Below are 63,008 nucleotides of genomic sequence, written 5' to 3'. Positions count from 1 at the left end.
GTGTACATGTATGTGTATGGGGGGGAGGGGGCTCCCTTACACTCATTTCTACCTAATCACTGTCAGATTAGCTTTTTTTTTTTTTTTTTTGCCCAGGGTCACACAGCTAGTAAGTGTCAAGGGTCTGAGGCCGGATTTGAACTCAGGTACTCCTGAATCCTGGGCCGGTGCTTATCCCACTGGGCCATCTAGCTGCCCCCAGATAGCTTTTACAAGAAATATTGAATTTAAAGGAATAATCACAAACCTATGAACTTTCCAACATATGAGAGGAATAATTCTTCCCTCCTCCCACACACATCAGCTTCTGGAGAAGAAGGGGATTAAGGTTCACAGCTCAATTTCTATAGAGCACAGTCCAAAGTTCAAAGAATCTCTTTTGGGCTTCTAAAGGTTTCCCTGCATTGCTGGCTAGATACGACATCCAACCTGGAATCCTGCTCCCAGGTCACCATGGTTTGAAATCCTCGTCCAGTGGGTACCATCACTGACACCTGAAACAAGGACAAACAAAACAGACAAACAAAAACCCAGCCCCATTTGTTGGATCCTGGGTAAAAGGCATGGTGAGGTCTTTTTTTTTTTAAGTATTTTATTATTTTCCAGTTACATATAAGGATAGTTTTCAACATTTGTTTTCACAGGATTTTTAGTTCCAAATTTTTTTCTCCCACTCTCCCTTCCCTCCTTCCTCAAGATGGAAAGCAGTCTGCTATAGGTTGTATATGTACAATCACATTAAACATATTTCTACATTAGTCATATTGTGAAAGAAGAATCAGAGCATAAGGGAAAAACCTCAAAAAAAGAAGAAAAAAAAACAGTCCAAAAGTAAAAACAGTATGTTTCAATATGCATTCATAATTCACAGTTCTTTTTTTCTGGATGTTGGGAACATTTTCTATCATGAGTTCTTTGAAACTGTTTTGGATCATTGCACTGGTGAGAAGAGCCAAGTCTACCCCCATTGTTCATCACACAATGCAGCTTTTACTGTGTATAATGTTCTGGTTCTGCTCCTCTCAGTCAGCATCAGTTCATGTAAGTCCTTCCAGGTTTCTCTGAACTCCTCCTGCTCATCGTTTCTTACAGCACATAGTATTCATTACATTCATTTACCACAACTTGTTTAGCCATTCCCCTATTGATGGGCATTCCTCAAATTTCTAATTCTTTGCCAGAGCATGGTGAGGTCTTCACTCCTGATTAGTTCATGGCACCTAGTTGTGATTGATAATGTCTCCTACTTGTCCAGAAGCTCCCCTTCAAGAAATTACATGGGAGGTTGCAAGGGGGTAGAGCAGGAGGGGCAGGGAAGAGACTCCCTCAGGTCTTATTCCACATCTGCTCTGAGACTTCTCAGAGGCTTTCTTCTCTTCAGAGCTTATCAATTTAAAGCCTTCCATGGGGTGTGTGATTAATTTGTTTGCTATGCTAGCCATAAAGTTTCTTATCAGAGACAAGGTCTATACCATCATAAAGAGGTACAGAGGTATATATACCTCTTTATTCCTCTTATCTGCTTATTTTTTGTAATTGTCCTTGAACTGAGAGGATCCCCCTCCTTACATAAATTATTGTATACATATGTATACAATACCTAATACATAAATTTTCGCTTTTTGTACTCTATGGTCCAATCAAAAAGCTAGCTTGTTCCTCAGCATGATAACACATCTCTCATCTCTGTGTCTTTATACTGGAATGTACTTACTCATTACCTGTTTCTTAGGAGTCTTTTACTTAAGCACCACATTCTATAGGAAACCATTTTTGGTCTCCCAACTCTAGCGCTCTGCCTACATATATCAACCATTAACCATTAAATGAAACTGTACCAGAGAATATGTCATGTGTAATAAGTAAATTGCTTCACTTCTTGAAACAAAACCTCATAGTTATTTTATTAGTTTTTAGTCTTTCTTATCTTTGTAGTTCTCACCTAACTACCCTATGACTGCCACAATTAATTTCATATTATTTGGTTTGCAGTTCTTGTATCTTCTTTGATGTGAAATAAGGATATATTTGCTGCTTAAAATTTTTGTAACAAACTATTGGCCTTCTGAGAATGTAAATTAATGTTGCTTGCTAGAAACTGTATATATGCCTACACATGGTTATGTGTATTGTGTGTGTGTGTGTGTGTGTGTGTGTGTGTGTGTGTGTGTGAGTGAGAGAGAGAGAGAGTGAGATCAGGATCCCCTTGCTAAGACCACTCCTCTCTTTTTACTATTAGGAGATGCCCTGTTTTCCAGAGCTAAGGACCAGCCAGCAAGCTATCCCCTTAGTTTGTTATAACAATCCTTTGCACTCACCCTCTTGATGAACTTGGCCATAGCAAAGTCCCAGAATCATTTCACAGCAGCCTCAGGTAGTCCCTGAGCTTGGACAAGCAGTTGCAGGGCCCATGTTCTGGTCATGAAGCCCTGCTATGAATCAAACTTGTCTCATTGTTGCTGTTAGCCCCTCGTCAGGGCTATAGCTCACTGTGTAGCCACTGCTATATGTATTAAGATTTGGCCTCACTAAAGTGGGTCTCTTTGGTATCAGAGAAGGCTCTAGCACATGTGTCTGGTTTCCCTCTTCCAACAGAATAAAGACAGATTTTTGACTATAACACTCTGTGAGCAATTGGGTTTTCTTTTCTTTTCTTTGTTTTTTTGCAGGGCAATGAGGGTTAAGTGACTTGCCGAGAGTCACACAGCTAGTGTCAAGTGTCTGAGGCCGGATTTGAACCTCAGGTCCTCCTGAATCCAGGGCCGGTGCCCTTTATCCACTGGCCACCTAGCTGCCACCGGGAATCCCCCGTTCTACTGGAGATCTGCTACAAAAACAAACCCCCCCCCAAAAAAGAGGGGGACACTTGACAACTTACTAGCTGTGTGATCCTGGGCAAGTCACTTAAACCCAATTGCCTCACAAAAAAAACGAAAGAAAAGAAAGAAAGAAAGGGGTGATTCAATCTTAATTCTCCCAAAACCAATGTCAAAGATCCAATAGCATACATACGACTTGGGAAGCTGATGGTAATCAGAGCAGAACTTGCTTCTCCATTAATCATCACTCTAGAGTGCCTGGAAAAATGAAAGAGCATCCCTAACACATCAGAAATGAGACTTTTCCTGTAAAAAAGAAGATGGTAACAGCTCCTCAGTAGAAGCTGCTACACCACCCACCACTCCAACCTGAATATTGATTTGTAGGAAAGTATCCCTTTCATCTCCAGCTGGCTATAAAGTATATTATCATTTACCAAATTGCATTTGAACATAGTCTTGTGCTTAGGTTTTCTCATTTCTTCCTTAGTATGGACTCTTTATACAAGTCATTCATTTGGAGCCTTTGCTGCCAAAGGTAAGAATTGAAATATGTAGGAAATATTGTTTTCTCTTCATTTAAAAACCCCTGGAATTGACAGAAATAGTCTTCATTCAAATTGCTAAGTGAGAGACCCTAATTCACTTATATGCCTTGATGATCTTTTATGATTCTTGAAGCTGACCTCAGCTTGGAACTAAAGATCCATTTCCAAGAATAGGAATAGCTGTCTAAAACTGTATAGCATAGGTGAGCCCTACCCTTCCCTGCTCAAGCTGGACCATTAATACTGGTGCCTCCAGGAATATTAACAACTTAACCATTAATGTCTGACCTTTTTGTAGCCATTACAGCCTTAGCACAGGATCTTGCATACAAGTTGAGGGAAAGAATCTCTTTACCATAGGCCAAGGAATTTGGAAGGAGGTAATATTGATCACATTTTTTAGTTTGATCTTCAAATAATTCATCTCATTTTTATTCTATGTTGGTGTGTGAAGCAGTGAGTAGGAAGGAACCACCAAATGGGCCTCTAAAAGACAGGAAGTGTTCAAAGTGAAAGAGACCAAGGACTAGAATCACCAGTGGAGAACAGAAAATTGTAGATAGCCCAAAATGCTGAGAGTCAAGACCCAGGAATCAGTTAAAATAGCAATTTTATAAGAGGGAGTTGGGAAGCAAGCCAGATCATTTCTTCATCTCTAAAATTAGGGGGCTTGGATTGGATTAACAGTAAATTCCCTTCCACCTCTAAGTCTATGATTCTTTGATTTACACAGCAACTGATTGGGGTGCATGGAGCTGGAATGAGGGGAAAAATATTGAGATGAATAATGGGGAAGATTTTGCTGCTTTTATCACTCTCTGTATAGTGGGAAGAAACCAAAAAAATGAACTGGGCTTATCAAATAACAAAAAGAATTAGAATTAGTCTTGGATAAAAATCTGGCCCCAGGTGGTGCTGGCAGACCTTGCAACTAAGAATGTACATCTGTGGCTTCTTTTCTCCTCTCATTTAGGGAGTAATCCATAAGAAAGAAATCTGTTCCCCATGATAGAAAGGGTACTGGCTGTTAGTATGGATTCTGTTGATGAAATCCTGGGTCTGAAAAATAAAACATCAATTTGAGCTATAAGATTTAGAGAAATATACTCCTAGCCATAGCATATACATTACACAAAATGAGTAATTACATTTTACTTTAAAAGAGAGGCTTTGTAGATCATCCTATGAAGGATAATTAATTGTGATGTGAAGACTAACTGCATAGTGAGCCCTGGGAAAACACTGACCTGGTCAGTCTGACCTATTTGAGTCAGGGTAAAGACATTTCTCACCACCTACTGCCATAATTCTCCTCTCTTTTGCTATTCTTTCAAATGAAGAGACTGTCTTCTATAAACATTATCTGTGGAATTTGAGATGATGTCAAGACACAGGTCAATAAAACTCTATTATATTATGGACAAAAACAATCTCATAAAAATGGGGATCACTGGAATATTGGGGGTACACTCTTTTCTGTTGAGCTTTCTTTTCAGGTTTCTATTCTTATATAGTCCCAAAATACAATACTGATTTTTTTCCCCTTTTTTTTGGTGAGGCAATTGGGGTTAAGTGACCTTGCCCAGGGTTACACAGCTAGTAAGTGTCAAGTGTCTGAGGCCAGATTTGAACTCAGGTCCTCCTGACTCCAGGGCTGGTGCTCTATCCACTGTGCCACATAGCTGCCCCCTACATACTGATTTTAATGTAGTAGGTTTCTCCTCAGGTGGAAGTCATCCCTAGAACATGGTCCCCTCCCAAGAGATGAGCCATGTCTTACATTTCTATATGTTATCCTTTCAAAAATTCCTAGCATGCTTTCTCTTCCCTTATGAAAGCATGTAAATTGATTAGAATCCACTTATGAAGACCAGGATTTCATTGTTCACACAGAATTCCATCCATATTTAATCTGACTACAAGGCTTGATAACCTACTGGTGGCACACACCCCACACTCACTCTCACTCACTCTCTCTCTCTCTCTCTCTCTCTCTCTCTCTCTCTCTCTCTCTCTCTCTCTCTCACACACACACACACACACACACACACACACACACACATATGTACTGCCCTCCCTCCCCACCCCACATTTATAAAAGGATGTAAAGAGACAACCCTAAATGGGATCACGAAGAGTCAGTAATGACTGAAAATGACTGAACACCACCACACACACTGCCTTACCACCAAAATCATGCTATCCTATCACAATCATAAATCACATCTTGTTCAGCCATTCCTCAATTGATAGACATCCCCTCATGTTCCAGTTCTTTGCCACCACAAAAAAGAGCTGCTATAAATAATTTTGTCCATATAGGTCTTTTCCCATTCAATATCATGCTAAGATGTTAATGATTGGTAAATCTTAATGTTACTTATAACAGCTTAATGTTAGATGATTTAACCTGTGTTAGGAGGATTGGTATTTTCCTAGGGGACAGTGGTATCTAAAGCCAAAGGAATGAATCTTAAGGTAGAATTTCGCAGCATTGGTGATAGGTGAGTAAAAAATATATTTTGGATGAGGAGAACTTCCTGGATTCTCTAAAATGACAACAAATAAATGATTATTTATTCCACTTCCTTCCATCTTAGATTGACCCATACATAGACAACATGTTAATAATAATCTGCCACTGTATTTTTTAGGTCAGCATCATATAGAAAGGTAGGAATCAATAATTGTTTTGTTCACCAGATATCAGATTTCCAATTTAATAAGAAATTTTAAAAAAATCTTTCCCAATTAACAGGTTTCTTTGTAAAATGAAAGATTCTACTTTCATAAAATCATTAAAGTCAAAGCTAGGAAGGACCTAGTCTACCTAGTCTAACCCATTGCTGAACAAGAATCCCCTTGATGACCTATCTGACAAGTGTGAGAGTACCTACTGAAGCAGCTTTTTTTCTACCCAAAAAGTATCATTTATTTATTTTTGACATTCATTTTTTTTTTTTTAGTGAGGCAATTGGAGTTAAGTGACTTGCCCAGGGTCACACAGCTAGTATGTGTTAAGTGTCTGAGGCCGGATTTGAACTCAGGTACTCCTGACTCCAGGGCCGGTGCTTTATCCACTGCGCCACCTAGCTGCCCCAACATTCATTTTTCTTTTCTTTTTTTTGCGGGGCAATGGGGGTTAAGTGACTTGCCCAGGGTCACACAGCTGGTAAGTGTCAAGTGTCTGAGGCCAGATTTGAACTCAGGTACTCCTGAATCCAGGGCTGGTGCTTTATCCACTGCGCCACCTACCCGCCCCCTTCGACATTCATTTTTTAAAAATTTTGAGCTCCAAATTTTCTCCCTCCCAACCACTCTTCCACCACCCACTGAGAAGGCAAGAAAAGTGATATCGGTGATACATATGAAATCATGCAAAACATTTTCATATTAGCCATGTTACCAAAAAAAAGCAAGAAAAATAAAGCGAAAAACTATGCTTCAATCAGACTCTACCAGTTCTTTCTCTGGAGGAGAAAGGCATTTTTCTCTATCATAAAAGTGTTTTGTTATTTTCTAGTTACATGTAGAGATAGTTTTCAACATTTGTTTTTATAAGATTTCTAGTTCCAAATTTATCTCCTTCCCCCCTCCCCAAGTAGGCCTCCACCAGTCGTGGACGACTATGGATCAACACCTTGAAGAGCCACAGGTCACAGTGTGGCTGTGTAGTCCGATAAGGGAGCCGCAGCTCCTGAGTGACTTATAACTGGTAACTGCTGCATCCCGTGTTGTATCTACCCCATGAGGAGTAGCTGGAGTGTCCTCTCCAGGGCTCTGGCCTGGGCGGATCAATATGAAAAACAAGCTGTTGCCCATGCAGCAGGTTTTCCCTCTCCATGACACTGGTGGATCCAAAGGAGAGGCAGAGCCAGTACAGTTTGGCACCAGTGCCGCCGCAAGAGTTGCCAGAGGGATGTGATGTCCAATATCCAACTGCCTAAGGGACTCCAACTCCTGATTTTTCCTCAGGGTTAACTCCCGAAGCCTTTCCTATATATGGGTATAGCCGCAAGGCAGCGGAGGTTTAAAATCAGGGTTTCCTTCCCCTAGGTGGGTTGCCTGCCAAGGCTAATGAGCCCTACCTGCCCAAAGCAACTGGTTTTAAGGAGCCAGTGACTCACCTTCGCCCCTTCTCCTGTTAGGGGAAACAGTTCCACCACGAGAAGGCTAGGAGTTGGGCTTTGGTTGTCAGAGGCTATTTGAGGCGCATGCCTTTGGAGCATTTTATAGAGAGTGGGAGCTTATTCCCACTCCCACCCTGGCATGACAAACCTTTGGAACCCCCCTCCCCAAGACAGCAAACATATAGGTTATATATGTGCAATCACATTGAACACGTTTCTGCAGTAGTCATGCTGTGTAAGAAGAATCAGAGCAAAAAGGAAAAACCTCCAAAAAAAAAAAAAAGTAGAAATAGTATGGCTCAATCTGCATCTAGATTCCACAATTCTTTTTTTCTGGATTTGGAGAGCATTTTCCATCATGAGTCCTTTGGAACTATCTTGGACTGTTGTATTGCTGAGAAGAGTCAAGTCTATCACAGTTCATCAACACACAATGTTGTTGATACTGTGTACACTGTTCTCCTGGTTCTGCTCGTCTTACTCAGTATCAGTTCATGTAAGTCCTTCTAGGTTTCTCTGAAATCTACCTGCTCATTATTTCTTACAGCACAATAGTATTCCATTACATTCATATACTACAACTTGTTCAGCCATTCCCCAATTGATGGGCATCCCCTCAATTTCCAATTCCTTGCCACCACAAAAAGAGCAGCTATAAATATTTTTGTACATGTGGGTTCTTTTCCCTTTTTTATGATCTCTTTGGGGAAAAGACCTAATAGTGGTATTACTGGGTCAAAGGATATGCCCTTTGGGCATAGTTCCAAATTGCTCTCCAGGATGGTTGGATCAGTTCACAGCTCCACCAACAATGCATTAGTGTTCCAACTTTTACACTGCTTCTCCAACATTTATTATTTTCCTTTTTTGTCATATTAGCCAATCTGATGGGTGTCAGGTGGTACCCCAGAGTTGTTTTAATTTGTATTTCTCTAATCAATAGTGATTTAGAGCATTTTTTCATATGGAAATAGATAGCTTTGATTTCTTCATCTGAAAACTGTCTGTTCATATCCTTTGACCATTTCTCAATTGGGGAATGACTTGGATTCTTATAAATTTCGTTTAGTTCCCAATATATTTTTTAAACGAGGCCTTTATTTTTTTTAGTTGCATGCCCAATTACGGATCTGTTCTTTTTCCATTTCATTGATGTATCATAGAGATACAAAATCCCCCTAAGTACTGCTTCGGCTGCATCACACAAATTTTAGTATATAGTCTCATTGTCATTATCTTTATTGAAATTGATTGTTTCCATGATTTGTTCTTTGACCCACTTATTCTTTAGGAATAGATTTTAAAGGACCTTTATTGAATATAATTTTTATTGCATTATGGTCTGAAAAGGATGCATTTTATATTTCTGCTTTTCCGTATTTGTGAGGTTTTTACGTCCTAACACTTGATCAGTTTTTGTGAAGGTACCATTTACAGCCGAGAAAAGGTATATTCCTTTCTATTCCCATTCAATTTCTTCCAGAGTTTTACCATACTTAACTTTTCTACAATTCAAATCAATAGATAGCTTTTTAAAAGTTTGTTGTGAGTGGGAAGTCAGATATAGGATGATATCTTGAGAGGATGGTAGAATTTAGAGATGGTGTTTCAGGATGAGGAACACAGGTATGTTTGAAGATTAGGGAGACAGAATGATTTAGGGCGCAATCTGCTGGTGGAAGAGAGAGGTTATGGGGGTCAAGAGTACTTGAAGAAAGATTGACCTGGGAAAGGAAAAAGGTAGGACAGAAACAAGCATAACATATAAGCACCTATTATAGTCCCTGGGCTAAGCACTTTACAAATATCTCATTTGATCCTCACAGCAACCCTGGCAGGTAAGGTTCAATAATTATCCTTATGTTACAAGTGAGGAAATTGAAGCAGGCAGAGGATCACATAGCTAATAAGTGTCTGAGGCTGGATTTGAACTCATGTCCTCCTGAATCCAGGTCCAGTACTCTATCTACCATGCCACCTCATGCCTCTTCTTCAGAGACTAGAGGAATAAAGATTGGAGAATTTTATCAAGGGCTTTTATAATATAGAGAATCAGAAAAGAGGTCAAGGGAATTATCTCTATTTTCTCAGTAAGTATGAGGTGATATCTTCAGCTGGGAGGTTGTAGAAAGGCAATAGTGTGAAAGGCTTGAAAAGAAAAGGGAAGGTTTGAAACAGCATCTTTGGGGAAGGGGATCATCCTAATGATCAATTAAAGAAGAGTAAAAGGATTATCTTGCTTTGGTGGGGCCTAGTTGAGATTAGACAACTTATTTTTACCCAAGATTTATTGACACCAACTCCAGGAGTTGAATATCATGAACAATGTATTTTCCCCACCCATACACAGTGGGTAAAGATTTGAAGGGTGTGCTTTGAAATTTTCATTGGCCTATTGTAGCAAAGAAGAGTGAAAATAGTGAGGGCATGGAGTGAGAGGTTACCCCTGACAAAATTTCAATGGACTTTAACCTGAGTGGAGGGAAGGAAACTAATCCCCTCCAATTTTTGGGAAGAGCTACTAGTAAGGTTAAAGAGACAATAATATCCATTACAGATTTATGTTATCTAATCTTAACTGGGTTCTTACTACTGCAAGTCTTCACCCACCACCATGTATGGGCAGGAAAAATACATTGTTCATGATATTCAACTCATGGAGATGATGGAGTCACTTCTAGGACCTAGTGGCCTCCTACATCAGATACACAAGAAGAAAACATGGAAACTATACGATCGTGTTACTAAAAGGCTTTGTGATGTCTTTAATATTCATACTCCTTTTAGCAGTCCTTACCCATTTTACACTTTTTTATCCTAGGCAATTCTTATCCACATCCTCCCATGAATCTTGAGTAGAAGACTATCCAAAATTGTGGGGGTCTTTTGATATTCTACGAATACTAATGTAGTGCTTGAGCTGCTCATATGTTGGGCTTCATTCTCATTATAAGATCAACCCTTCTCTTTTTCTGATCATATTTCCTGGACAATTTCTCTTACTTCACTTCTTGTCATCTATAGTAATATATTTCTGCCAACTTAAACCCTGAATTCATATTTCCATTGCCTTTGAATGATTTATAATTGTAAATATAAATTATTAATATATAATATGTTATATATAATTAATTGATAATTATAATTATTCCTATTTCTATTGCACTGATGCAAAAATTTCCTTTGCTTTCAGCTATCACCTCTGCTTGGGTGGATACCACCATCACCATTGCAATGGACATGTTGCCACTTCACTTTCAGACTTCTGGACTATCAAATTCCCATGGCCTTCTCCAAGCCTGGTTACATCTATGTCAAGGTCGTTACTTGGTCACCTACTGAGGAAAGGAAACATAAAAGAGGAAAAAGTAGCTATGGTTCCAAGGGCAAGGTCATCTCCTTGAGTTCTCTTCACTAGCTTCCTGCTCAGCCATGATGTCAGGATCGAAAAAGACCAGCCCTTCCCCTCAGTGGAAGTCCTGAATCTATCAGATGCTCCTTGGTAAGTCAAAGGCAAAAGAGAACAAGCCAGTAGATGTCTGTTTTCCTAAATAACTCTGTAATTGTCAGGGGTTGACCAAAGCTAGTCCTAAATATCAATGTGGTTACTCAGACCAAGAATAGCAGATCCATACATGCTTCATCAGAGTGTTGGGATGCTCTGCACGGCACAATGAACAGAAAAGGAGAAATATATATGAAATTATAAAAATATTGCTTTTTCAAAAATATATTAAATTTACCTTATGTTGATTTTAATTCATATTAAATTTAATATGTACTTAAAAACAATCTGTACATAGCAGAAATTCATAGCTTCATATACTAATCTTGTTTTCTGCTCTTTTTACATGGAAATGTTTATCAATCAATAAATATTTATTGAGTCTATTCTGTGTCTAGCACTATGCTAATGGGTTTGTGCTTGTGTTTGTTTAATTCATAATTTAAAAAGGAATTTTAAAAATACTTGTTGATTAATTGACTTTAAGGAGAGATGGGTCCTTGAACCTGAAAAGCAAATATGATTTTTGCTGACATCTATTGGCATAGTAACAAAAAGTGTTTTTCTTTTTTCTTGCCTTCAAATGTCTTTTTAAAAAATTGTTAATTCAGTTTTATTTTATTATCAATTCCACTCTCCAATTCACTTCTCCTCCCCCTTCACAGGTATTGAGAAGGCAAGAAAAACAGAACTCATTACAAATATTGTATAGCATACAAAACAAATTTCTGCATTAGCCATGTTTCTTCTCCCTGCTTCCACACTGGAACCCTCCCCCCCCCCCCAAAGCAAGAAATAGAAAGAAAATATCTTTTTATCTGTACTGAGTCCATAAGTTCTACTCTGGAGGTTAGCATCTTTATCATGAGTCTTTTGGAATTATGGTGGGTCATTATATTGATCAGAGTTGCTAAGTTGTTTATCTTTACAATATTGCTGTTACTATATAAATTGTTCTCCTGATTCTGCTCTCCTTACTCTGTATCAGTTCCTTTTTTTTCCTCCATATCAGTTCTTATAAATCTTCCCAGGTTTTTCTGAAACCATCCTCTTCATCATTTATTACAGCACAATAATATTCTGTTTTCTTATATTATAACTTGTTCAGTCACTCCCCATTTAAAAAAAAAAACTCAATTGATGGGTATCCCCTCAGGTTCCAAATTCTCTCCCTCCTTCCTCCATCCCCTCCCTTGAGAAGGTGAGCAATTTTATTTCAGTTATACATGTGAAGTAATGCAAAACATATTTTCCTAATAGCCATGTTCCAAAAGAAAACACAAAATAAAACAATAAAAATAAAGAAAGTTTTAAAAAGTATACTTCAATTTTCCTTTAGAGTTCATCAGTTTTCTCTCTGGGAGGTAGATAACATTTTTCATGATGAGTCCTTTGGAATTGTCTTGGATCAAAGAGAAGCAGTATGGCATAGTATATGGAGAGCTGGCATTGGAATCAGGAAGATGTGAGTTCAAGTCTTGTTTTTGACACACTGGTTATATGACTGTGAAAATCATCTAACCTCCTAGAGTTAGTTGTCTCAGGAAACCCTCTAAGATTGTAAGCTGCAGAATGGATGTTAACCTGCACTGAAAGAGGGAGTTTCCTTGCCCAGAGATTCCTACCCAATGAAATCACAAGCTGAAAAGAAAAAAGAAAATCAACAAAACATGCTGTCCAAGCCTTTATGCAAGACATTAATAAAAATGTTAAACAGCAAAGGGCCATGCGTAGATATCTGGGGCACTTTCAAAGAGATCTACCAAGCTAACATTGAATTAGTCATCACTGCTCTTTCAGTCTTGGGGCTGCAATAATCTTGGTCTTTGCACTTGAGTTACGGGTAAACACAAGCTCCATATAGGTTGAGTATGTTGACCAGTCTCTCTTACTTTTTGAGCAAAACGCTGTTCTCCTTAGCATGAAAATAACTCCATGAACATAGTTGCCTGCCTTTGTTTCCACTTTTATTCAATGATATCCATAGCCAGTGTTGGTAAGGGTCCATAGCCGGTGTTAGTAACTGTGAGATGTGACTGCCTTTGGCCTCCCTATACGTGAGTTATATTTCCACAGGATATATTTCTTTCCTGTCTATGTCATTACAAACTGATGTGTGGTATCATGTCCAAGAAAATAGGTAATAAGTCAGGTGTGATGTCACATATCTATAGTACCCACTGCTGGAGAGGCTTGAGGCTGGTAGATTGCTTGAGTTGGGGAGTTCTGAGCTGCCATAGGGCTAAAAGCCAATTGGCACTAAGCTTGGTACCAGTACAGCAGAGAGCCACCACAATAGCTAAGGAGGGGGAAGATAACCTAGGCCAGAAAAATGGAGCAGGTTAAGGCTTCCAAGACAATCAGTAATTGGGATCAGATCCAAGAGTGGTTCTATACTTCCAGGCCAGGTGAGATAGGAAGTCCTAATCTTAAAAGTAAAAACAACAACAGATAGTGCTGGTCGAATTGGCCATCTCTATTATTTAATATTCACTTGGAGTTGTTTTCTTTGAACTTCACGCCTTAATCTCTATCTTGGACTTTTCATTATTCTAACTGGTGAGGAAAGGAGCCACTATCCCTTGTTCCTGAAGACTTCTCAGTCTTCAGGTTGGGATCCTTTGGGATTTTTTATTGCTCAGAGCATTGCTTATGGGAACGTTCATTGACAAATAGCCAAGGTCTATATAATCTTGTCAAAACTTTTTATAAGATGGGGTCTCTTTCAGGAATATCAGGAATAGGATTGCCAAGCAAGCAAAACTTCTCCAGATATATCACTTATGCTTATTTCTTTTACTGAAGGTTGAGAAAATTTCCCAAGTTAGGATTTTGCCTTTGCAGTTGTATTAGACACTGCAAAGCTTACTTAAGTCATGGGGTGAAGTGGAATATTTATGTAAAGCAAGTGTTTATAGCATAATAGCAATGCAAAGACAATCTGGTTAGCAGGTAAATTGTTCAGTGTGGATTGAACTGTCATTCTTAATAAAGCCATTTTATGAAGCTGCAGCTGTGAGATTAATTTTTTTTTCAGTATAATGGATCTCAAAATAATGGCATATTTATGCAGGTATATGGGAGCTACATCATGGATGGGAAGTAATCAGGCTTTAGTGATGTCAGGCCACATTTGGCACTCACCTGGGGGTACAAAATTCTGGGAACTGGCATTTAGCATGATTTGGAACAAGATTATACAATTTGGCTGCCCAGATGAAATAAGAATACATGGAAATGAATGGGTAAGACAGTCATTTCTGAAAGGAAAGGACTCATCCCTGAAGAGAGAATATCTATGGAAACCCAAGGAAGAGATGGTCAATGGCCTTGGGTACCCATTCTGCCAGTTTTGCAAGTTTTCACTTAATAAAAGATATTTTTTCTTCTTTCCACCTTTCTGATTGCATCAGGCACAGCAAATCTCTCCCAGCTGGGAGATTTCCCCAACCCCCAGTAAAAGAAATATGTGTAAGTGAAATATATCTATAAAGATTGTGTTTGCTTAGCAGTCCTATTTTTGACATTCTTGAAAGAGATCCTTCCTATAGGATAAAAACTTTTGACAAATCTATATAGACCATGGCCATTTGTCAAGGCCACAAATCGAATAGGCAGCCCCTCCCTTCTAACACAGGAAATAGCTTTTTTTTTTTTTTTTTTTTTTTTTTTGTAGAAGCCCTTTATTAGCAGAATTGCATCTTCAGAAAAATGTGAAGCCATTCACCTGGACCAGGTCTAGTTCCTAACAAAGGTTGGGCCTTCCCGGAACACACAAAGAACCGACAACTTTTAGGTTGCCAACACTTAATTACCACCTCCCAACAAGGAACTAAGACAGCTTATTGTGTGAAATAAGCAGGGGGTCAACAGGCTACTTCTCTGACTGTGAGTTTGATAAATGAGCACAGTCAGCTGCGCATAATCTGGCTGAGACAGCTCAGGATTAGCAGCACTGGAGGCTTACACTGAAGGCGTGCAAATCTTAGATCCCCACAACAACCCTGTGAGGTAGGTGCTCTCTTAAAACTCCTTAGAACACAAAACAAAACACAGAGAGGTTATTGTGACGGCTTTTTCGAGGCAGGGCTGGAGCTTGGTTCTTTTCTTGACAGGATTAACTTGTTTCATTATGATCTCTACCTCTTAAGCATAACCTCAAACATACAAATGCTACACAGAGATGCAGGTAACAGTAATTTAAACTATATCACAACACACACATTACCCGAACGCATGAATGCAATCCATGAAACACATTAAGGGCAAGACAAACCTAACATTTTGTTGTCTTTTTTTTGGGATGTCTGCATCTTAGCAGACGGTGTCCGAAATAGGGAGGGCAGGCTTACTATTATTTCCTTCTTATGGGGAGGGCAGTCGTAGTATTTCCTTCTTATCTAGTGCAATGAGGCTATTGATGGATCTGGTGATTGATGGATCAATGATTGGATAGATGACATGGTAAAGGGGGTGGGTGGTAGAATGGGGAATATGTAGAATGTCTTTCGTTGTACTGGCCATTCTTTACAGTCCGAGTTTGGTCCTCCTCCAGTGTCTCCTCTTTGAATTGTACCTGATCTTATTACCAGTTTTCATTCGAATCCATTGAGGAATAGGACGATTCTGCTTCTGCTTCTTGGCCAGGAACCTCTTGATTCGGAATGTTTTATGAGAGGACATGATGATGAGATGACAGCCGAGCTTCCACCACGATGGCTGGACGGGCGAAAAAGGCAGGAAATAGCTTTTTGCATTGAGTTAAGACATGCAGTATTTTATAACATCAAGTAACAAATACAGAGGGAAGATTTTAGGAATGGGTCTGAAATTTTCTCACCACAATAGGGACCCTAAAGAAGCATTTCATGAATTGGGGGGGGTATAACCTGCAGCTAAGCTGAGTTATTTAAAGCTTCCATAACTCGGGTCAATCTGGCAGTTACCTTGTGAGCCTGTCATCCCAATGCAGCCACTTTATTACTTCTGACTGTCTAATTGTATTATCATCTAGGCTCCACTTTTCTCTTTTCACTACATCATACCTCTCAAGGAAAAAAGACTCTTTATTGTACTACACTGGAGATTTTGAATCATTCTTTTTATTGTTCATCTGTGTAACTTTCTCTAGGGATAGAAAGCAGAATAAGGAACCAGGAAAACAATATACACGATGACAATAACAATAAAAATGGGAAAGATCAACAAGGGCCAAACAATCACAATTGAACGTTATGAAATTAAAATAACCAAGTTTGGCCTCAAAGAATAGAGAGAAGACTGGACCTCCCCAGGTTCTGTCCCCCCACCCTTATAGATAAGAAAACCCTAGATTTAGAGCTAGAAATTGAGATCATCTAGTTCAATCCCTTCATTTAAAAGATGAGGAAATGAAGGCAGAGAGAAGTTACTGGTGACTTACCCAAGGTCAAAGAGACAGCAATGTCTGAGGATGGATTTTGAACCCAGATCTTCCCTATCCACTTCACCATGCCAAATAGGACTATGAGTATGGAACATTGAATATAATGTCAGACTTTTTTTGATGTGTTGATTAGTTTAGTTGAACTCTTCCCCCCGCCCCCCTTTAAATTCTTTGTTATTGGGATGGATCTCTGGAAGGAGGAAGGAGGGATGCATTGAGAAGTGTAGATGATGTAGAAACAAAACAAACAAAAATCAATAAACGTTTTAAAAGAAAGGCATAGGGACTAGACCTGTGATTTCATTTGTATAGGAAACTGCCTCTACCAATACATGTCAGCATCTTCTCTGCATCTTGGAATCTAAAAATTTTCATAGAATACTACAAGATTAAATAATCTGCTTAGTGTCATTTAACCAGTATGCAGAAGTGAAACCTTGAACCCAGGACTTCCTGGCTCTGAGGTCAGCTGTCTACAGCATGCAGTCTCTTTTAAAAAGAAAAGAAAAACTGAGAGGAAGGTTAACTTAGTACCATTTTGATGTGCATCTTTAGGGTGGATCTGTCCATAACTTTCAACATTGTTTTTCCAGTTTTGGTAAATATCATGGAGCCATGATACCCACAGACAGAAATACCCATAAATACCCTTTTTCCCACAATAAAATAAAGGAGAAAGACTCAGGAACAAACATCAAACACCAGAGCTGAACTACTACTCCCATTCTCAATCAATTTCTCCTCCACTATCATTTCTTCTAATATAGGCTAATTTGAGTTAATATATATCAATGTAAAGAGGCTATATTGCACAGTGGATAACCCTGGAGTGAGAGTCAGGAAGACTTGGGTTAGAATCCTGCTTCAGACACTTTCTGGCTGTGTAATACTGGGCAAGTCACTTAACTTCTCTCTGCTTCAGTTTCTTTTTTTTTTTTTTAATTAATTAATTAATTAATTTTAGTGAGGCAATTGGGGTTAAGTGACTTGCCCAGGGTCACACAGCTAGTGTCAAGTATCTGATGTCGGATTTGAACTCAGGTACTCCTGAATCCAGGGCCGGTCCTTTATCCACTGCGCCACCTAGCCGCCCCTCTGCTTCAGTTTCTTCACCTGAAAAAAGGGAGTTGGACATGATAACCTTTAAGTTCCCTTCCAGCACTAAATTTATGATGCTCTCAGCTTCTTTCCCATTATATGGCTTAACATTGTAACATTAACTTAACAGTAACAGTAACTTAACAGTAACATTGCTGTTACTGTGTACAATGTTCTCTTGGTTCTGCTCACTTCACTCAGCATCAGTTCAGGTAAGCCTTTCCAGGTTTTTCCAAAATCTGCCTGCCCCCCATTTCTTGTAGTACAATAGTATTCCATCACAATCACAACTTGTTCAGCCTTTCCCCAATGGATGGACATCCCCTCAGTTTCCAATTCTTTGCTGGCACAAAAAGAGCAACTATAAATATTTTTGTACATGTGGGTCCTTTTCCCCAAAAGCACTATATTTCAGAAAAACCTGGAAAGGCTTCTATGAACTGATGCAAAGTGAACAGAACCAGGAGAGCATTGTACACAGTAACAGCAATGTTTTATGATGATCAACTGTGAATTACTTTGCTATTCTCAGCAATACAATGATCCAAGACAATTCCAAAAGATTCATGATGAAAAATGCTATGGGGGACAGCTAGGTGGCACAGTGTATAAAGCACTGGCCCTGAATTCAGGAGGACATGAGTTCAAATCTGACCTCAGATACTTGACACTTACTAGCTGTGTGACCCTGGGCAACTCACTTAACCCTCATTGCCCTACAAAAAAAAAAAGGAAAAGAAAAATGCTATCCATCTCCAGAGAAAGACTGATGAAAACTGATTGCAGATTGAAGCATACTTTTTTTTTTGGTTTTTTGTATTCTTTTGCAACATATCTAATAGGAAATATATTTTGCAATGACTGTTGTGCACATATAATCTATATAAAATTATTTGCCTTCTCAAGAAAGGGGGAGGGAGTACTTGGAACTCAAAATTTTAAAAAATAATGTAAAAATTGGGTGTTGAGTGTAATTGGAAAAAATAAATATAAACTTTTTAAAAGAGCATTATAGTATACAAAATGACTATATGGTAATGTTTTACAGAATTGCACATATTAACATATCTGATTGCTTACTGCCTCAAGGAGAGGGGAGGAGGGTAAGGAGATAAAATTTGAACTCAAAAGCTTTAACTAATAAAAATGTTTATTTTTTAAAAAAATTTATTAAAGAGGCAAAAACAACAACAAACAAAATTATAGTGAATGGATGCTGTGAGGATCTTGGAGCTCCAGGTTGCCTAATAGTAGTTTAATTCTAGCCATCCTTGGTGCTTCACCAAGGCTCCACCCAGGCTAGTCTTTATGAACAGAGACCCTTCAAAGACACGGTTTTATACGGAACAGCCTATTTTATGTCTTCCAGGCCATAGCGGGTTCTGGGCCCCACTTGCAAACCCAGTCGTATGGGTGACTCAGTAAATAGGGGCCATCAGATAACCCCAGGTGGGGAGTATGTGTTGGCTAAAAACCTAGAGTCCAAAAATCTCTGGACTTCCTTCTTAGATTGTAGGGAACCAAGTGTCAGTAGCTTATACTGTACTGTGCCTGGAATTTTCTAGGCTTTTCCCACCTACTGGTATTCCCAAAACGTGATTGAGTGCACTAGACCCTAGATTTCATTAGGGTGGATTACCCACTCCGTGTCTCTCATATAGACCACCATCTATCTATCTGATCTCCAGCCTCTGCGGTGGCAACCTCATTTAGCTGAGTTAAGTGTGTACACCAATGCCCTCAGGAAAGGAGGGCATCTTCCAGATCTCTGTCCACCCATAATGTGGCAGGTATGAATTCGAATTCAGATGGCTGTGGGGAGGAAGGTGAAGGTATATTGGACCCCTTTCCCAGGTGAAAGCAAACTCTTTCTGACTAGTTTCAGAAATAGAGAAAAATGGCATTGTCAAGGTTGCAATCCTGGACACAGACCAGATCAGGACAGCTGCAGAGAGGCCTATGACTTTATTTAACTCCCTCTGGTCCACTATCAGCTGCCAGTACCATTGGCCTTCCTCACAGGTAACATGAGGGGTAAGGGGATCTGGTATAACAAAACACTCAGGCTTTCCTTCATCACCACTACTAGAGAATTTCTATTTCATTCCCCTGGGCAACTGATATTGTAGACATTAATTATATGGGATGGTTCTGATTATTTTAAGGGGTTTCCATTTAACCCTCCCCACAGTAACATACCCAGAGGTTCTGAAGGGAGTACAGGCAAATATTAAAACCTACTGTACCTGTAAAAATAAATAGATAAGGGGCAGCTAGGTGGCGCAGGTGGATAGAGCACCAGCCCTGGAGTCAGGAGAACCTGAGTTCAAAATCCAGCCTCAGACACTTAACACTAGCTGTGTGACCCTGGGCAAGTCAACTTAACCTCAATTGCCTCACCCCCCCCAAAAAAAAATAAATAAATGGATACCTCGATTTGCGTGTGAGTCCCCCCAATTATCAGGTATGTACAAGGACTGGCTGCATTTGCCTAACATTACCAATGCAGACTGAAGAGTAAACTTAGTTGGACATGCAAGGAATCAGTAACTCTGAAGCCAATCAAAAACGTATCTGACTGTAGGATATAGGACTAAGGGACATATCCTGTTTATAGTCTTTTTGGAGACAATCTTATCCCTTAACTTTGGAATAATCCTTTTTTTGTGTGAGGCAATTGGATTAATTGACTTGCCCAGGGTAACACATCTAGTTAAGTGTTAAGTGTCTGAGGGTCACATTTGAAACTCAGGTCCTCCTGAATCCAGGGCCGGTGCTCAATATCCACTGCATCACCTAGCTGCCCCTCCTTTTTTTTCTTTAAATATCTTATCAAGGCATTTCTTAATAAAGCCTCGAACTGAACTGCTTATCAAGGATGCCTTCTGATTTGTTTCAAAGGCCACATCCTTGACCCCTGGAATTCCCTTCTCCCCTTCCCTTTGGGAATGGAACCCACTGACTGATTCATTCCTTGCTAAGCCCACCTTTCCCTCCAAATTCCTTACCTGCCTTTGTTTGAATTGCATATAAACCCCATGTAATGTTACCTAGTGTTCTACTTGGCAATATGCTGGATAGTACCCATGATCACGCTAAATTTTCTTCCTTGCTTAATAAAACCTTTCTTTAATTTTCATAGGCATTGTCTTTCTCCGGTTTCCTTCCCTTTTAGGAGGAATGGGATTTAAATCTCCAGAACTGGCCTTTGCATTGTCGGGAAAAGAGTGATCTAAATTCCATTAGGAAAGGCTTGCCTTGTTTTACATACCCCTTCCCCCCAAGAACAGTCCTTGGTAGTTTCCCCAGAATAATCCAAATAAAGCAGGGGTTTAGGAGGATACTTCAGGCTTGGGTGTGACTGTAAGGGTCCCTAATGCCCAGGTGCTTAATTTCTTAGTACAGGTTCACAAGCACCCCGTGTGCTAGCCACCAATTACTTTATTAACTGAAAGTTTCAGGAGCCACACCCAGATCAGTTTCTGTGACTTCCCCCATTCTGAGTGACCAGTCAGAGCAGTATTTGTTCAGATTTCTCCAATAAATCAGCTAACGCCAGTACAGTTGCATGGTGGACATTCATTCCTAAAGTCTGAAGACATTCAAGTGGAGCTTTAAACCAGAAGGCAGGTTCTAAAATGCCAGAGACAGGCAAGGGATAGGATGTGGGGTGGCAGAGAGTAAATCCAATCATCTAATCAAACCTATTTCCTTTAGGAACATCACACCCCTCCCCCAACCAAATCCACATTGATGAGCTGGCTGCTAGGGAAATTCATCTTTGTTAGGACAAGTGCAAATAACTCCCCACCTTCAGCCACCAAAAAAAGGGCAAAGAGCAAATCCTTTCCGGGATGCCAACACATTCCGATGGCTTTTCTTTTTCTTTTTTTTTTAAGTGAGGCAATTGGGGTTAAGTGACTTGCCCGGGGGTCACAACAGCTAGTGTTAAGGTGTCTGAGATTCGGATTTGAACTCAGTACTCCTGACTCCAGGGCCAGTGCTCTATCCACTGTAGCCCACCTAGCTGCGCCCTGGATGGCTTTTGCAAACTTAAGGAGGCCTCCAGAAGGTTCCTTCAAGTCATGGAAAGCCAAAGCAGAGAGCCTTTCAAGCACTGACTCCATCAGGTCACATTCACAGAAGCCATGACTTCAGGGATGCTCAGGATCTCTGATCTTCTCTAGTAGCCATCACCATTTTTAGAGCTAGGATGACTTGGGGTTAACCACAGGTAGGAATTCCCCAGTTTCTGCCTCAAGCCTGTTATCCTTCTCCATTCTCTCTGCTATCTCAGCAGGAGCCAGAGCCTCTGGGTGGGTTCTTGGCTTTGGTCTCCAATTCCCCCACCCCCTTCAGGAGAGTTCTCTTCACCAGTGTGGTAAAAAATTGGAAGTTTTAATCGAATCATTTGAGAGTTGAACACATACTACTGAATCGGCTTTTGAAGGACCACCCTTTGGGGGAGGAGACCATGACGAACAGCCCTTCGCCTGCGGCTGCCCGGAGAGCGTGGCGAAGCACGCCATACTTCCAGGACGCCACTTTAAAAGTGAGAGTGAGACACTGTCTCACACACCCTGGCTTGATGTGATCGGCTCTGGTTCTCGGCCTGGCAGGCAGTTTTGGGATTCGGTGAGTTTTATAAAAGAATATAGACTAAGCTTAGATCTAAGATTACTCATTTGTACTTCTACTTTCCTATTTCCCTAATCAGTATCACCTGTTTGTTGGCTAATTAATTCCCAAACAAAAAAAGCTAATCCCTCTCTGCTCAGAGGCTTCTTTTTCTTACTGGTCTGGGATATATAGATATAAGGGAAAAGTTCAAAGGGGAGTTTAATGCTCTTATATCCAATTTTAAATCTCACACCAGTGGGGGGCGGCTAAGTGGCGCAGTGGATAAAGCACCGGCCCTGGATTCAGGAGGACCTGAGTTCAAATCTGGCCTCAGACCCTTGACACTTACTAGCTGTGTGATCCCGGGCAAGTCACTTAACCCCCATTGCCCCGCAAAAAAAAAAAAAAATCTCGCACCAGTTCCACTGGCTGCCCTTGGGCAGCGAGGCAGTGTCCTGCTAGGCACCTCATATTATCCTCACCCCCATCCCGTCCATATTTTGGGGGCTCTTGCCCTAACTCAACCATCTTGTGGGTCAAGAGGTCATCTCATCCCATCCTACTGACTACACCAAATGTTGGCAGCACTGCTTTAAGCCAGCAATTCATGTTCAATATTGGGAGGAAATGAAGCACTTAGGAATCGCTAAACATTTAACAAAGGTTTACTTTGCCCCCAGACAGCAAAGATACACCAGGATACAGCAGGCCCCCATCACCCCCATGTGGAAATGAGTCTGGTTAGGGATTAGGCAAGCTTCAGGGTATAGTGACTACTTCTGTATTGGGGACCTATTGAGTCTGAGAAGCTGGAGCCCATCTGGCTTGGACTTTTTTATTGGCCCTGGGCCAGGAAGCTGCATCAGAGAAGCTGGAGCAAGAAACCTTCACTAGGAATACTGGGGCCGAAGGAAGATTGGGGAGGAAGGGGGTGTTGTATGTGTTCAATGAAAGCTGTGTCAGGGGTAAGGGGAGACAGTGTCTGAAAACTACTGTCCAAGCACAATAGTTTGGGAGGGGGGAGGTGTCATGAACCACAAGGAGCAAATTAGTCAGCCTGCTGCAAATGATCAGGTGGAGAGAATGCAAATGGAAAGCAGAAGCTTGGAGACTAACAGATGAAAAGTGAGTTAGAGCACTCTTCCTAGCAACAGCAGTAACAGCACTAAGGGAACAAGCAGACCCGAGGGAAACAGGTGAGAAACAAGGAACCCTATACTTAGTGCTTCCCTCCTGAGACTAGGGCCAACTTATCCTCTATTTGTTTTGCTTGTACATAATTGTTGGTGTGTTGCATGTCCTGACCCCCTACCCTATTCACGAAGAACTCCTGGAGAGCAGGGATTGATGTTTTTTGCCTTTCTTTGTAATCCCAGTTTATCACAGTTTCTGGCCAGGTAATAGGGCAGTTAGTAAATGCTGGTTGACTGACTGACTGCTACTCCTTCATTGAGATCCTCAAGTCTTCTCACTAAGTGGTGGACCATGAGGTTTTAGGACTACTAGTAAACCAGAGGTGTAAGAGGGCTATTTCTATTGACTTTCCTGTGTTGTCAAGATCTTCCTTATTTCAGAGCTGAGGGGGATAAGCGCAGGAGTTACTAATTAGATTGGTAATTAATAACTATATTTTAAACCACCAACTTCCAACATAAAAAATAGCAATTATTATTATCACCTAGATCACCTGTTTTCAGTATGGATTATTTTCGCTCCTTTGTTAAGGAAAAACTGCAGTGATAACCCACTGATAAAACAGCAGTTTTTCCTTATCTTCCATACAGGTTGTTCAGAAGTTATAGCAATGATTCAAATTGAATTCATATTTTTCAGAACTTGGCAAATTAATCTGGCCAAGCTGGGGAGGGTATAATTCTTGCACAATCTATAATAATCACAACACATTGCTAAGATAGTTTCACCCAAAAACTAAGTGAGGAAAAAAGGGCAAATTTTAAATCGAATCTAATACTGGTAAAAAAAACCTGGCACATTTATTAAAAAGAAAGACTAACAGTACTGTGCTAATTATCATAATGGTATCAATTTCAACAAAAGTAATCACAAGAAAATCTTTCACAATGCATATTCCTCACAGAGGCAGGAGGTTTAACAGAAGGTAATGAGGATAATTTCAGAGGTAGCTCCCTACAATGAGTACTCACTACAAAACGTAGTTTGATAAAACTATTTACAACTGAACCAAAAGTTATGAAGGTTGTATGATACTGACACAGCAGTATGAGACCAAAGAAGTCTGCTTAACATTTCTTAACAGTGTCAAAGGTGAAAAAACTATCATGCTTCTTTCAGTTGTTGGCATTTTTCACCGAGGTTCAAACTCATTCTTAGTAAGTGGAGTTTTCATATCTATTCAGTACCAGAAGTCTCTGATGTCTTTTTGTGCCTGTTGATTAGCAAATGGAAGAGAAATTGAAACCATATTCTGAAGTTCATGCTCTCACATGCCATTGTCTCTCTTCTACCATGATCTTCATATGCTGTCCAACATTCTTTAAAATATAGGGTGCTACAGAGGGTGGGGGAAGAAAAAACAAAAGTAAACAATTATATGGCGCAGTGGAGTCAGGAGTACCCGAGTTCAAATCCGGCCTCAGACACTTTACACTTACAACTAGCTGTGTGACCCTGGGCAAGTCACTTAACACCCAATTGCCTCACTAAAAAAAGAGACAAGTTCCTTCACCTGATTCAGTTATTTATTCTAAAGAGGCTTTGGAAGCAAAATATCATTGCAAGTAGAGCAGGTTCATATACATGGCTTTTTAAAAAAAAAACATTTCTAAACTCCATTTAAAGAAAGGGTCAATATTCTTTGTCTGAAATAGTACTCTGACCAAAAGAGCTAACAGAACCAATTTTTCCCCTGTGCTGATTAAAAAATCCAACCAATGCTAAATGTATTACACGCTAACAGTCAAGAAACATTTCTCTATAGGTTAAATCTAAGATCAAGAATGATACCTACTCGTCAAAATGGGCAAAGACAGCAAAAGGTCAAGATTGTCTTATTCTGCATACTTTATGAGTCAGTAATGTATCAAGTTGAGAGAGCTAGGTAGCACAGTACATAGAATGCTAGACCCAAGTCAAGAACTGAGTTAAAAACTGATCTCAGACACTTCTGAGCTGTATGATTCCTGGCAAGTCAAGTAATCTGTTTGCCTCAGTTTCCTCATCAAAATGGGGATAATAACGGTACCTACCTCCTAGGGTCCTTGTGAGGATCAAATGAGATAATAATTATAAAGCGCTTATTAGCACAGTGCTTGGCACACTGTGTTATGTACATGTTAGCTATTATTATCAGCAAGCATGTATTGACAACTATGAACTACTACTCTATATACTAGGTGCTGGGGGTACAAAGACAAAATGGTCCCTCCCCTTGATGCATTTACATTCTATCAGGGGATGTCTCCTCGGATATACAAGAATATATGAAATTAAAAAAAGAATAACTGGGGTGGAAAGGGGAGGCACTTAGTAGTGGGGCTCAAGGAAGGTTTAATGCAGCAAGTGGGACTTGAGGTTGAGTCTTGAAGGAAATTAGGGATTCTAGCAAGTAGAAATGATGACAGACTATAGTCAGTACAAAGGCAAAGAGACAGGTGCTAGAGTGTCCAGTGGAGGGAACAGAGAGATCAGGTTGGCCGAACTGCAGGGGAGAGTAATATATATCATAAGCCCAGTTTTGAAGGGCTGTTAATGCCAACCAGGGAAGTTTAGATTTGATCTTTCAAGTAACAAGAAGCCCCAGGAGTTTATTTAGTAGGAAAGTTACATGGTTATGAAAATCACTTTGGCAGCTCTGTACAGGATGGACAAACACAAAGTAGAACCAATTAAGACCTGGCTACTACAGTAGTCCAGGGAAGAGATGATGAGAGCCTGAACTAAGGTGGTGGCTCTATGAATGGAGAGAAGAAGAAAAATGGGAGAGAAGTTATGAAGTTAAAAATTACAACATTTGGCAACTGAAAAGATAATCCACTCAACATAGAGGTTGGAGGCAAGAATGTGAACCTGGATTACTGAAAAGGATGGTGGGGTTCTCAACAGAAATAGGGAAGTTTGGAAGGTGAGGTTTTGGAGTGAAAGCCAACAGGTCTATTTTAGACTTGTTGAGTTTTAGATACCTAACCAGTCTGAAATATCTAACAGGCAGTTGGAGATGAGCTGACTAGAATTATAGAAACACTTCTATAAACAACTGCATAAACAAAAAGATCAGGAAGCTATCTGAATGGAGTGATAATTGAATCCATGGAAATTGATGAGGTTACCAAGTGAGAGAATAGAGAGAGAAAAGGCTAGGACTGAGCCTTAGGGCACACCCACTGGACCAAGAAATGAGACTAAGAGAAAAAAGCCAGATGAGTAAGAGAAATAAGAGATGTGTATCATGAAAACCCAGAGTGGAAAGAGAATCCAAGAAGACTTGGTTGATTTAGTGTCAAATGTGGCACAGAGGTCAAGAAGAATGAGGACGGAGAAAAAGCAATTCAGATTTCCCAATGAAGAGAGGGAGGATAACTCTGGAGAGGGCAGTTTCAGTTGAGTCTAGAGGTCAGAAGCCCCACTGCAGAGGAATGAGATGTGGGTAAGGAGAGGAAGAGGCAAGCGTGTAAACAGCTTATGTCTGAGTTTGGTTTTAAAAGGGAGGAAAGATACAGGACAGTCACTTGTGAGGATAGTAGAGCCATGTGAGGATTTTTTTTCCCTTCAGAATATGGGAACTTGGGGGCCACCTGACATGTGTGCAGGCAGGATGGAAGGAGCCAGAAGAGGATGAGAACAAGGGTACACATGTAAAGGTAAAGACAGGCCACTTCATCAGACTGGTGCAGAAGACAGCATAAGGGGATGGTGCATATCAACAGGTTTTGAAATGTATAGAAGAGGAAAGTGTAGCATTGTTCAATGGACAGTGAGAAGTAGTTTGTATCAAAAAGTACATGAGAAGAAACAGTATGGGAAAATTAGCATAGTTCTTTAGAGAGAGATTTTGTGGAGAACTGAATAAAAGACTAAAGAATTTGGCCTTTATATGGTCGTCAGTGGACAGTCAGGTTTTTGAGCAAAGAAGTGACATGATCAGATCTGTGTATTATAAAGATTATCTTGACAGCTGTATATTGGATAGGTAAGAGGTAATAAGGACCTGAACTTGTTTTTAGAATGGAAATAAGGGGAGAAATGTCAGAAATATCGAAGTCAAAGGAACTTCCCACTGATCTTGAACAAATCTTTCATTTTAACCATATCAACCTTCCTTTCCATGTATGCCTATGATATACAGATGTTGAAAAGAGCCCAGATCTGGGCTCTTGTCTCAGGTCTACCACTAATTGTATGGCTTTAAGCTAGTCACTTTCTCGTCAATTTCCTCAACAAGAAATCTGTGTAATGGAAATAATAATCTTTGGCCCACTTTCCTTACCAAGCTGTCATGAGGATCAAATGGTGTGATATATTAAACAAAAAGAGAAAAGTGCCAGGCTTTGTTCCAGAAAACTACAGAAAAAAGGGACAGATAAGAGATTTTTGGTGGATTTTTTTTCCCCCTGCCCTAGTAGCCTGATCCAGGGAGCCCAGTAATCTCTTCTTGGGGATCCAGAGTAAGCATTTGTATAGCACTGTATAGAGAAACAGCCTAATGTAATGGATACACATTAAATGCCTACCATGCACCAGACATGCTGTCCAAGCCCTGTTTCTGGCAGTGTTACCCTGGCCAAATCACTATACCTCAAAGTGTTCTAGGCAATTCTTTATAATCTTTAAAGCCCATGCATCAGCAGAACTCCCTCACAACTAGGTTCCCGGGGCAGCTAGGTGGCACAGTGGATAGAGCACTGGCCCTGGATTCAGAAGGACCCGAGTTCAAATCCGGCCTCAGACACTTGACACTTACTAGCTGTGTGACCCTGGGCAAGTCACTTAACCTTCATTGCCCTGCAAAAAACCCCAAAAACCCAAAAAACCCAACTAGGTTCCCAATACTACAAAACCCACAAGTCCAGTGCCACTCATTATCCTATATAAACCAGATATGTAGAGAGGGAACAGGGTTTTTAAATCCTTTTTTGGTGTGTCATGGACCACTATGGCAGTCTGGTGAAGTTTAAAGACCTCAGAACGACTTTAAATGTATAAAATAAAACACATGATTACAAAGGAAACCAAACCTATTGAAATTATAATAGCTAGCTCTATCATATACATGTATAGATATGTAAATAATGCTCTACATATAAATTTTATTTTTTCCTAATAAAAATATGAGCTGCTATTATTACCTCCATTTTACAGTTGAGGAAACTGAGGCAGATTGTGTACTACTATTAGTACCTCCATTTTACACATATGAAGAAACTGAGGCTGAGACTGATTTGTCCAAAGTCATATAGGCAGTGATTAAGTGACTAAGACAGCATTTAAACTCATGTTTTCCTGACTCCCAAGATCGGTATTCTACCCAAATTAAAACAAAATTAGTTGGAACACTAATGCATTGTTGGTGGAGTTGTGAACTGATCTAACCATTCTGGAGAGCAATTTGGAACTATGCCCAAAGGGTTATGGGACTGTGTATACCATGTGATCCAGAAATATTATTACTAGGTCTATATCCCAAAGAGGTCATATAAAAGGGAAACGGACCCACATATACAAAAATATTTATAGTAGCTCTCTTTGTGGTGGCAAACAATTGGAAATCAAGGGAATGCCCATCAATCGGGGAATGGCTTAACAAGTTGTGGTATATGACTATAATGGAATACTATTGTGCTGTAAGAAACGATGAGCAGGCAGATTTCAGAAAAACCTGGATAAAGACTTAAGTGGGACTGATGCTGAGTGAAGTGAGGAGCACCAGGAGAACATTGTACACAATAACAGCAACACTGTGTGATGATCAATTGTGATAGACTTGGCTTTTCTTAGCAGTGCAGGGATCTAAGACAATTCCAAAGAACTCAAGATGGGAAATGTTCTCCACATCCAGAAAAAAGAACTGTGGATTCTGAACGCAGCTTGAACCATACTGTTCCTACTTTTTCTTTTTTGAGGATTTTCCCTTGTGTTCTAATTCTTCTTTTACATGACTAATGCAGAAATGTGTTTAATGTGATTGTACATATATAACCTATATCAGATTGCTTGCTGTCTTGGGGAGCGAGAAAAATTTGGAACTAGCAATCTTATAAAAACAAATGATATGGGGCAGCTAGGTGGCACAGTACATAAAGCACTGGCCCTGGATTCAGGAGGACCCTGAGTTGAAATTCGGTCTCAGACACATGACACTTACTAGAGGTGTGCCCCTGGGCAAGTCACTTAACCCTCATTGCCCCGCAAAAAAAAGAAAAGGGGGCAGCTAGGTGGCGAAGTGGATAGAGCACCAGCCATGGAGTCAGGAGTACCTGAGTTCAAATCCGGCCTCAGACACTTAACACTAGCTGTGTGACCCTGGGCAAGTCACTTAACCCCAATTGCCTCACTAAAAAAAGAAAGAAGAGAAAAACAAATGTCGAAAACTATCTTTACATGTAACTGGAAAATAATAACATACTTTTAGGATTAAAAAAAATTTAATTCACGGACCCCAAAAATGTAAGGACTTTTAGAGGATCATGCGGTCCAAACGATGGTGGAATGGAGAACCCTGGATTTGGAACCAGACCTGCGCGCCCTCAGAGAGGGCAATGAACTTCTTGGCTCGGTTTTCATACTGGCAAAAAGGGGGGTTGGGTGGAGTTGGCATTTCACAAATGAAAAAACCGAGGCCCAGTGGGGGCGAGGGTGCAGCGCTCTTCTCCGAGTCAGCCCCCCACCCCCAGGTCCCCCGCCACGCACCTCTCCGCTAATCCCAGAGCTCAGATCCAGGCCAACCGACCCCCCCCCCCGCCCCCGCCGCGCCTCCCTTCCCGGGCTGCTCTCCCCGTCTCTCGAGGCTCCCCTGACCCCCGTTCCTCAGCCCTTGCCCCGACCCTGACCCCGCCCGGGCCGCGCAGGTAGGAAAGGTCACTCACTGACGCGCAGCAGGGCCACGTAGAGGAGAAAGTTGCGGACCGAGGAGACCACGTCCTCGCGCATCTTGCGCTTCAGTTCCTCCGGGTCTAGCTTCGGCCCCAGGTTCTCGATCCGAAACATGCCGAATTAGATCTGTCGGTTACAGGCCGCGAATCTCAGTCCTCCAGGGCAGCGCACAGTTTTGCCGGCTCCCCGGAAATCGCGCCCAACCCCCTTCCGGACTTCTCGACCACGCGCTGAGCTACGGGGCGACGGCGGGGACAATACAGCTTGGGGCGATTGTAAATGACGTCATCCCGCGAGGTTTGGGGTGGGTGGGATGTTGTCCAAAGAGACGGGAAGTGCTAGTGGAATGTGCTTGGGAATGCCATCTTACTCTCATATATGAGGTCAAGTTGGAAGAGATCCGGCCCATCCTTGTCATTTTTTTGCTTTAAAATTTTTGTTTATTTTTATTCTAACCCTAATAAACTACAAATAAACTGGGCATTTCCATATAGATAGTAGAACAGGAAAAAAAAAGAATCATACACGAAACCATTTTCCCAGTCTCCTCCTTGCTGTCAAAAGGTTCCAATCTCAATAACAAACCGGCCCTGGATTCATAAGGACCTGAGTTCAAATTTGACTTCAGACACTTGACACTTACTAGGTGCGGGACCCTGGGCAAGTTACTTAACCCTCATTGCCCTCCAAACAAACAAACAAACAAACAAACAAACAAACAAAAGGCTCCAACCTCTGTTGTAGCCCAAGTGGCTCTAGTGAGACGTATGAAATCATTTTGCCCTCAGATGTCCTACAAACCCCTTTCACTCCCCTACCCCTCTATGGGCATACAGGTGTTTAATGACACTGTCTTACTTTGTGGTTCCAAGTCTCTGGGGTGTGCACGAGTAGGCTCCATCTCTCTATGCAGCAACCTGGATAGGTCCTCTCCCCTGCATCTATCCTGACCACTGGGGACCAGGCTGAGTGAGGTCTTTGATTGGGAGAGCTTGTGGTGTGGCTTGCAGTCTTACCAGGGTGAGCCCTAGTACCAGAGTTTTTATGGGCTTTGCTTCTATGATCTTTCTCCCAGTTTCTGCTGGCTCTCAGCTTAGTTAACAGGGCTTCTGCTGGCTTCCCTGACTTGACCTCTCTTCTCTCTCTAATCACTCACAGGCCTCTTTACCAGGATAACCTTTATCCCATAACCTCAGGCTTTATGCTTTGTAATCAGAGCTAGCACTGATCTCCTTTCTAACAACAACAATACCTAACATTTATATAGTGCTTACTGTCAGGAAAATGACTCCTACAGCAATTTTCTGGAACTCAGAGGTGGTGATGTGTCAAAGGCTCATTATTGGCAAATCAATGTACACCTGGTAGGCCACCCACCCTCATGGAGGCTTGCAGGCCCTGTTTTATCCCTAACAGGAATGGACCCTCCCCTTTTTATCACTAATTGATTACTCAAGGGTTACAATCTACCAACCCTAATGACCTAATTGAGACCAGTTGAACCTAATTGAGACCAGCTGGGGCTCCCAGAACCATGACTTTGCCAGAGTGGGAGGAGGGGATCTGAGACACTTGTTCCAAAACAGGTCTGGAGGAATGCCATTTGAATGGTGACTATCATATTCTTTTTTCTTTTTCCAGGGCAATGGGGGTTAAGTGACTTGCCCAGGGTCACACAGCTAGTGTCAAGTGTCTGATGCCGGATTTGAACTCGGGTACTCCTGAATCCAGGGCCAGTGCTTTATCCACTGTGCCACCTAGCTGCCCCCAAAACAAACCAAAATTGCTGTCTCTGTGCACAATGTTCTCTTGGTTCTGCTCATTTCATTATACATCAGTTCATACAAGTCTTTCCAGGCCTTTCTGAAATCATCCTGCTTGTCATTTCTTATAGCACAATAATATTCCATCACCATCCTATACTACAGCTTGTTTAGCAATTTCCCAACTGATGGGCATAACAATTATTTTTTTTTCAGCAACAAACATTTATTTTATTTTCCAGTTACATGTAAGGGTACTTTTCAACATTCATTTTCATAAGATTTAGAGTTCCAAATTTTTTTCCCTCCCTCCCTTTCCTCCCCCCTCCACAAGATTGCAACCAGGTTATATATGTACAATCCACAAGTGTTCTTTTTATCAGTTCTTTCTATAGGGGTGCAAAGTAAGCTTTCTCATTAGTTCCTTGGGATTGTCTTAGATCATTGCATTGCTGAGAGTAGTTAAGTCATTCACAATTGTTCATTGAACAATACTGCCATCACTATGCACAATGTCCTCCCAGCTCTGCTCACTTCACTATACATCAATGTTCATTAGTCTTTCCAGGATTTTCATGGATCATCCTGTTTGTCATTTCTTGTAGCACAAGACCTTTCCACTACAATCATATAACACAGCTTTTTCCATCATTCCTCAATTGATGGACATTCCCTTGATTCTCAATTCTTATCCTCCACCAAGAGCTGCTATAAATATTTTTTGTACAATTTTGCCCCCTTTTCTCTTTTTCATGATTACTATTGTTAACTGTTTCCCTTCCATCCTATTCCCTTCTCCATGATATTTATTCTAGTATCCATCTTCTTTCATCCTGTCCCTCTTCAAAAGGAATTTGCTTCTGTCTGTCCCCTCCCTCACTCTGCCCTTCCTTCTTTTGCCCCTCTCTCTTTATCCCCTTCCCCTCCTATTTTCCTGCAGGGTTTGAGATTCATCAGCATAAAGATAGCAATCAAATCCACTGGAGTTGATGAGTTCACCAAGCAAAATAGTGTACAAGGAAAAGAGAAGAGGGACCAAGCCAGAGCCCTGGGAGATGCCTACCATTAGTGGGTGTGACCTGAAGATCTAGCAAAGGGAACTGGGAAATAATGGCCAGGTTGGTAGGAGATAAACCAAGATAAACTAATTTCACAGAAACCTAGAGAAAGAGTATCAAGGAAGCCACACCACAAGCTCTCCCAATCAAAGACCTCACTCAGCCTGGTCCCCAGTGATCAGGATAGATGCAGGGGAGAGGACCTATCCAGGTTGCTGCATAGAGAGATGGAGCCTACTCGTGCACACCCCAGAGACTTGGAACCACAAAGTAAGACAGTGTCATTAAGTAACAGTGTCCTGCCTGTAAAGAAGTCAAGTAGGATAAAAATTGAGAAAAGCTCATTAGATTTGGCAATTAAGATATGATCAGTGATTTTGAAGAGACCAGTTGAAGTTGAATAATGAAGGTGGAAGCCCTAGTGTCAAGAGTTAAGAAGAAAGTGGGAGGAAAGGAAGTGGAGACATTGACTGTAGATGGCCTTCTCAAGGAATTTAACGACAAAAGGCAGAAAAGATATGGAAATGGGACAATAGCTAGCAGGGATGGACAGATCAGGTGATAGTATTTTGTTTTATTTTCTTCTTCTTCTTTTGGTTGGGTGATGAGGATTAAGTGACTTGCCCAGGGTCACATGGCTAGTAAGTGTCAAGTGTCTTAGGTTGGATTTGAACTCAGGTCCTCCTGAATCCAGAGCTGGTGCTTTACCCACTACGCCACCTAGCTGCCCCAGGTGATAGTATTTTGAAGATGAGGGAGACAATTGTAGGCAATAGGGAAGAAATCAATAGATAGACATTGAAGATAAAGGAGAGAGTAGGGATGATGGAGAGAGTAATGAGCTGGAGAAGTTGAGATGGAATGGGACCACTTGGTTTTGCTTTGCTAAGGAGAAGAGCCCCCTCTTCATGTGAAATGGGGTGAAGGAGAAGATAATGGCAAAAGTCATTTGAGTGATGTGAGAAGAAGAAGAGGGAAGGAAAGGAAGTGCTCAGTGAATAGCCTCTTTTTTTTTTTTTTTAGTGAAATGTGAGACAAGGTTCTCAGCAGAGAGGGTGAGGAGAGAGGGGGCCTTGGAAGGTTTGAGGAGGGATGAAAAGGTTTAAAAGTGTGGCTGTGGAGATTAGCACAGTGTATTGATAAGTGAGGTATAGTAAGACAGCCTAGTAGTAGTGAAGGTCCAGTTGAGTTTGTGTATATTTGTAGTGGACCAAGTCAGAACAGTTATATAATTTTCTCTACCTTTGTTCAGCAGCAGATGTATAGGAGCAAAGGCAGTGAGAGAATAGTGGGAGAGATCCAAGGCTGAGGTTTAACTGGGCATAATCAGTGATATAATAAGGGGGCTAGGGATTCAAGAGAGAAGGACAATGTAGAGTTGAACCGGTTCACCAAGGTAACAAGATGGTGAAGGAAGGAAAGTTTGGCCCATGTAGGAGTGATGGCCTGGGAAAGAATTGAAGCATTGAGGAATTGGAGGTCATGGTCAGGGTGAAGAACTGGGTATGGGGTTGCAAGGGAGAGGTGGAATGCCTTAGGCAACTCACTAAGACTTTAAGTTGAAGCGCATGCACCAATTTGCATTAATAGAGGGAGTTCCTCACTAGGAGTTCCCTACACTGTGATAAAATTAATGCCCAGTTAAAAAAAAAAAGTCATGTATAACTAATGAGAAACCTACTTCATTCAAAATAAAGTCTTTCTTTCCCAGATAAAATCCACCTAGGATAAGGCTGTTTCATTCACTTTAGCCTCACATCTTATCATTTAGTAGAAAATTGTTAGCAATGAGTAAATAAATCTCCAGAAAGACTAAGGAGTCTTTTTCTTTCCTTTCCTCTCCTCTCCTCTCCTTTTCTTTTCTCTTCTTTTCTTCCATTTCTTCATCATTGTATGGTGGTGACCTTGGTTTTATAAAGACTATACCAGTGGTCCATAAGCTCTGGCTGGTCCTACCAAGCTGATCAACCTTCAGAAATGGGGCTATTGATAGTCTCTGCTTCTGTCATCTGCTGTCTTACTAAATTGGAGAGAGGCTTGTGACAAGAGAATTGGCTGGGGGTGGTGAGGATGGTGGAAAGTAAGGAGTTTTTGGCCACAGCAGTGAGTGAAACGATCAATTAAGTAGGAGCAAATATAAATTCCTTTGTTGGGTATTTAAAGCTCTTCTAAGCCTGGGTCCAACCTATCTTTTCAATCTTATTGCACATTATTTCCCTTCATGCATTGGAGCCAAGCAAGCCATTCCTTTTGTGTGGGAGACACAACCTTCCATCTTCCATCTCTGTTTTTGCACAGGTGGTACCCCATGCCTGGAATGCATTTCCTCCTCCCCTCTGCCTTTTAGAAACACGAATTTCCTACAGAGCTTAGCTCAAATGCCACCTGCTACATGAGATGTTTTCCGATCCCTCAGATGCTAGTGCCTATCAGCCTTCAAATTATTTTACATTTATTTTGTATATCTGACCACCAGGTGGAGATCGGGAGCTAGTTAGTTCAGGCACTGGTACCCTTACTACGTTGCTATGGAAAGATCGTTATAGTAACTGCGCGTGTGCATCAATACCTTTCCCTTCCCCCGCTTTGGGATTTAGGTTTTGGAAAATGCTCGAAACAGCTCTAAGTCTCTCACTGAAGCTGCCAAGGCGGCTTCTCTCACTCCCTTTCCCCATAGCGCTTTTCTTTATGACTTGTAATTTTACAAAAATCGAAGGGGAATAAGGGCAGGGTTCTGTCCTCTATCTTGGCCTCATTCAGTCTTCAGGGTTTATGGAAAATATGACTGACCCTTGTCAGGGGTATGCTGATTGTTACATTTTAGATGTATTTATTTCTCAGAAATTCCCAAATGTTACAAATCAGAGCTTGATTTATTGTTTTGATGATTTCCTAGACTTAAGAAAGTAATAAGGAAAAGTTAATAATGCAGATTAAATGTAAAAGTGTGTCTAGAATACATTTTTCTTCCAGAGAGCTAGTTGTAATTAACCAGCACACCCCTGCTAGCTCTGCTCTTTTGTGGCGCCAGTCCCTAGTTCAGTTTTTACTGAGCAAAGAAAATATCTCCTGCCTTTGAAAGATGAAATCCTTTTTCTCTCTTTTACAAACTGCACACAAAACCGACATCAATTTTAATGGCCATCAGGATTTATAGATGCATATTTTTAGACAACTCAGACAATTAAAGTCCACATAACCCTTTCTCTTTCCCCCTCTGCCTCCCCCTCTCCTCATTGCTGTGGTTTGTCTGATCTTCTCCAGGAATAAAGGTCAAAATAAGAAGTTTAAGAGTTTAGTGGCAGCACTTTCATAAATGGACAGAGACGGAGCAGAGCCGGGCTGTGATATCACTGGGCAATCAGTCCAACCCTTCCACCTGCCTGCAGTTATGCCCATCTCTGCTCAGACCGGTTTCCATTGATCTGTCAAGGCTCCTCTTTCTGATCCTCAGCAAACAGTCCCATAGGCCAGTGTCCTCCATTTCCACCCACTAGTCCAGCATAGCCTCCCCTGCAGCTCCTCAGAGTGGTTTTTCTGGGTATCTATATTTTCCAGTCCTAGGTGAAGGGAAGAACCTGGAACTTTGAAATGCAAGATAAAACACCTAACCATGGGGAGGGGAGGTCCCTTTTGCTACTCTTGAGTTACATTGTGGGAAGAAACAAAGATTGGTCATATATTTTGTATATGTTTATGTACCCATGATTCTCTGGACCTTACTGCCTGAGAATCAGCTGTGTTATATTTTACCTCTGCTCCCAGGGTTTTCCTGTACCTTTAACAGGGTGGGAGATGTCTGGTCTCTGCCACTGGCTCCAGCCCCCATTGATTGGATTCCCCCAGTTTTAACCACTTAACATCACATTAGCTTTTTTTTTTTTTTTTGTGGGGCAATGAGGGTTAAGTGACTTGCCCAGGGTCACACAGCTAGTAAGTGTCAAGTGTCTGAGGCTGGATTTGAACTCAGGTCCTCCTGAATCCAGGGCCAGTGCTTTATCCACTGTACCACCTAGCTTCCCCCCCATCACATTAGCTTTTACAAAGGAATATTCACTTCAAAGGCATAGAAAAAACAAACACACAACCTTCCCTCCCAATATCTAGTGGGGTATAAACACCCTTACACCACCTCAGTCTCTGGAAAGGATAGGAGGATTAGGTTCATTGCTTAGCTCAGTTCCTATATAGCATTTGTCCCACCAGGTTTCAAGTCCAAAGCTTCCCCTGGGCTTGTGTCTCAGTACCCTGACTTCTTAGGGCTTCCTTGCAAGGCTGGCAGCAACATCCTGCCTAGAATACTGGCTCCAAGGTTGAGGTGGCTTGAACTCCTTTGTCTGAGCACTCCACTTCTTGTCCCTAGAACTGAAAAGGACAAAAGAAACAAACCCAAACCCAAATTCCATTTCTCAAGACCACAGAGTCTAAGGGGAGGGGAAAGACAGCTCCTCCTCTACCCAGCTTAGTATATAGTACTGATCTGTGGATGAGTAAGTTTCACCCTTAGATGTCCCTGGAAAAAGAGAGTGACTCCATCAGACAGATTTAAGCTGAGTTATGGCCATGTGGAGCAACTAGGTGGTATAGTAGATAGAGTGCTGGTCCTAGAGTCAGGAGGACCTGAATTCAAATATGACCTCAGACTCTTACTAGCTGTGTGATCCTGGACAAGTCACTTCACCCTTTTTGCCTCAGTTTCCTCATCTGTAAAATGAGCTGGAGAAGTAAGTGGCAAATCACTCCAGTATCTTTGCCAAGAAAACCCCAAATGGTCAAAAAGAGTTGGATGTAACTGAAACAACTGAACATATGGCAATGCAGTAAACAGAAAGAAGCCACTTCCAACCATTTGGTCAGGGAACACAGAATATCTTTTCCTAGAAGCATGACCCTGGCATCTAGGCATGTGTCAAAGCTCTGTTACACTCATAAATATACATATCTCACTGCTAGCATATAAGATTCTTGAGGGCAAGGACTCATCATTTTTGTCTTTTTATCCTCAGACCCTAACACAATTCCTAATATATAAGTAGTAGTAAATTCTTCTTGCTTGCTTGATTTGTTTCAGTTTGCATTCCTTTAGGGAGGATACACATGAATGAAATCACTGCTCTCTGAAGTAAGCAGTAAGGTCAAAACTCAGTCTATTACTCATTCCAGGGATTCAGCTGATTCCTTCATCCCCAATCATGCTGACCAGTCCAATTTATAGGATGTAGGGTGTTGGAGCTAAGAATAGCTATCTATGTATTCAGTGTTGAGTAACTACCACTTGTTAGTTACCTAGGAATGTGGATGAAGTTAATCACAATCACTTGTAGGTAATCCTTTAGCCTTCCATTTAGTTACTCTCAGGAGTCTGCTGCAAATGTTTAACTGGCTGGAGAGGGAATAAGGGATGGGAAGAGGAAGGGAAACAGACCCAAGACACTTTTCAGTAGAATTTGCATAATTAACGTTTACCTTCACTTTTCTTTTCTTTTAAATTTTTTTCCAATTACATGGAAAGATATTTTTTGAGTTCCAAATTTTTCTCCTACCTACCCTTCCCTCGCCCCTCCCAAGGACAGTAAGCAATTTAATATAGGTTATACATTACATGTTAAACATATTTCCATATTAGTCATGTTGTAAGAGAAGAATCAGAGCAAAAGGAAAAATGCAAGAAAGAATAAACAAGAACAATAACAAAAATGCAACAACGAAAGTGAAAACAGTATGTTTCAATTTGCATTCAGACTCCATAATTCTTTTTTTGAATGTGAAGAGTATTTTCCACCATAAGTCTTTTGGCATTGTCTGGGATCATTATATTGCTGAGAAGAGTTAAGTCTATCTCAGTTGAACATCACACAACGTTGCTGATACTGTGTATGATGTTTTCTTGGTTCTGCTCATTTCACTCAGCATCAATTCATGTAAGTCTTTCCAGGTTTTTCTGAAATCCATCTGCTTATCATTTCTTACAGCACAATAATATTCCATTACATTCATATACCACAACTTGTTTAGCCATTCCCCAATTGATGGGCGTTCCCTCAATTTCCAATTCTTTGCTACCACAAAAGAAAAAAAAAGGCAGCTATAAATAATTTTGTACATATGGGTGCTTTTCCCTTTTTAATGATCTCTTTGGAATATAGACCTACTAGTGGTATTACTGGGTGAAAGTGTATTCACTGCCTTCACTTTCTTAAGTCTAAACAATTAACAAAACAATAAATCAAACCCTGATTTATAACATTTGCTGATTTCTGAGGTGTGAATGCTCACACTGAAAATTTAACAGTAAGCTCTCTCTCAAGCCATAGTTCCAGCACACTCCTGGTTGATCTTTTCACCGTGAGTGCTACAGAAATCCAGAAGATTTTCTTAGGTTTTTTTCCTATTTAATAAAATGGAAACTTCCTTCTCATTAATTAATTGCCTCACCCACCTCAGTTCATTAAATATTATTTGTTAAATTTATTAACCATTAATAAATTATTAATTTAAAAATAACCCAGAGAAAAATTTCCCCCATGGTAGTTAATAATATAATTTATTAACAAATGAAATACATAATGAAATAGATTTTTTAATTGGCATTTAAAAAAAAATTATGTGGATTTCCCCTTTGTAGGCTATCCTGAAATGAAAGGGCAGTATACCAAGGAAATGGGATAAAGAGTTCTAAAGAATCATCTTCTTGCTGCATTTTTGGGTGTTTTATGTTAAAACACTCCCTGACCTTGAAGAAATAAATTCTGAAAGCCCCCCGGTGAATTATGTTTATAGTGACTAATTAGGGGATTAGGGAAATTATTTTAGAGAGTTCCAGTGCTTGTCCATCTACAAAACACTGGAAGGGGGGCAGCTGGGTGGCTCAGTAGATAGAGCACCGGCCCTGGAGTCAGGAGTACCTGAGTTCAAATCCGGCCTCAGACACTTAACACTTACTAGCTGTGTGACCCTGGGCAAGTCACTTAACCCCAATTGCCTTACTAAAACAACAACAACAAAAACAAAACCAAGACACTGGAAGGGCAAAAGTTCAGAATTCTGAGGTTTTAAGTGGAGGTCGTCAGGAAGGGAGGGTGATCTTCACTATTTGTGTACCTATTCTAGCTGTTCTCTCAGAAAAAATACAGAAGTATCTGTGGTAGAGAAGATGACAGCAAAGCTTCTTTTCTCTTGTATCTCTTTCACTTCTCTCTGTCACCTTCAACCCTCCTGTTCTCCTTTCATGATCTGAAATGTTGAGCTAGAGCAACATATACACCCTATGACCTATTTGTCATGAAAGGTAATAACAAATTATGAGGAAACATGATATGTGAAGAATCCATGATTTCATCAGTGTGGGGAACTCCCAATGTGGGAGTGGAGTCCTTCCAACTACGGTCAGAAACATCTATGACTTAGCAATGAATGAATGAATGAACAAATGAATGAAAATTTATTATATGCCAAATACTGGGGATAGAAAATATCCTCAAAGAGTCTATGTCCTAAAAGAGGAAATAACACATAAAAGGGGACAGTGTTTTGGTTTAAGAAGTCACAGAGATTGGGGGCAGCTAAATAGCACAGTGGATAAAGCACCGGCCCTGGATTTAGGAGGACCTGAGTTCAAATGTGGCCTCAGGCACTTGACATTTATTAGCTGTGTGACCCCGGGCAAGTCACTTAATCCTCATTGCCCTGAAAAAAAAATTTAAAGAAAAAAAAAAAAAGAAGTCACAGGGATGGTTAGTGGAACCACAGGGGAGTTGATTGACATTCCCTTTCTAAAAGAAATGGAAGTGTTGGTTTGATAAGGCAAGGAGGTAGCATAATGGCTAGACCACCAGACTTAGGAGTCAGAAAGACCTGAGTTCAATTCCTGTCTCAGATATTTATTAGTTTGTGCGACCCTGGACAACTTAATCTCTATCAGCCTCAGTTTCTTTATCTATAAAAATAGGAATAAGGATAGCATTACCTCCTGGGATTGTAGTGAAGATAAAATGTTTTATATATAGATAGATAGATGTGTATACGTATGTATATGTATATTATATATATGTATATGCATTATATATAACTTTACAAAACTTAAAATGCTATATAAATGTGAGCTATTTTTATTATTTTTTTTTATAGGACAATGAGGGTTAAGTGACTTGCTCAGGGTCACACAGCTAGTAAGTGTCAAGTGTCTGAAACTGGATTTGAACTCAGGTCCTCCTGAATCCAGGGCCAGTGCTTATCCACTGTGCCACCTAACTTCCCCCTATTATTATTATTATCATTATTATTAGGGTTCCTAGCTCAATCAATGAAAGAAGTTGGCAACTACCAGATGATTGTAAGAATACAAGGAGGGCAAAAGGACTGGTATGCCTGTTTTTAGACTAGATATAGTGAGCCCAGTGAATTTGTGTTCATGTATATGCTCACCAATCAATACCATAGCTGCTTCAGGGCTGGAATTCAAAGCAAGAAGACAACTAGGAAATTGCCTGAGGCACTGAAAAGAGCTTTATTGGTCATCTAATCTACCTTCCTTATTTTACAGATGAGGAAAGAGGTCCATACATGGGCAGTGATTTGTCCAAAATCACACAGGACTGTGTGCCAGGACTGTGATTTGAACCCAGGTCCTCTGACTCCATTGTATTTTTCCCACTTTCACTCAAATGACTTGTCAGGGGTCATACTGGTAGTAAATCAGTGTCAAGACAAATCTAGATCTTTCTGACTCCATTCCAGCATTTTATTTGCTGTGCCTTTCTGAGACTCAGAGAGAGAAAAAGATTCATGTATAATTTAATATTGGTTATTTAGTTTCTCATGGAAGAAAAATAACAACTGATATTCCAAACTGTTTTCCTCTCTTGCAGTCCCTAAAAGGGAGACTGGTAGTCTTTTCCTTCACTTTGACTTCCCACAGTACCAAAGGAGAGAGACTTTGAAGTACATAATGCAGAAAATGTAAATTCGACAAAGATAATCAATCACTGAGGAATAATCTGTGTTTTCTAGATCACAGATTCACAGGTAACCCACAGTCCAGACTCAGAAAGAAGCTCACAGGAAAATTCCAATTCCTAATCCCTCCCCCCCCCCACCCCCTTTTTTTTTTTTTTGGCTTGTTTTGGAGCTAGTGCTGTTTATACTGGAGGAGAGAGCTGGGCCTGGTGGGAGTAAGAGTCAGATGAAGCCCAATCCTTAGAGCTGACTGAGCAACATTCTGGGTGAATATGATTATTAGCCTTAAAGACCAACCCTTAGAGCTGACAGAATGGTATGCTGTTTAGCTGCAGTTTGGGAATGACAGAAGGGGTGGGTGCTCTCCAGATTGTGTGCCCTGGGACAGTCCTTTCAATACTTCTTCATCCACCTCCAGTTGTTAATTTGGACTCTTGCTATCCAGCCCCACATCTATCCTTCATCAGTTCAATACAGGCTCCAGATTAAGTCACAATTTGGGCTTCATGTAGGACAAAAGATGATTGAGGCAAAGGTTAGAAAGGTCAAGAAAGAAAGGGAAGTGGGATTTACACACCAGAGACCTTTCTTAAAATGAAAAAGTCCATATCACAGTAAAGAAAGCTATTTTGTTTTCTGTACCTAGTTTAGTGTGAAGCTGACTGAGAAAGCTCTCATTTTCAGAAAAGGAAGTGGGAGCTGTTTAGTTTTTGTTTTTTTGTTTGTTTGTTTGTTTGTTTGTTTTTAGTGAGGCAATTGGGGTTAAGTGACTTGCCCAGGGTCACACAGCTAGTAAGTGTTAAGTGTCTGAGGCCGGATTTGAACTCAGGTACTCCTGACTCCAGGGCCGGTGCTCTATCCACTGCGCCATCTAGCTGCCCCAGTTTTTGTTTTTAAAGAGGATAAAAAGAAATGTAGCCTCACTGACTCCAGCTTTTGCCACACTGAACGTTATCAAATCATTGCATTTTCTGAACCGCCTGTTTTTGATGCTTTTAAAAAATTATTTTGTGCTTTTTTGAAAACGAAATGTTTGCCCTAATTTAAATTAGTTTGTTTATGCTTGAAAACAAATATGTGCTTGGTCATTCTAGGTTCATTTGGAAATATATATCTATATACACACATCTACTTATATACATCATCTATCTACCATCCATCCATCCATCCATCTATCTATCTATCTATCTATCTATCTATCTATCTATCTATCTATCTATCTATCTATTTCTTATTTGACAGTATTTCCAAATTACGTTTTCTCCTTCAAAATAGTATAGAAATGCTTCTATATCATAGAAGTTGGTTACATTATTTGTGGAAGGAAAAGAGAGAGAAATGTCATTTAATGATTAGACTACATTTAAACACAACATGACAACATGTGCAAGCATAGCAATAGTCCCCTCCTTAACTAAAAGTAATGTTACAGCTTGGCAGTTCTCATCTCCCACTATTCAAGTTGTGTAGATGATTTTCTACTTTCTTGTTGCATTGTTTATGGTGCAAAAGAGACACTATTTTGGCTGGCAGACTTGTAGGGCGCTCCAAGGATCAGGCTTCACAGTCCTAGAAAGCTAAAAGGAGAATATGGGTTTGGGACAAGATTATACAGTACAGTCGCCCAGGTAAGTAATGGACATATACTCTACTGCTGGCATGGGGAACAGGTCTGAGAGACTATTATTCCTATCTCTGTGAGGTAGAAATAGCATCTCCAGACGGAGCATCCTCGAAGCCCAAAGAAGAGTCTGACAGTAGCCTCGGGTATCTTACGAAACCAGTTCTGCAAGGTTTACAAGTTGACAACTAACTATAGATGTCTTTTTCTTCAATATACACAAGTCAAACAGACATTTTATGTTTTAACATAAGAAAACATTTTGGTGCAATGTTAGACTCTGACTAGCATAGAAAATATAAAGCAATGCAATAAATGGGGAAACAGGTAAGACCAATTTCAGGTATAGGTAAAGAATTCTTTTCCTACTACCCAGGGATCTATGGTCATGTACAGATTACAACCTATGCGTATTGTCTCATCCTGTGTAATTTTTGTCCATATATTTCCAGAAATCTTCTGTCAGCATCTACACAGCATCCTGAAGAGGTAAAGTATATGTGTGCATATAGTATATTATATAGTACACAATATATAGTATACATGTATACAGTATATATGTATGTAGCATATACATGGTATATACATATAATATCTAAAATATATGTATGAATATATAGTATAGATATGCTACAATGTACACTATATGATATACTATGCATGTACATATATATGTATGCCACACATATAGTGTATTATATAGCTATACTATATACACAATCTACTATGTGTGTATACTAGGTATAGTATAGTACACATGTAGACTATATATACATATACTATACATAAATGTAATATGCATATAATATAGTGCACACATAGTATTTATACTATTACATACACACCATATATGGTATACAAACATGGTATATGTGTATAGTATATATATAGAACACATATTTATATATAGGATATATGCATACAGTGAACCTATGTCTATTTTATATAACATACATTTATAGTATGCCATATGTGTATGGTGTGTCTACATATGGTATACATGTATTATAGTATATAGTGTACTTGTGTACACATAAATATATATACATATATAGCATACATGCATTGGGTACATTATATTTTTAGTGTATACATAGAGTGTATGTGTTTATATAGTGGGCAGCTAGGTGGCACAGTGGATAGAGTGCAAGGCCTGGAGTCAGGAAGACTCATCTTCATGAGTTCAAATCTTGTCTCAGATACTTATTAGTTGTATGATCCTGGGCAAGTTATTGAACCCTGTTTGCCTCAGTTTCCTTATTTGTAAAACGAGCTGAAGAAGGAAATGGCAAACCACAGATGCATATATAGCATATACACACAGTAGGTAGAAGGTTACCTCAGAGGGGAACCTCTTTTTGTTAAAATATTAGATAATCTCTCAGTATCTCCTGTCATTCTCATCTCAATCCTTAAGCACCCGACCTATCAGAATATATATATGTGTGTGTGTGTGTGTGTATATATATGTATATGTATATATATACACACACATACATACATATATACATATGTATGTGTATTTTATATATGTATGCACATACACACATCTATAAAGATAGATATAGATAAGTAGGTAAGTAGATAGATAACATACCCAATTATTTATTGTCTCTTTCATTAAAATGTGTGCTTGAGGGGCAGCTAGGTGGCACAATGAATAGAGCACTGGCCCTGGAATCAGGAGGACCTGAGTTCAAATTCAGCCTCAGACACTGGACACTTACTAGCTGTGTGACCCTGGGCAAGTCACTTAACTCTAATTGTCTCACCAAAAATTTTTTATTTAAAGTGTGTGCTCGAAAGGAATTTCAGAGCCAAGATGGCAGAGGAAAGGCAGTAAGTTCTCAGAACTCACAACATGATCACTTCAAAAAAACCTCCAAATAATGCCATAGGACAATTCCTGGAGCATCAAAACCCACAAAAGAATGGGCTGAGATAATTTTCCAGCCAAAGATGGCTTAGAAGGTTGGAAGAAGGGGGCTGCTGTGCCAGGGCAAGAGTAGAGCCCAAGTCCACAGCCATGCTGACACAGATCCAGTCCCAGGCAGGCTGAGCTAGGGAAAGAGTGATTGGCCCGGGGGAGATTACAGGAGTCTCTGGCACTGAGGCAGAACTTGGGTTTTTCACCCCTGCTGGGAACCAGGAAGTAGACTTCAGTAGCTGTGGCCTGGGTCGGGGAGGGGTGCAGGCTCATCAGAGCTAACAACCACAGCACACAAAGTTTTGCTGCCTGGTTAATTAGCAAGTTGGCCTGGGATTATCTATGGACCAGGGAACAGGCCAGGTGAGTGAAGAACCTGCCTCTCCTTAAATCATACCACCTGGGATCCCCTGAAGCTTGGCATGTGCAACCTGGAAACAGTGCCCCACTTTAAGGAGTTAAAAGTCAAGTAAAAGGCAGACAAGATGAGCAGACAGAGAAAGGTGAGGACCATAGAAAGTTTCTTTAGTGACAAGGAAGATCAAGGTGCCTTTTTACTAATGGACTGACAAGGAAGAGCATGGCAGAGAGCCAGCATTGTTCTACAATGATTCATGTTGCCTACCACATTATATGTTTTATTGTCTTTCTTTATGATAAACACTCATATTTATAGGGTGCTTGAAAATTTATGATGGTTTCTATACATTATCTTATTTAAAACATACAACAACCCTGTGATTGAAGCACCACAGCTCTGATTATAATCTCTATTTTTTAGATGAAGGAACTGAGGCTGAGAAAGATGAGAAGGCCTGCCCATGGTCACACATCTATTAAGTGTCACCGGGAAGATCTGAACCCAAGTCCAGTATTCTACTCACTACTCTGTGCGGTCTTTCCTACATACGTATACTTGATGTGACTGGCCTGACTCTTTTTCTTCTATCATACGTATCCTCAGTGATGTCAATGGAATGAAGCACCAGCTTTGGAGTTAAAGGACCTGAGTTCCAATCGCAGTCCTTCCCCTTACTGCGTGATATTGGTCAATTATTTAACCACTCTGAGCTTCTGTTTCCTTACCTTCAAACTTTAAGGAGTTGCACTAAATAATCTTTAACAATAGTAATATCTAAAATTCAGTATGAAGGTATATGTTGACTTAGTCTGCAGCACTTTGTAATGTTCTTTGTAGAATTCTTCTACCTCTTTGTTACAGGCGGCTGTGACAACAGCAAACTTACTTCAGGTGTGATTTTTTTTTTTGGTGGGGAAATGAGGGTTAAGTGATTTGCCCAGGGTCATACAGCTAGTAAGTATCAAGTATCTGAGGCTGGATTTGAACTCAGGTCCTCCTGAATCCAAGGCCAGTGACTGCGCCATCTAGCTGCCCCACAGGTGTGATTTTAAGGCTTAAATGAGATACTCAATAAGTCATTGAACAGTTAATCAAAGGAGGTTTTCCTTGCTCTAATATGGCATGGATGTGCAACAAGGATACACTGGTACTTAGCTTCTATTACACATGGTTCTTTGGATCCTCTTGTCTCCATATAGAGAGCTGGGTGTGGTGATGAGTGACCTTCAGAAGGGCCCCAACTCCATGTGGATAGGGTTTTTTATACCTTTAGATGACCAGGAAGCTGTGTCTAGGGAGGAAGGGATCAATCAAGTTCTGGGAACAACTTTGTCACCTTTTAGGGAAAACTAATGCCTGTTGCATCCTTGATTCTGGAGGAGGAGGGAGCCATGGTAGTGACTGGTGACCGATATCACTCTTCAGCTTATGAAAAGATATTGGTGGGGCGGCTAGGTGGCGCAGTGGATAGAGCACTGGCCCTGGAGTCAGGAGGACCTGAGTTCAAATCTGGCCTCAGACACTTAACACTTACTAGCTGTGTGACCCTGGGCAAGTCACTTAACCCCAATTGCCTCACTAAAAAAAAAAAAATATCGGTGCATAAGATGCAATAATCTTCTTGGTATTTGTTGTTGTTGTTGCTTGCTTGCTTGCTTATGTTCATGAGCACTGCAAGGTAGAATGACTAAGCATCCCGTGAAGTTTTGTTTCTCATTGCCTTTGGACACACAGTGAAACAACTCCACCTTCAACTTTATTTGCCATCCTTCTCTTAAGCTGCAACTGAGGATGAGAGACATAGGCAGCTCTGGTTTCATTTAAAGTGAGAATGTCACCATTGATATGATCCAGTTATTTCAATACTATATCAGCTCTGGGGCAGCTAGGTGGCACAGTGGAAAAAGCACCAGCCCTGGATTCAGGAGGACCTGAGTTCAAATCCAGCCTCAGACACTTGACACTAGTTGTGTGGGCAAGTCACTTAACCCTCATTGTCCTGCAATAACAAACAACAACAAAAAAAAAAACCCAAATAATATATCAGCTCATTGGCCACTAGACCAGAAACTTCCATTTAAAGAACTAATAATTAAATTAATATTTATAGATGGTCTAACAAACTGTATGATTCTTAGCACCCTTGGTCCTCTTTTTTATCACTTTACTATGACCATTACAGAAATAGAATGACAACACACAGGAATGGGGGACATTTCAAATCTTCCTTTGTTTCATAGGCTGCCATAACCAAAGAATTCATCACTTAGTTACTGGTCCACTGGTGATAGCCTTTCTATGCTTAACTAAGCTGGTCCTTGGAAAGCTGATACAGATTGTCACCAGGACTCTACTCAAAACCTTGCACTTCCTGTGTGAGCAAGATAGGAATACCCAGGCAGAAAGAATGAGAGAGACAGAGACAGAGAGACTGAGAGAGACAGGGACTGAGAGACAAAATTAGAGATAAAGAGATAAAATCAAGGATCTCCACACTACAAAGAGGAATCTGACCAAGACTTATGTGGAGGGATTTTGCTATAGAACATTGAATTTGTAAGAATTAAATTATGATTTACATACTTCATTGCTTCAGTTTAAAAAATCTGATTGGTATGGGTTTTCTCTCCACTTGTGCAGATTATAATTTGTTCAGACTAGTTTTGTATTTTGCTTGTCTGCTTTTTTCTTAAGTCTGTCATAGAGGCTCTACTCAATATGTGGAAGGCTCTCTTCTGTTAAAAAAAATCTCAAGCTATCAAAATAACATTTGTGGGGGCAGCTAGGTTGCACAGTGGATAAAGCACCGGCCCTGGATTCAGGAAGACCTGAGTTCAAATATGGCCTCAGACACTTGACATTAGCTGTGTGACCCTGAGCAAGTCACTTAACCCTCATTGCCCCATTAAAAAAACAAAACAAAACATTTGGGCTGTCTCTTTTCCTTTCCTCTTATGATATGACTGGCCCAACTTCTTTGTCATTCAGAAATTGACATTAATGATGTCAATGAAATAGGCACTACCACTAAAGTAAGACCTGAGTTCAAATTCCAGGTTTGCCTGTGATATTGGGCAAATCATTTAAACTTTCCACGCCTTAGTTTCCCCGCTGTAAACTTAGAGACTTGGACTAGATGACTTGTGGTTGTTGTAGTTGTAGTGATAGCAGTAGCTGCCAGATTCCTACATCTAATAGCTAACATTTGCAAAAAAATTTAGCAAAAATCTAATTTGATAACATGTTATCAACCATAGAGTCTATGATACTACTATGCTATGTCACTTGTCATGAGTAAGTCATCACTGGGAATATGTTAACCCAAAATCTGTCTTCTTTTTATAACCAATACTTTATTGATTTGGGGCTGGTTATCAGACACTGTGAATGTATGTACCTTTTTAAAAAATGTTGGTTTAGGGGCAGCTAGGTGGCGCAGTGGATAAAGCACCGGCCTTGGATTCAGGAGTACCTGAGTTCAAATCCAGCCTCAGACACTTGACACTTACTAGCTGTGTGACCCTGGACAAGTCACTTAACCCCCATTGCCCCGCAAAAAAAAAAAAAATGTTGGTTTAGTGGGGTACTGGCCCATGAGGGCTCAGTCCTAGGAGCATATATGTTTGGGGACTCTTCTTCTGAAAGTACAAGATAACGTGGAATGGAAGGGCCTGGCTTACCATTCATTCATTCAACAAACATTTATTAAGTACCTACTATATGCCAGACATTGTATTGGGTCATACAAAGGTATTCTGTTTCCTGTCCTTTCCCTGTGGTGAAGGAATGTCTTTCCTATTGGTTGCTGAGCCTGAACAGAATTCTTTTGTACAGACAAAAGACTTCAAGAAAAGTAACTCCATCTCTTTCCTTTCCAAGTAGCAAGGGAAGAGGATCAATTGGTGGGGGCCTGAGTTTGGGGAAAGGGAGGGACCTTAAGCCCTTTCTTGTCTGGAGCCTGAATGAAGACACAAACACGGGGGCTTTGGTGTTGCTCCTGTCTCTATTCTTTCCTATTAAGGAATCTTGGAGAAAGTCATGATCTTATGAGCTTCAAAAGGTTTGAAATCCATGCTAAAATTTGTCAGCTGCTGAGCCTAGTGAGGTGCTACTGAAGACCAAGCCACCAGAGGTCCAAGGATGGGAGTCCATGTTACAATTTCTTGGTAGCTGAGCCTAGGGAGGCATGACCTGTTTAACCTAGTGAATCCTCAGTGGTCAAGAGGTAGCAACTCATCCACTAGCTCTGGTGAATCCAGAAGCAAACATAGTAGAACAAATACTCTGTAGCAACGACTTTAAGTTTGAGCCCACTTTCTCCAGGTGTGGCTCAATCAATCAGTCAACATAATTTAGCACCTACTAGGTGCCAGGCGCTGTGCTAAGTGCTAAGAATGCAAAAAGAAGCCAAGGAAGACAGTGCCTGCTCTCAAAGAACCTCTAATCTAATGGGAGAGAAAACGTGCAAACAAATATATACAAAGCAAGCTATATACAGTATAACTAGGAAATAATTAACAGTGAAGGTATTGGAATTAAGAGAGCTTGGGAAGGGCTTCCTGTAGAAGGTGGAGATTTTAGCTGAGATTTAAAGGAAGCCAGGACTGGGGTTTTTTTTTTCCTTCTTTTTTGAGGTTTTCCCCTTGTGCTCTGATTCTTTCACAAGATGACTAATGTAGAAATGTTTAATGTGATTGTACATATACAACCTATATCAGACTGCTTTCCGTCTTGGGGAGGAGGGGAGAAAAAAATTTGGAATTAAAAATCCTGTGGGAGGGCAGCTAGGTGGTACAGTGGATAAAGCTCTGGCCCTGGATTCAGGAGGACCTGAGTTCAAATCTGACCTCAGACATGTGATACTAGCTGTGTGACCCTGGGCAAGTCACGTAACCCCCATTGTCCCCCCCCCAAAAAAAAAACACAACCAAAAATCCTATGAAAACAAATGTTGAAAACTATCCTTATATGTAATGGGAAAATAATAAAATACTTTAAAAACAATAAAGGAAGCCAGGAAGGTCAATAGTTGGAACAGAGGAGATGGAACATTCCAGGATGGGGGGCAGCTAGAAAGAATGCTTAGAGAGGGCAGCTAGGTGGGGCAGTGGATAAAGAAAGCACTAGGTGGCGCAGTGGATAGAGCACCGGCCCTGGATTCAAGAGGACCTGAGTTCAAATGCAGCCTCAGATACTTAACACTTACTAGCTATGTGACTCTGGGCAAGTCACTTAACCCCAATTGCCTCACACTCTCACACTCTCTCTCTCTCTCTCTCTCTCTCTCTCTCTCTCTCTCTCTCTCTCTCACACACACACACACACACACACACACACACACACAGAGGCACCGGCCCTGGATTCAGGAGGACCTGACTTCAAATCCGGCCTCAGACACTTGACACTTACTAGCTGTGTGACCCTGGGCAAGTCACTTAACCCTCATTGCCCCACAAAAAAATAATAAAAATATAATAATAAATAAATAGATGGATAAATAAATTAATTAATGAGTGAATGAATGAATGAACAAATAAATAAATGGATGGGTGGGTAGGTGGCTAAATAAAGAAAGAAAGAAAAGAAATGTTGCAAAGGTGAAGTCAATGGGCTCTGGCAGCAGTTTGGATATGAGGGGTGAGAGATAGTGAGGAATCTAGGATGACTTAGTTTGTGAGCCTGAGGACTTTGGTGGATAGGGAAAGGTGAAGGGGGAGGATTTAGGAGGAAAGCTAATGAGTTCTGTTTTGGACATATTGAGTTTAAGGTGTCTATTGGACATCCAGTTTGAGATATCTGAAAGGTGGCTGGAGATGCTCTGAGATTGGAGGTCAGTTGAGAGATTGGGGCAGGAAAGGTAGATTTGCGAATCATCAGCACAGAGATGATAATTAAATCTATAGCTGCTGATGAGATCACCAAGTGAAGTAGTAAAGAGGGAGAAGAGAAGAGGGCTCAGGACAGAACCCTGAGAGGTACCTATGGTTAGAGGGCATGATCTGGAGGAGTCAGAAAAGGAGAAAGAGAAGGAGTGGTCAGAGAGGTAGGAGGAGAACCAGAAGAGAGAGGCTGTCCTCACACTTCTTCAGAAGAACTGGCTTTTCTCCTTGGCATCTTAGCTGCAAACAGGCACCTGCTTCCTCCCCTCAGATACCAGATGTAGGGGCCCCAGAGGCAGGGGGCACTGTGAGTTTCAGAGTTGACAGGATCTTATAGGATGATGAGCTTCTGGAAACTATGATGAAGTCCAGGAATGCAGTTGGGTGAAAAATTATAAGATGACTGCCCTGGGCACCCTCCTTTCTATTGATTGTTGGAGGATACATTTCATGGAGAGATCTGGGTCACCAGAGCTCTGGCTAGGTACAGCTTACCCTCAGAGTTCTGGGGGTTCTGGGCCAGGATTGACTCAGACCAGTTCCCTGGTAGTTCAGATTTAATATTGGAACAGGATGAAACACTCATAGGGAAGGGTGGAGTCAGAGGTGTGTTAGTAAACGTTTAACAACAGGCTGTTTGAGGAAAAAAAATTGTACACAAAATATATTTTTAAGTTTTGTCTGATTAACATGTTCTCCAACACTTTCTTAAATCTTAACAATAAGAAATCAAGCCCTGATTTGCATTGTTTTTGGATCACCTAGGCATAAATTCTGGGACTGAAAATTTAACAATTGGCTCTCAGACCAGTATGAGGCAGCTCCACCACACCACTGGGTGAAGGGATGGGATTAGGGGCTGCAATGGGAGCCCAACATGGTTTTAACTATAGCCCTTTGGATCACTTGCAATTTTGATTTTTCTGAAGTCATAGTATTTATTGTATGATTCACAGCCAAATAGCAACACTAGAACATACAGATATTTAAAAAGATGGTCTTTTGTACTTTTTCAGCACTGAACAGAATCACTTGTGTGCAGTTCAGCCCATTATCCTCCTCTTATTTGGACAAAGCTCATTGCCCATCTATAGATCCTGCCTAGTGTGTGTATGTGTATGGAGAGAGAGAGAGAGAAAGAGAGAGAGAGAGAGAGAGAGAGAGAGAGAGAGAGAGAGAGGTGCTTGTACAAGTACATGTCATAATCTGGGCAATATTTATTCCATTTTTTCCATGTGGATGGTTGTATACTTGTTTTTGTTGTTTTTAATGACTGAATCTCATTGAGGAAGTCTTGTACTGTTCTTGGGCTGGATGCAGTTGGTCCAGTGTCATCTGGAAACAGATGTATCCTGAGGAAAACCTCTTCATAAATAGGGAATCCCTCTTCTTCTATTCAGATTTTGCACAAGACATTCTCCATGTTACTGATGAGTTATCTTTTCTGACTATGTTTCCTTCTCTGATGCTTCATTTAATGTTGATATCCAAGAATCCTTGAACCAAGTTATCTCCAGGATCAACATCTTTCATGGAATCTTGTATGATTTTAACATGTATGTGGTAAATACCATGTTGGAGGTTTCATTTTGTTCTCTTGTGTTAAATGATTTTTTTGTAGTCAAGAAATAATAGACATAATTGAATTTTATATTCTCTGACCTCAGTTAATCCTGTGACTGTGAAGGTATTTGACATAAAAATTATCTATGTAAGTTTGCTCTCTCTCTCTCTCTCTCTCTCTCTCTCTCTCTCTCTCTCTCTCTCTCTCTCTTTCTCTCTCTCTCTTCTTCTCCTTTCCTCTCTATCACTGAGTATCCCTTAGCCTGATAGCACAGTGGCCACTCATAAATCCAATCCCACAGCTGATCAGAATGGAATCTTTGATTAGTTCAGTTTCTGAGCTTGACCAGTTTACCCCTCCTTAGGCATCCTGCTAGACTTCCATTTCCAGGACCTTCTCATATTGATACTGGACTAAGTGTGGACACTAAATAGACTTTAGCTTTATTATAGCTCAGAACTTCCTTGCTCAAGCAATCTATTAAGTTCAGCCTCCCCAGTAGTAGGGACTCTACACCTGTGCAACTAACTGGACTACCTGTTTCCTTTTCCTATTTTAATCAAGGATACCCTCAGTGCATGCATAAATTATTAAAGATTTTATAGAAACAAACAAGTAGGCATATGAGTCAGCATATAGATTGTGAAAATAATGCTCATCCCCTGAAGCCCTACTCCTTTGTCTCATTGCATAATGGATGTCTTTATCAGCAGAGATTGTGATCTGGAAGGACCTATCAAGCCAGAAATGCTTCATGTATGGGCCTCGTGATCCATGGATGGTGACCTGTCATCTGAGGACCATCCTAGCTGAGGCTCAAAGAGGCTCACTACCAGAAGCTTGTCTAGTAGATTTTTTCCCCCAATAGCAACTCATGAAGATGTATTAAAGATGGCGATGTAGACATAGTCAGAGGAAGAAGCAGCCACACTAAAGAAACTCAGAGGAGTGACCTTGGACTTCGGTTTCCTCATCTTGAGAAAGAAGATGATCTCTAATGTTCATTATAACTCTGAAACTACATATTGCCATGAGTCAAATTCAGCTAAAATATGGTTTAATAATACAACTACAGATCATTTAATGCTTTTTTTGTTTTGTTTTTTTTTTTAGTGAGGCAATTGGGGTTAAGTGACTTGCCCAGGGTCACACAGCTAGTAAGTGTTAAGTGTCTGAGGCCAGATTTGAACTCAGGTACTCCTGACTCCAGGGCCGGTGCTCTATCCACTGCACCACCTAGCTGCCCCATTTAATGCTTTTAATAAAGAATTACATCTTCTCCAATGGTGATCTCAGGGTCACAGGAGTCACAGTAAACTTCCAGTTTTCCTCAAAGTCCAGAACTTTTAGATTTGCTCAATCCTCCAGTGAGTCTTTTGAGAAAATATTTATTCTATAGCCATAAATGGATGCTAATTCTAGTGTCCATTTCACTTCCAGTTCTTTGAGTACTAGCCAGAAATAGGTTGTGGTTCAGTAGTTTTTGTAATGTTTAGCTCTTTGTGACCCCATTCGGCATTTTCTTGGCAAAGATACTGGTTTGCCCTTTCCTTCTCCAGCTCATTTTTTTAAGGCTGCTTTTTTAATTAAAAATTTTTTTTTTGCAGGGCAATGGGGATTAAGTTACTTGCCCAGGGTCACACAGCTAGTAAGTGTTAAGTGTCTGAGGCTGGATTTGAACTCAGGTACTCCTGAATCCAGGACAGGTGCTTTATCTACTGAACCACCTAGCTGCCCCTCTCCAGCTCATTTTACAGATGAAGAAACTGAGACAAATAGGATTAAGTGACTTGCCCAGGGTCTTAAAGCTAATAAGTGTCTGAGACTAGATTTGAAATTAGCAAGCTGAGTCTTCCTGACTCCAGGCCTAAAATTCTATCAATTGTACTACCTAACCTCACCATGAAAACATAAATGCTCTTGGATTTAAGAATACTAGTATTTTGGTGGCAGCTAGGTGACACAGTAGATAAATCACCAGCCCTGGATTCAAGAGGACCTGAGTTCAAATCTGGCCTCAGACACTTGACAATTACTAGCTGTGTGACCGTGGGCAAGTCATTTAACCCTCATTGCCCTGAAGTAAAAAAAAAGGAAAAAAAAGAATATTAGTATTTTTCTTGTCCTTGGGATAGGGAAATTGAAATGATATGAAACTAGGACCAATTCTTTACAAATTTTCTCAAAAATTTAGAAAGAAAGTACCCTATGAGAATCTTCTTATGAAACAAATGTAGTCCTAATATCTAAGCCAGGGAAAGCAAAATAATAATAATAATAAATTAAAAAATAACAAAAGAATCTCTCTAAAACCTAAAGGAAGCATCATTTATAATGGGTTAAACTAGAACCCTTCCCAATAAATGTGGAAGTGAAGCAAGGTTGTCCACTTGCTCCAGTACTATTTGATATAGTTCTGGAAATGCCAGCAACAGTAATGACAAGAGAAATAAATTAAAGCTATAAAGATAGGTAAAAAGGAGACAAACCTATTACCATTTGCTAATTATATGATAGTATACTTGGAAAATCCTAAGGAATCAGTAAAGATAATAATCGAGTCAATTAATGGTTTCAGCAAAGTTGCAGTTTATAAAATAAACCCTCAAAAATCAACAGCACTTGAGGGCAGTTAGGTGGCGCAGTGGATAAAGCACCAGCCCTGGATTCAGGAGGACCTGAGTTCAAGTTCGGCCTCAGACTCTTGACATTTACTAGCTGTGTGACTCTGGGCAAATCACTTAACCCTCACTGCCCCGAAAAAAAGAAAAAAAAATCAACAGCACTTCCAAATAATAATAATAACAAAACCCAATAAGCAGAAATAGAAAGGGAAATTCCACTCCAAACAACTACAAAATGCATAAGATGGGGGCAGCTAGGTGGCACAGTGGATAAAGCACCGGCCCTGGATTCAGGAGTACCTGAGTTCAAACCTGGCCTCAGACACTTGATACTTACTAGCTGTGTGACCTTGGGCAAGTCACTTAACCCTCATTGCCCTGCAAAAAAAACCAAAAACCAAAAACCAACAAAAATTCGTAAGATATCTGGGGCCCAACCTCCTGAAGCACACAAGAGTTGTATAGACTCAATTACCAATCTCTCCTTAAAGAAATAAAGAACAACTTAAAGAATATTCAGTGCTCTTGGTGAGGCTGTGCCAATATAATAAAAATGAAATTCTTCCAGAATTAGTTTACGCTTTTAATGCTTTACCAATAAAATTACAAGGGGATATTTTATAGAACTTGATAAAATAATAACAAAATTCATTTAGAAAAATTAAAAAATATAGACTGTTAAGAGAAGTGGCAAAAAGAGGTAGAGATGAAGGGGAAGTAGCACTTCCAGAGCTCAATTTTAAATTAACAGTCATCAAAACCATTTGGTATTGGTTAGAAAAATAGATCAATGGAACAGGCCAGACAAAAGAGAATCAGAAACAGTGGAAATCAGCAACCCAGTGTTTGATAAAGTAGAAAACATAAATTATGTGGGGAAAAATTAAGCTCCTTATTTGATAAAAACTGCTAGGAAAACTGGAAAGTAGTCTGGCTTTCCACTTTAAGCCTAGACCAATACCTTACATTGCATTCCACAATATGTTCTATTTTTTAAAATAATATTTTGTTTTTTTCCCCCACCTACATGTAAAGACAATTTTAACATTCTTTGTAAAAATTTTGCATTCCAAATTTTCTCCTTCCTTTTTTCATCTCCCCCCTTTCTGAGACAGTAAACAATTTGATGAAGATTATACATATTCAATCATGCAAAACCTATTTCGATATTAGTCATGTTGTGAAAGAAGACAGAGACTCAAAGGGGGAAAAAAACTACAAAAACTACAGTGAAAAATAGTATGCTTTGATCTTCATTCAGACTCTATCAGTTCTTTATCTGGAGGTGGATAGCATTTTTCATCATGTGTCCTTTGGAATTGTTTTAGATCATTGATTGTTCCACAATATATTCTAAATGTATACATTACCTTGATATTAGTGATCAGACTATAAAAAAATTAGAAAAGAAGAAGATCATATATACCTCTCACAGCCATGCCTAGGAGATATAGTCTTAACCAAACAAGAAATGGAGGTAATAACAAAAGATAAAATACAAATTTTTTACATGCAACTGAAAAGCTTTTGCACAGACAACATTAATGCATGGAGGATAAGAAGGGAAGTGATTGAATGGGGACAAAATCTTTGCATCAGATTTCTATGATAAGGGTTTGACATCCAAGATATATAAACAATATGTATATGTGTGTGACTAATAACCATTCTCTAAAAGATAAGTCTTGGTCAAAGGATATGAACGAACAGTTCTCAAAAGAACTGCAACGTGTTCACAAACAAATAAAAATGCTCCAAATCACTAAAAATAAAAGAAATGCAAATCAAAACAACCCTGAGGTTTCACCTCATATCCTGGAAATTGGCAAAGATGACAAAAATGCAATATTCAGTGTTGGAAGGATTATGGAATGATAACATCACATTAATTCATGGTTGGTGGAACTGTGAAATAGTATAACCATTTTGGAAAGCAATTTGGAATTATGCAAATAAAGTGTTTAAAATGTCCAACACTTTGACCCAGAGATCCCATTGTGGGACTTACACCCTAAGAAGACCACTGATAGGAAGAAAAATCACTGTGGTGTAAGAAAGGATGTGTGGTGAATACAGAAGCATGGGAAGATCTACATGAACTGATGCAGAATAATGTAAGCAGAACCAAGAAAACAATATACACAATAACTATAACAATGTAAATAGAAAGATGAACCATATACTAAAAAATTTAAAGTGACTGTAACAAAATTATAATGATCACACTGGACTAAAATGAAGAGATATGAAAAGATACCCCCATCCCATCCCTTCACAGAGGTGGGAGGGTCACAGGTGTTACACATTATTCGTGTTTTCAGACTTTTTCAATGTATTGACCAGTTGCGCTGATTTTTTTTCCTCTTAAAAAAAACATTTGTTATAAGAGATGTCTCTCTGGGGGCAAAAGGGAAGTATACACAAGATAACATGATGTAAGAAACAGGTGACATTGATAAAGACTTATTTTTAAAAATATTTCACACACCTTAAAAAAAGAAATTAAATGATATCATCCATATTTTTATGACTTTTTGGCATTGTCAAGGTATAAAATAAAATATATGGGAAGAGAAGTAAATAACCTCTAGGAGGGTCTACTCAACTCATATCCTACTCTATACATTCTGCCTATTTCCCAACATGACAGGATGGGCAGCCATGCAACTACAAGCTCACCTGAAGCTTGCATCTATTCCCAAGTTCTGTTTAAAGTTTTCGAATCACATGGCACCTAATACACAGCAGGGTTAGAACCTCAAAGGGGTAATTTATTTTTTAGCTCAGTTCAAGAGAGCCCTGCAGGCTTCTGGAACATCCAGAGAGGGTGTGGCCTCTGCTTAGGTTTAAAGCCAACTAGGGCAAAAACTGAAAGAACCGGTTGGAAAGGGACTGACTGGATAGGAAGATGACTCTCCAGCTTGGCATTAGCTAGGCGCCCTAGGACAACAGGAAGACGAGGCTACAGAGCGCATGGAGTGGTGAGAGACAAATGACTGGCAATTCCAGACTAGAAGCAGTCATCTGCAAAAGCAGCCTAGGGAGTATGAAGATGTTTAGAAATAATCCTTGGAATTAATGAAATCTGAGAAAGAGAAACTGACCTCTTATGCTTCAAGAGTTTGAGAAAGACCTATCAGAAGGAACTTTTCCCCCTGCCGATCTTTAAGGTAATTGATGCCTTATCGCATTCACCTGTGAAAAATCTGTGTACTTTATTTCTCCAGAGCATCTACTATTGGCTCGCGCGTGTGCGTGTGTGTGCGTGTGTGTGCGTGTGTGTGTGTGTGTGTGTGTTCGGAGTTTGAGCAATGAGTTTACATCAGTGAATATTTGTGGAAATTTAGGATTGCCTGAATCTGAATAAAATCATCCAGGATTTCTTTAGAAGATTATTTATTTTGAGCAAATGATGGGAGTTTTGGCCACAGTATTGAAGGAAGTTCAAGGAAATATGTATTTCTTTTTTCTTTGTATACAACTGAACATATGTCATGTGTGATCTTTATCAGTCATTGACTCTCCTAGTTTTCCAAAGAGACCTGGAGGCATAAGGAGAGGAAAAAATAATGTTCTAGCGAGGATACTGATTATGATATAATTATGATATATGAAGATGTTAACGTTTCTGAGAGGCAGGTGGAAGAAAGCTTCTACTTTTCTTCCTAATGATATTGGGAAAATATGGGTACAAACTGCGTCATATGGATGATTAAAACTGTGGGGTTTTGTCCACAGATTTTTTTTTGTCCTTGATTTGGTCATTTAAAAAAACAAAACAAAACAAAACAAAACAACTAGAGTTAAGCTTCCTTCTAGGTAGGTGACAGTGTGCCTTGCTTGGAGTCAGGAGAACCTGAGTTCAAATCCAGCCTCAGGCACTTACTAGCTGAGTTACACTGTGCAAGTCACTTCACCTCTGTCTGCTTCTAAGTACTGCCCCATCTGGCACCCTCAAGTTGAGTAGTGGGAGAAGGAAAGAAAAGGAAACGTGTTTTTGTATTAGTTAGCAGAATGATGTAGAGGAAAGATTACTGGGTTTCTAGTCAGAGGACTTGGCAGATTCTAGCTCTTTCATTTACTCCCTGGGTAACATTGGGTACGTTATTAAACCTTTCTGGGGGGCAGCTAGGTGGCGCAGTGGATAAAGCACTGGCCCTGGATTCAGGAGGACCTGAGTTCAAATGTAGCCTCAGACCCTTGACACTTACTAGCTGTGTGACCCTGGGTAAGTCACTTAACCCCCATTGCCCTGCAAAAACCCACCCAAAACCCAAAAACAAACAAACAAACAAAAACCTTTCTGGATTTCTGTTTCCTCATCTGTAAAATGATGGGAATAGAATGTTGTTTGTGTGTCAGTCCTTTTTCAGTTATGGGGTTTTTTTTGGCAGATACCAGAGTGTTTTGCCATTTTTCTTCTCCAGCTTCATTTTACAGATGAGGAAACTGAGGCAAACAGTGAAGTGATTTGCCCAGGGTCACACAGCTTGTAAGTGTCTAAGGCCAGATTTGAACTCACAGAGATGAGTCTTGCTGACTCTATCCAATGTGCCACCTACCTGCCCCATGGAATAAAGAGTGGAATAGATGTATTTAAAGTCTCTTTTAGCTCCAAATTTATCATTCTGTGATCTATAAAATATCAAGGACTCCAAATTCCAGCAGGGTTGCCTAAAAAAAAAAAAAAGAAAGAAAGAAAGGGGCAGCTAGATGGCGCAGTGGTTAAAGCACCGGCCCTGGATTCAGGACTACCTGAGTTCAAATCTGGCCTCAGACACTTGACACTTACTAGCTGTGTGACCGTGGGCAAGTCACTTAACCCCCATTGCCTTAAAAAACAAAACAAAACAAATTCCAGCAGGGAAGAATTAACTAACATTACCTTTGCTGACTGTAGCACAAAACATTGAGAAGACTCATGTCTGTGCTTCTCAGCTGATAATGAATCTTTAATGAAATAGGTGTCAGTTTGTTGGTGGTCTGGAGCAGATGGGATGAAATATAAGGGAAAAACAGACAGAACTCCAATTTGGGGACAAGATTTGTCCATGCAAAGCAAAAGAAATATTGGGTTCAAGTTAGTCACTTGCACTGGAATAGCATGCAGTCACCTGAGACTTTTCAGGAGAGCAAGAAAGGGGTTCTTTTTTCCTGAAGATATTAATAACAACAGACTCTCTAGTGTTTTAAGGTTTACAAGGCATTTTCCTCACAGCAGCCCCATGAAGTGCATGGCACAAATATCATTACACCCATTGGGTCAATGAGGAAGCTGAGGCTAGGACAGGTGGAATTATTTGCCTATGATCACAGAGATAAAACACAGAGACATAACTAACATGGAGTGAACAGGGCTTTGCCCCAGGACAGTGAAATATGATAGGAGTATGTTTCTTCCCCAGGAAGACAAGATCCTTCCTTGTAGTGACCATCATCCATGAGCTTCACCTAAAAGTTGCTTTGCTGATACATGTTGTCCATGTAGCTCAACCAACTCTCAGCATCACATCACTGTGGCACCCTCTAGCAGGTCTTTTGTGCGCCTCCCCCAGTCCCTTGGGATGGACTGCCTCTTCAATGGGGCCATATTTTAGGTCCCCTCAGTTGTATTTGCCCCAGGTGAAAGCATTCCAAGTTTTGTCTCTGCATCGAGAATCTCTTGATTCCAAGTCAGAATCATGCTTTGTAGGACTGAAAGGAGGGCTTATTTAACTTTTCCCACTCTTGACCCCTTTTTGCCTGAGAAATTTTTATACAACTCCGGGTAAATAGGTATACAAAATAGGTATACATAACCTTTTACCATTGCTAGATTTTTTACAACCCCCACATTCAGTTACACGATCCCCTATGGGATCCCGATCCTCAGTTTAAGACATTTTGCCTTAAAGTGGGAGCAAGTAGGTGGCACAGTGGATGGACTGCTGAGCCTGGAGTCAGGAAGACTCATCTTCCCAAGTTCAAATCTAGCCTCAGACACTTACTAGCTGTGTGACCCTGGGAAAGTCACTTTACCTTGTTGACCTCAGTTTCCCCATCTGTAAAAAATGAGCTGGAAAAGGAAATGGCAAATAACTCTAGTATCTCTACCAAGAACATCCCCAAAGGGGTCATAAAAAGTCTGCCAAAACTAGAAAATGACTGAACTAAATGCCTTAAAATACTATATAAATGTCAAGTATCATTATTAATGTTGTTACTAAATATAATAATCTTTAACATAACATGCTATTTTTTTTTGGTAAGGCAATTGGGGTTAAGTGACTTGCCCAGGGTCACATAGCTAGTAATTGTTAAGTATCTGGGGTCGAATTTGAACTCAGGTCCTCCTGAATCGAGGGCCAGTTCTCTATTCCACTGTGCCACCTAGATGCTATTTTTTAAAAAAATGCCTTCCCATCTTTTTTTTTTTTTTGTGGTCAGTGAGGGTTAAGTGACTTGCCCAGGGTCACACAGCTAGAAAGTGTCAAGTGTCTGAGGCCGGATTTGAAGTCAGGTCCTCCTGACTCCAGAGCTGGTGCTCTATCTACTTTGCCACCTAGCTGCACCCCCACTCCTGTTTAAAAAAATTTTTTCCATGCTATTTTTATGATGATGATGGTGGTGGTGATGACAGTGATGATTATTCTAGCGCAGGTAACTGTTAGCCTGGCATTGTCTGGCTGAGGCCATGGAGCCTGTTGACCTTTGAGAGTCTTTATCCTTTTTCTTCCCTCACAGTTTCTCCTGAGTAGTTGCTGTGGTGTTGTCTGTACAGCTAAGTTATAGTTAATTTGAGTTCAAATAATGCAAAAGTCAGTTTTATGCAAAATATAAAATGAGAGCCAAAATGTAATCAAGGCAGCACATGTAAGCTAGTGAAGGGTTCTCACATGCTACTCTGTTTTCAGTCTGTATTTGACTTTTAGGGCAGCTAGGGGGTGCCACCAGTGGATAGAGTGCTGGGCTTGGAGTCAGAAGGTTCCTCTTCCAGAGTTCAAATCTGGCCTCAGACACTAACTAGCTGTATGACTCTGGGCAAGTCACTTAACCTTGTTGGCC

General features: G+C 40.3%; 2 protein-coding genes across 2 annotated transcripts; both read right to left on the bottom strand.

Moving 5' to 3' along the window:
* Nucleotides 1-15,303: 15,303 nt before the first annotated feature.
* LOC122735213 (60S ribosomal protein L39) lies at nt 15,304-15,737 on the bottom strand. Its single transcript, XM_043976579.1, has one exon. It carries the CDS (start codon nt 15,683-15,685, stop codon nt 15,530-15,532), a length of 156 nt encoding a protein of 51 aa, XP_043832514.1. The 5' UTR covers nt 15,686-15,737; the 3' UTR covers nt 15,304-15,529.
* Nucleotides 15,738-24,440: 8,703 nt separating this feature from the next.
* On the bottom strand, nt 24,441-30,452 carry TOMM5 (translocase of outer mitochondrial membrane 5). The gene is made up of 2 exons (XM_043975946.1): nt 30,206-30,452; nt 24,441-24,675 (listed from the first exon to the last, which is right to left on the bottom strand). Exons 1-2 carry the CDS (start codon nt 30,324-30,326, stop codon nt 24,599-24,601), a joined length of 198 nt encoding a protein of 65 aa, XP_043831881.1. The 5' UTR covers nt 30,327-30,452; the 3' UTR covers nt 24,441-24,598.
* Nucleotides 30,453-63,008: the final 32,556 nt, after the last annotated feature.

The sequence above is a fragment of the Dromiciops gliroides genome, chromosome 1 (assembly GCF_019393635.1).
Source record: "Dromiciops gliroides isolate mDroGli1 chromosome 1, mDroGli1.pri, whole genome shotgun sequence".
NCBI classification, from domain to species: Eukaryota; Metazoa; Chordata; class Mammalia; order Microbiotheria; family Microbiotheriidae; genus Dromiciops; species Dromiciops gliroides.
This window is presented reverse-complemented; position numbering and strand designations above follow the sequence as displayed.

What these genes read in the sequence shown, in the direction of transcription:
- TOMM5 (XM_043975946.1), bottom strand. Translation starts at nt 30,326, where the DNA reads ATGTTTCGGATCGAGAACCTGGGGCCGAAGCTAGACCCGGAGGAACTG. An exon ending in CGTGGCCCTGCTGCGCGTCA is followed by an intron (nt 24,676 to 30,205) that starts GTGAGTGACCTT and finishes CACCCTCTGTAG; the next exon opens with CACCCTATATTTTAAAGAAT.
- LOC122735213 (XM_043976579.1), bottom strand. Translation starts at nt 15,685, where the DNA reads ATGTCCTCTCATAAAACATTCCGAATCAAGAGGTTCCTGGCCAAGAAG.